Here is a 69,194-nt window from a genome sequence, read left to right on the forward strand (position 1 = left end):
GTTACAAGAAACACTCTCATAAGTACATTTATGAATACATTTTTATTATTACCTAAGAGTAAATTTCTAGTAGATGTGAAATTTCTGAGTCTCAGGGGTAGCATATTAAAAGTTCTATTACACACACTGCTACCAAACTGCCACCCAGAAAGTTTGTCATCAATTTACAGTCACAACAGAGCATAAGAATGCCCATTTCTCCACACCCAAACCGGGTTTGCCAATATTTTTAATCTAAGCAAATCTCACAGAAAACATAACACTGAATTTTGTCAGAATTTCACTGATTACATAAAACTGATCCCGGGCTAGTGATACAGCAAAAACACCAGCGTTCACAATTCAGGTAGCAGAGGATTCCCCAGAAAAAGTAAACTCCACCACAGATAAGTGCACAAAACTGAGAAAAACAAAGCAAAACAATTTTGACTGAGATTAAACAGATGAGACAAAAAGCAAGATCCAAGATCTAGAGCTAATAAGAAAAGAGAATGTAAGATAATTTTGAACATAAATAGTAAAGACATAAAAGAAGAAATTAAATAATTGAGGTGAAACTGAATATAGACATAGACTATAGCACAGCTTGACAGCGATGGAAAATACAAAACCACTATACTAAATATCAGTGAAAATGAATGAACTTGAGCTACGTGGTTAAATCTCAATTACATAATGTTGAATTTAAAAAGTAAACTGCACAACATGGATAGACCTAGAGACCTTCATTCTAAGTGCAGTAAGCCAGAAAGAGAAAGAAAAATACCATGTGATGCCACTGCTATGTGGAATCTAAAAAAAAAAAAAAGACAAACAAACTTATTTACACAATAGAAACAGACTCACGGACATAGAAAACAAACTTATGGTTACCGGGGGTAAGGAAGGTGGGAAGGGATAAATGGGGAGTTTGAGATCTGCAGATACTAACTACCATATATAAAACAGATAAACAGCAAGTTTATACTGTATAGCACAGGGAACTATTTTTGATATCTTATAGTAATCTATAATGAAAAAGACTATGAAAAGGAATATATGTATGTATATGTACAACTGAAACATTATGCTGTACACCAGAAATCAGTGACACAACATTGTAAGCTGACTCCACTTCAATTAAAAAAAGTCAGCTGCAGAAGAAACCTATTATATATACCATTTATATAGATTGAAAACATGTACAATAATGTTATGATGTTTATGGAAATAACCATGTATAACAAGTTGAAAAGCATCTATGGGCATGAATAACACCAAATATAGTAATTACCTCTGGAACCACAGAGAAGGAAATGCAATTCAAAAGAGGTATATAGAGGGCTTCAATTCCATCTGTAATTCTTTAGTTCTAAAAACCATGGAATAGCCATGACAAAATGTTCAGGTACAGTAAAGCTAAGAGGAGGTTCATAGGTGTTTGTTATTTTCTTTCTTTTTCCACACCTGAAATATTTTAAAGAATTTTTAAAAAAATCTCAATAGTTCCACTAGTAGAATAAAACCAGGAGAAATATCTTTTTAAAAAAAGATTGATAAAAGAGCAAAGAAAGCAAAAGGGACAAAACAGGACATAAGTAACCATTAAAAACTAAAAGTACTCAAGATGACAGGATGTCAGATCAAAATTTATCACAATTAATGTAAGTTGGTTAACATATTCTTAACCGCATGAATACAGCAAACGGATGAGATATACTCTGCCTAAATAGGCAACTTTCCACAAATCCAAGAGCAAATGAGCCTATGAATAGGGTGATTGCCTTTATCTAGACAGCCCTCACAAATGGGAGAGCTTCTGTTTCTAATACCTGGAGAGCCCTTGCTCTCTTCACTGAGGACAAGACCCTATACACCCATGAGGTACACTATCCTCAACAGAAATTTCTAAATTACCAATGCATCAAATTAAATATAAATGAGACCTCACTAATTATTTGCCTATAGTTCATATACAATACATGCTTTCCTGATATTTCCTGCCAAAGCCCAGGATCATTAAAGACTTTGGAGACAATAACTTCTGTGTGTTACATGTGGATTCTTTACCAAACCGGTGGGTTTGGACGCTCCAAAGCAACTGGACACTTGAACAGCCTTCGTTAAAGCCTCAGCTTTTGGTGACAGAACCAGGAGACTGTTCTGCCTTCCAGGGCCAAGAGGTTTCCCTATTTTAAAACTGTGGACAGCCTCCTCAAAACCTTCCCTGTCCTGCAGGGCAGCGCCATCTGCTATCCCACTCCTAGGCTGCTCTCTTTCCAGTGAGCGTTTGCATAGAGGAACCTGCAGCTATGTGGATGCCAAGAGGGAACTCAAGTGCAGGTCCACGGCAGAGACCTGCAAGCAGGCACCGCTGCACAGGGAGCCGCCCCCCCCCCCCCCCCGCCCCCGGAGCCTTGAGGCCAGCGCCCCTTGTGGTGTCTTTCTTCAAGTTTGGATGGCTCCAAGCACTACCAGGCTCAAAGGATGTAGAATGAATCATATGCAAGAGAAAATCAAGGTTTAGGGAGTTTTAATAAGGCCTTAACAATCATATACTGGGATCAAAAGTGGGAAGAAATGAACAATTTCAAACATGTGACGGTCTCCCCCTGCCCTGAATATTAAATAGCATGCCTGAGCACAGCACAATGGTGACATCTAGTGTTAGAGAAATCTCAGCTAGCTCTGCAATCGACCTGAAATTCAGAGAAACGGTCTTGGTGCCTCCCTTCCCCTCAGGAGTCTCACCTCGGCTTCTTGCAAGGCCAAAAAAGTTGGGTTTGTTTTTTTCCCATTTGTAATTTGCCTTTGAATTTTCTTAACAATTGCTCTCATTTTTCACATTGTTGAAACAAAACTGACGAATATTAGACTGGACATTTTAATTTTTAATTGAAATATATTTTACATAACACTGTGTAAACGTAAGGTGTATAACATGTTAATAGGATACATTTATATAATGTCATATGATTGCCACTGTAGTGATAATTAGCACCTCTACCACATTACATAATTACCTTTTCTTTTTAGTGGTTGGAACAGTTAAGTTCTAGGCTCTTAGCAAGTTTGATCATCATAATATTGTTGTCTATATTCACTATATTGTGCATTAAATCTCTGGGACTTATTTACCATTCCTTTGAAGTTTGTAGCCTTAAACAACATCTGTCCCATCCACTCACACAAACTGGACATTTTTAGGGTGTACAATCTGGTGAATTTTGACCAGCAGATAAAAAAATAGACAAGAATCTCTGTCCTTATAGAGCTTGCATTCTTAATGGTCGAAATTATGTCACGTGGCTACTCCCAACAGCAGAGGAATTTGGAAGGCAAGTTTTTAGCTTGCTGGCTTCCATAGTAGAAAGAGAATGGAAAGGGTGCTGTGTGAGCTAACCCACAGCTCCTGCCCCAGTGGGACTGAGGCACATTCTCAAAATGTGTAAATGCTTCTGTGCACCAGTTAGGTTTAAAATATGTTTGAAAAGTACTGACACACCTACTCCTTTAACCAGCCCCATTATCATCATCATCATCATCTTAGACATCTTCTTATTTGATGACAAGTAAATAGATCCCCTAGCACGAGACCCTGGCCTACAGGGGACCTCTGCTCTATGGGAGATGCTATCCTGGCACTAATAAGGTACACCCCAATGGTCCCTGAGTGTTGCTTACACCTCTCATTAGCTCAGGCCCCTTTCATTACTCACTGTAAACTTTTGCTGTAAGTTACAGGCTCAGCTGGCTTTGCTAGCCTTTTAAGGTGTTCACAGCCTCTTTGTTTCCCAAAGTCCCCTTAATACAAAGAAACAGATGCTTACTAGATAGGATGAATGGAATTGCTCATCTGGCTTAGAATATATCCATTCCTACTGAATCAATATTAAACTACAGTTTATAAAAACCCACTCCAAAAGTTCCGGGACTTTCCACCAGGATACACTTCCCAAAGGAAACGCCATCAAAGCACAGTTCTTAAAACTGGGCTACACATTGGAATCGCCTGGGAAGATTTTTTAAAATATGATACCTGGGTCTTGCCCCCAAAGCAGTGATTTTAACTGGGCGGTTTACTCCTCCGACCAGGAAACAGCAATGTCTTTTGGTTGTTACAACTGGCAGAGGGTGCTACTGGCATCTAGTAGGTAGAGCCCAAGGATGGTGCTCAACACCCCACAATGCACCGAGAAAGAAAGGCCGCCCATAGCAAAGAACATCTGGTCCCAAAAGTCAGTAGGGCCAAGGTGGAGAAACCCCATTAAAGACGCAACTCTCTAGGTATGGGGTCAGTCTGGAAATGCGATTTTTAAAACTTTTTCCCAAGGGATTCCATTATGCAGCCAAGTTTCAAGGGGGAAAAACTAGAAACCTGTTGCTAGAGAATGTTTGTGTATGTGGCTAAATTGCTTTCAATCCTGTGCCCACTGAGTTTCAACGGGAAAATTTCCCTGTCTTCTCATTTGACTGTGAGTTGGGTAGGAGGTTGAAGGTGGCTAGGAGGAGGAAGAGCTGATTGCTTTTGTGAGGAACAACATGCTGGAATGGACATCACCACAAATGTAAGTTTTGCTGCTTATTATTCACCTTATTTATCAGTTGGGCTCACTGGTATAGTTCAGGAAGACCACTAGCTAGAGTCACATCCTGAGGAACAGGCCACAAGGAGTTACACGTGGGGGAAGCAAGCTAACCACTGCAGCTACTAGGTGGGGGGGTGACTGCTTCTTTTGGGGGAATTCTAGGAGGGATGACTTACAGTTGCACAACTTTAGGGGGCACCATTCACATAGAAAAGAAATAAAAAGGAAATGGAGGGAATGCTCTCAAAATAATGACCACAACGTGAATGGTGCTCCCTGGCTCCATGGCCCCCAAAGTAAATTTTTACATTCACCAGATTGCCTAGACTCTTCAATCAGACCCTTTTAAATATTTCTGCCAAATGAAAATATCCAACTAGCTCTTTATATTCTGATATTTACACTGTCTCAGATAATGCTGAGGATAATATAGTTTATACTACATATACAATATATGTATGTGTATATATATAATATAAATAATTTAAAAATGAAAACGGTGTCATATTATACATACCAACTGCAACTTGCTTTTTCATTTAACTCTCCATATTGCCCACATCACAGATCCAGACATGTAGATATTACATTGTGTGGAAATGATGGCCTTAAAGAGAAGTGGCCTATTAAATACAGGTGAACTGAACACACTGGAATCCCATAACATGACACAAAAATGATGAGAATCTACAAGGACAAGGCAATGAGAAAGGCGATGAAAACAGATGAGCGACGTCAACACAGTGTGAGCAGATGGAAGAGGAGCGAGAAATAGTAACCAGAGAAAGCCAGAAGCCTTACATGGGAGTGGAGTGGGGAGGAGGGTGGCTAGGACACGTGGATGATAGCGGCTGATTTACCTAGCGGAAAGGCTCAGGAATCAGGCATCAGAAATTTTGCAAGGTAGAGACAAGCCACAGGGAAGAGGGAAGAAGTGCAGGGAGAACCGGACCTGCAGATCCCATCTCCATGTACACAGCCCAGAGACTTCTTCCCCCAAACCCTGCAACACAGGATGTTTATTCTCCAGGAAAAAAATTGCGGAGGGTCAGATTGAAGCAATGGATTTAAAACAAGGAGACAAGTGCAAGTCTGCGTACTGTACAGAGAAACATCACAATGCCTCACCTCCATCCGCAGCTCTATTCTCCCACCTAATTCTCCAACACTGTCAACTAGGATTTATACCCTCTGCACAGAAGCCTAGAAGAGCCTTCTTTAGAGGCCATGAGTAACCCCAGATAAACCTACAGACACCTGAGGTAAGGGTCTATCAACACAAAATTCAACACTCTCCCAGATTCTTCTTTACTAGAGAGGGTTAGATAATCGTGATTCTAAGGTCCCAGGCATGGCCATGACTATGGGCAGCCAGAAGGTAATAGAAATAAGGAGGAAGCAGAGGGAATACTCTCAAAATAATGATTAAGGGTACAGGGATATTTTATGTTGAAACTGGGAATCCTAGAACACAGTAGTGGGGGTAATAGAGCACTTGGAGGATGTCAAGAATGAGATGAACAAGAACTGAGATGAACAAGAATGGGCAAGAATCAGGAGCAGCAACCAGGGTGTCTACTTCCTAATTCCCATGAAGGAGACAGTCATCGTGAGACAGAGTGTCATCAGTGTACTTTCTAATTCAGCAAACGTCCCACCTGTACTGCTGTGAACTAGGTTCTGGGTTAGGGAATATATACGGATATAGGACTAAGATGCTGTTCTTGCCTTCAATGAACTAACCATTGAACCATCCAGGGAAGACTGCCAGTGGTAAAGCTGCCTGCTGTCCTAGGGTGGACACTGGGTCCTGAGATTCTGTTGCTTTCACAGATCCCTGCCTAGCCACAACTCTGTCTGTGCAGAACCCTCTCTCCCCATTTCCTTGCTTTCTTCCAGCCTGACACAGACACGTCTTTCCCAGGGCACTCCCACTCAATCTGTGAGGATCACAATTCGGCACAGTCAAAGGTCTCTTCTGGCTGTCATGTCAAACTAACAAATAAGCATGGGGAAAGCTCACTACATGCAAGGGGCTAGCTAACTTTGGCATTCAAATTTCATCACAGAGCTTGGAAGCCTAGCATTTATAATGATGTCTTCAAAATACAGCAGAGCTAATTTAGTCAACAGCAGAGAAAGAAGATTTTGTTTTCTAATTGTAGCTTCAGTCCACACAGACTCTCAAGCCACCGCACTGAGAGGGAAGTTTTTTAAATTGCAGTTATGCCCTTTGGGAATGGAGAAGTGTCCCTTAGACAAATTCTCCCTAAGCTTTGGGGCATGATACTGCTGGAGAACAGTGGGGCACTCTGAGCAAGAACTTCAGAAACACTGCAGCCTAGGCCGTGAAAAGATACTCAGCATCATTAGTCATAAGGAAAATGCAAACTGAAACCACAGTGAGATACCACTTCACACCCACTATGTTAACTATAATTTTTTTCAAATGGAAAGTAACAAGAGTCGTCAGTGTGGAGAAATTGGAACCTTCACACATTGCTGGTGGAAATGTGAAATGCTGCAGTGGCTGCGGAAAAATTTGGCAGTTCCTCAAAAAGTTAAACAGAATTATCAGCAATTTTGCCTCTAGGTATAGACCCAAAAGAATTGAAAATAAGTATTCAAACAAATACTTTACACCCAAGTTCATAGCAGCACTATCCATTAACAGCCAAAAGGTAGAAACAACTCAAATGTCCATCAGCTAATAGGTGAGTAGGTGCAATGTGATATATCCATACAGCGGAGTATTCAGCCTTAAAAGGGAATGAAATACCGATACATGCTACAACTTGGATGAAGCTGGAAAACATTATGCTAAGTAAAAGAAGCTAGACAAGGTCACATATTGTGTGATTCCATTTATATGAAACATCCAGAGTAGCTAAACCCATAGAGACAGAAAAACAAATTAGTGGTTGCCAGGGGCTGGGAGGAGGGCAGAAGGGGAGTGATAGCTTAATAGGTTTAGGGTTTCCTTTCGAGGTGATGAAAATGTCTTGGAAATAGAGCGGATGATTGTAAATGTACTAAATGCTACCGAATTCTACACTTTAACGTGGTTAATGATTAATTTTATATTATGTGAATTTTACTCAATAAAAAAATCCATAAAAAAGAAAAAAACCCAAAGTAGTTCCCCTACTTGTTTTCAGCTAATATTTAACATTTTTGAACATAAGCTTAAAGAGTTGCAAAGGATGTAATTACTGACATATTACATGACACTGATGCACTGCTGGCTGCACCAAGAGGGCAGCCCTCTGGTGTATTATAAATAATGACATTTTAAAATAAAACTGTTACATCGTTCTTTTAAACGTATCTTAATGCTCTAATTTGATACTTCATCATCTATTTCTAAATATACATGAACAAGTTCCTTTTTAACTTTCAGATTTTTTTTTCCATAGTTGCCACAATATTTTATTTTAAATGTGCAGTTTTCTACAACAACAAAAAAACACATATGAGACATACAAAGAAACCAGATTGTGTGGTTCATACATATAGGAGAAAAGAACTACCAGATATTTTATGTCATTTCTTTTTCTCCTTAAAATTATATTTCCATTACATGTCCCTACAGATTTTTATTCTTGTGTAATTTAAAAAAAGTTTTGGTTTTGGTTTTTTAGTAGCTTCCTGATACCAAAGGTTGCAAATATTAAAAATTTCTTCTGGATTGGGTTTGTTACAATTGTTTTAATTGGCATTAGTGTACAATTGATCAAAACAACATCAATATTACACATTTTGATAAATAATATAAACAATTATTAAACACAGAAAGAAAAAATTGTTGAAAATACAGATCTCTTAATAGAATGGATGGGGCTTCTTTTCTGTATATTCATTAATTCATGGATCAATATTACCTTTTGCCAAAATGAAAGAGTTCAGTGTAAACATTTATTTCTTGATTTTGTTTGTATACATTCAAGCACTGATCACATAAACAAGTAGATGGGAATAGAGTTTTGTTATATCAATGTCAGTCACTCAATCCTTTCAAGGTACCTGTCAGAAACCACCCAATGATCAATCATCAAAAAATTAGTTTCAGTGATCTATTTGCTGACAGCTAGATTAGGTATCCCTTCAGTGAGGTGTTTTCTTTTTTTTTCAGATTTGTTGTTTATTTATCTTTTAGTTTTTGTTATTGAAAAGTTCAAGTCTATACACATGTAGAAGAATAATGAAAAGAATCTCTACATTGACAATCATCAAGCTTTTGGCAATTTTATCGACGTACAGCCAATTTTATTTCATCTCTATCCCTCCCCACTATCTGCTCTCCGTTCCCTACCCCTTCACCACTGCTGGGTTATTTTGAAGCAAATCCCAAGTATCCTACCACTTCATCTGTAAATACCCCTATATATAGCTCTAAAAAATAAGGACACTTTTTTTTTTTTTAATAAACCAGTACACCTAAAAAATGTAAGTCGTCCAATATCCAGCCAATGTTCACATTTCCGCTGGTTGTCTCGTGCATGCTTTTGTTGTTTCGGTTTGGATTTTAGTGTTGGTTTTTCAACTCAAGATCCTAACAACAACGACAAATTACTTTTTGCTTATGTTTCTCTTGTCTCTTTTAATGATAGAGTCTTTCTCCTTGTTTTTCTTTCCTCTTGCAGTTGGTTTGTTGAAAAACTGGGTCATTTGTCTTGCGGGTTTTTTTTCACATTCTGAATTTTGCTGATTTCATCTCCCTAACCTCTGGATTTCCCAAAAACTGATACTTAGTTTTGGTCAGATTCAGACTTGATACTTTGGAAAGAATCCTTTATAGGTAGTGTGAGAGTGCTTCCTGTTTCAGTAGAGGTACATAAGGTCTGGCTGTCTCTTTTTTTGTGATAGGATTAATCAGTGGGTTGGGTATTCCCACTCATTATTAAGATCCCCATCAGCTTTTCATCTAATGGGTTTAGCAACCATTAATGATCATTGCTTAGATCCATTATTTCTTTATAAGTTCCTCCTTCAATTTTCATGAAAATAAATCACTGGAAACTTGCAAAAGAATTTGTTGCCTTCTTATTAGAGTCATTCATTTTCTTAATTTCTGTAAACTAGTATACTTAAAAAATTTCAAGAATTAATATTATATTATATAATTATTAAAGTTGAGAATTATGTTATAATTAATTATATCTGTTACTCTTTCACTTAAGAGACACCTTATTTAATCTGATAAACTCAGAAGATATTGGGAAAATCAAAATATTAATTCCAATGCACCATAGCCAATTCAATATATTTTGTATAACATAATTCTCTCATCCCACATTTTAAATACATTTTTTTGTGAAAAATCTTAGAGATTTATCTCATTCCATTTATAGAAAATACTCACCATATAACCTAATTGGCAACCCTGATCCTCATTTTCAAATCAATAAACTAAATCAGAGATAATTTCTGCCCAACTTTTAAAATCCAGATAAATGTGTTAATAGGCATTTCTGAGGAATATTATAAAAATTACTGAGAAATACAATATTTATGAAACACATCTTGTAAGCTACATCACTAAAAGCAAGGAAGATTCAAATAATGCATTTATTATACAATTAATTTATTCACATTTAGAATAATTTATAAAAACAAGATACTTGTTCATTTGCCATCACTTAATTACACTCAAAGTAACATGCAGTTGACATGGTAAGTTATTTACAAAGCAAGAAACATGAGGGAAGATATGACATTTCTTTGATGTCTGCACATGCAGGTATCAATACCAGGTGTTCAGCTTTTGAAAATAATTAAATAAAATGATGAATAAATATTGCATTTAATGCTACTAATTTTGCTTGATATCATGATTAAACTCTTCCTATGAAAGAGAAAGGTATATATTGCACTAAGCAGTCTAGTCTTGCATCATTAACTTTTTATAAAAGATGAGGACTGGCTGCTATTGCAGAAATATTTCATGGTATGTTTTGATAAAATTACCTTAATTAACTACCAGATTGAATGATGCACAGAAAATCTGAAAGAAATCACATATAACTTTTGTTGGCAAGTTTATCCAGTATATCTTGAATAATTTATTAGTCCCAGAACTCTTCAAGTCTCCTTGAAAAGAATCAACATTATTAATTTGTATGTATCTCTTTGGAAGTAATTTTCTTTCCATAAAGGGCATGTCCTGGGTTGAAGATTCAATGGAATGGTTTACCTTAAATATAGGAGGGTGAAAGGCATTTTGAGAATTTGATGCTTGCTTTGCTTTCATGGGTTTGTAGTTAGGAGTAAAGCTTTCTTCAACAATAAACTAGAGACAAAAGAGATGAAGTCATTCCTACCCCACTATCACGCTCCATAATATCTGAATTCAGAACATCCCAATGCAGGCCAATTCCTCACCATAAAAAATACATACAAGACAATGAAAGACAAATGGTGGGCAGTTTGTTTTTCCTCTTTGATTACTATTAAAGGAGCCTTTTCAGAAATCCAAGTTTCAAAGTGTCCCTTTGCTTGAGCCCCAGAGGTTTTCCCAGGGCAGTTCAGGGCAGGGTAAGGGTGTGCATTGCTTTTGTAAAGCAAGAGAAGGTCAGATTATGAAAGAGACTTTGGAGAGAAGAACCTGCACAAGAAAGCAGGCCTGCTTTCACAGATGAGTAGGAAGTGAGAATCTGGAAATGGATTCCCTTAGAACTACCCATGCTGCTGCTCCCACTTTAAAGGCCACTAACTGCTGACCCCCGGCTTTGAGGATATTTTCTTGGACTGGGAAATGGTAGCTAGAGAAGGTCTGACCACTAACTTGTTTTGGAACTCATGGAACATTTTTTAGCCTTATTGTTTTCATCTGAAAAGTAGAATCAATATCTGCTTTCCTGTTTCTTTCCCATGGTATTTAGAGAATTAATCGTGAGGAATAGTTAATAATATTACTTAGGTTTTGACAGTACTTTTAACTTTCTTTAAGACTTCGTCATCTGGACCTTGTGTTCTCCTCTTAACTGTCCTTCAAAGGCAAGTCTTACCTTTGTGTGATAGATGTGGGTCATGAGACCTAGGGCAAGACTTGCCACAGATCTCACAGCAAATAAGTGACCTGGTTGGGAATCACACCTACACATACCTCGTTTCTCCAAACGCATAAGCATAAGAAAACAACAAAAGTAGAGCATGAGGAAACCACAAATTAAATTAAACACCAGCAAATAAACACAAAGTATGACGTATATCCAGCATGTATACTCTACACAATATATAGTATACCTAAGTTTATAGAAACCCAGATTTTTTTAAAAAATCATTTTCTTAAAGTAACAGAGGCCAACTAATATTCTTAGTCTACTCCACCAAACTATGACTCAGTTAACTGAAAAGCGGAAATAACAAAAACCTGAAGCTCCCAAAGGCAGTCTCTGTCCTAAAATGCACGTTCATTCTTGACTGTCCAGTAATCCATGACATATTTCCTACTTTTGCAACCACCCTGCAAGGTGATGCACAGACTACTGCTGACCAAACCAGAAGTTCTTAGAAATAATTGCACTTCAGGAGAGTTTGTTTGTTTGTTTTTGCTTCATCTGAATATAATTTATTTTTGTTTTAATATAATTTATTTTTAGTTTTAATATAATTTTTTTGACTAGTAATACAAAAGGTATTACAGAAGAGTTAGTTTCCCTTCCACTCCTTTTCTCCTCCACCCAGTTCATTTCATCAGAGGCAATCAATGAGAAAGAATTTAAAACATGAAATCTTTTGTAATACTGTAAATGCTGGGGGCAACATGAGATAAACCTCTTGGGACTAATCCATAGTCCAGGAAGTGTTTCATTACTGTAAAACCTTTGTTATGAAAAACTAAGTGTAGAAAGTTGCAAGCAGGGTCAAGGTAAAAAAAAAAAAAAAAAGCCACCATATATAAACATAGAAGAGGATGTAGGAACAAAAGAATGAAATAATGAGTCTGGGAGTGCTGAAACATACCTGGGAGTTATGTGCGAGCCCAAGGCAGCAACAAGAGTTTCAGAAGTCCACAGAGCAGTTACCATCAGAATAAATCCAGGTAACCAAGACTAGTTAAAAAATGTGGAACCTGAGCATGGAGTCAGGCCCCACAACAGCCCCACTTTTCTGAGGCTAAGAGCCCCTGCCCTCCAAAAGTGCTTCATGAACAAAGAACCCCTACCTTTTAGAGCTAAGAAGAAACTTAGAAATTATCTAATACATCTATTCTAAAGGAATGTAGTCTTGGGGCCCTGTAATGCTCTTAAAGATACTGAGGACCCCAAAGACTTTTTGTTTATGTGGACTGTATCTATTGACATCATATCAGAAATGAACACTGATACATTTTTTTAATTGAAGTATAGTCAGTTACAATGTGTCAATTTCTGGTGCACAGCATAATGTTTCAGTCATACATGTACATACATATATTTGTTTTCATATTCTTTTTCATTATAGGTTACTACAAGATATTGAATATAGTTTCCTGTGCTATACAGAAGAAATTTGTTTTTTTTAATCTATTTTATATATAGTAGTTAGTATCTGCAAATCTTGAACTCCCAGTTTATCCCTTCCCACCCCTTTTCCTCCCAGTAACCAGAAGTTTGTTTACTATGTCTGGGAGTCTGTTTCTGTTTTATACATAAGTTCATTTGTGTCTTTTTTTTTTTCCCTTTTTCTTTTTGTAGATTCCACACATGAGTGATATCATGTGGTATATTTCTTTCTCTTTCTGGCTTATTTCACTTAGAATAATGATCTCCAGATCCATCCATATTGCTGCAAATGGCATTATTTTATTCTTTTTTATGGCTGAGTACTATTCCATTGTATAAATATACCACAACTTCTTTATCCAGTCATTGATCAATGGACATTTAGGTTGTTTCCATGTCTTGGCTATTGTAAGTAGTGCTGCAATGAACACTGGGGTGTATGTGTCTTTTCGAATTTGGGTTCCTTCCAGATATATGCCCAGGAATGAGATTGCTGGATCACATGGTAAGTCTATTTTTAGTTTTCTGAGGATTCTCCATATTGTTTTCCATAACAACTGCACCAAACTACATTCCCACCAAGAGTACTGGAGGGTTCCTGTTTCTCCATAGCCTCTCCAGCATTAATCATTTGTGGACTTTTGAATGATGGCCATTCTGACTGGTGTGAGGTGATACCTCACTGTAGTTTTGATTTGCATTTCTCTATCAATCTAGCAATACTGACCATTTTTTCATGTATCCATTGGCTATTTGTATGTCTTCACTGGACAATTGCTTGTTTATGTCTTCCACCCATTTTTGTATTGGGTTGTTTGGTTTTTGTTATTAAGTTGTATGAGCTGCTTTATATATTCTGGAAATTAAACCTTTGTCAGTAGCATCATTTGCAAATGTTTTCTCTCATTCCATAGGTTCTTTTGTTTTGCTTATCCTTTGCTGTGCAATAGCTTATAAATTTAATTGGGTCCCATTTGTTTATTTTATTTCCATTGCTTGGATAGACTGCCCTAGGAGAACATTGCTAAGATTTATGTCAGAAAATGTTTTGCCTATGTTTTCTTCTAGGAGGTTTATAATGTCTTGTCTTATGTTTAAGTCTTTAAGCCACTTTGAGTTTATTTTTGTGTAAGGTGTGAGGGAGTGTTCTAACTTCATTGATACGCAGCTGTCCATTTTCCCAACACTACTTGCTGAAGAGACTGTCTTTTCTTCATTCTGTACTCTTGCCTCCTTTGTCAAAGATTAATTGACTGTAAGTCTATGGGTTTATTTCTGGGCTCTCTATTCTGTTCCATTGATCCATATGTCTGTTTTTGTGCCAGTACCATGCTGTTTTGATTAGTGTAGCTCTGTAGTATTGTCTGAATTACCCAGGACATTTTTCACAGAACTAGAACAAATAATCCTAAAAATCTTTTTTTCCTTTTTCAGTAGAATTATTACAGTTCAACTGCACATACACATTATATTGCGTGTAAATACATATATACAGTATACTGCACATCTTTTTAGTTTACATATACACACTAATTATTGTTTCTAAGAACAGATTAGATCTTTAGCTTTTTAAACTTACATAATTATCAAAGGAATAAAGCCAACTACAAAATAAGAATCAACAGAATGCGGTGATCCAATCATAAAGGACAGTCAAATGTACTTACACATACATATTCAAGAAATCAAAATAAGAATTAGTTCATTTGTATAATCCTAAAATTTATATGATATCACAAAAGATGCAGAATTGCCAAAGCAACGAAGAAAGAAAGAAAGAAAGAAAGAAAGAAAGAAAGAAAGAAAGAAAGAAAGAAAGAAAGAAAGAAAGAAAGAAAGAAAGAAAGAAAAAGAATGAAGCTGGAGGAATAACCTTCCCAGACTTCAGACAACACTGATACATTTTAAAAAAATATTAATATATTTTTAAATAACAATAATAAACACATTACATGTTAACATAAGTAAGACTTTCTATAAAAATAACTACATTTTCCAAAACAGAAAAAAATTAAGTGAAAAGATTTGCACTGTTTCACAATTTTGAAAATCTTGTCAGTGCCTGACTTAATAGGAGACAGCTAGACTCCCATCTCTGCTTCAGCATTCAAGGTGTTTGACAGCACGTAGCATATGGCCTTGGGAAAAACACTGTATACACACAAGGGTGGTTTTAAATATTCAGACCCCCCAGAAGTGTCTTGGTGACCCCAGTGGTTCCTGGACCAGTTTGAGAACTATTGATCTGATACAGTTTAGGACTGTACTTTCCATTAATGCCACTTATTAGCAATGTAACCTTCAGCAAGTTACTTAGCCTCTCGAGACGTCAGCTTCCTTAGCTGTAAAGTGGGACTAATAATAGAAGGTCCCTTTTATAATTACAAATATCTATTCTCACAATCATTTAAAATACATAAGTGAGGTGATACCTATAAAGGTTTAATACAGTGCTTGGCCCATAGTAATCACTCAAATGATGGCTCTTTTACTATTGTTGTTAATATCTGTTATAACAGCATACGAAGCACTGTGCCAAGCACCAAGGATCATATTAAAGTGAGTTAAGGTAGCCTAAGTTGCTTAAGACTGCAGGAGATAAAATAAATAATGTAATTACAGAACAAGACAGATTATGTCAAGAATGATAGAAAAGCAAGAGAGGTCACACTCATTCTCAACAAATACTAATCAATTGCTACCTGTGTTCCAGGAGCAATAGCCAGTAGGGGGCCAAAACAGCAGAGCCAAGTGAATGAGAGGAAGACTGGCAGAATGTAAGGGGGGGATATGGAGAGAAGGGGTGGCCCATGGACACATTGTGTAGGCGTTGGTAGGCCAGTGTGATTTGGGACATCGGAAATGTTTTATGAGAAAGTGGCATTTGACTTAGGATTTGAGATCTGGGAATAGAGTTGACATACAGATTCTTTTATTCACTCATTCAACAAACATTTGATTTTCCTGCTGCGTCTGTTCCATGTTGCACAAACTAGGGACCCCTACTTTCAAAGAAGATATTTTTACATTTAGTTGTTTTCATTATATAAGAAATATATGATCACTTAAAAAACTGGAAAATACAGGTGAGCAAAAATGAGAAAATAAGAACCACTCATAATCCTCCTACCCAGAAAGCACTACTTTAGGGCCAGGATTAGGGTGAGGTGAGTGAGGCATTTGCCTCAGGTGCAAGATTTAAGTGGCAGGGGACTAACAAATTCAGTAATTTTTTTCTTTCTTTTTTTGTAATTTTTTGATTGTTTTTAATTTTCAATTGAAGTATAGCTGATTTACAATGTTTCAGGTGTACAGTAAAGTCATTCAGTTATACATATATACATATATATGTATATATATACATTCTTTTTCAGAATCTTTTCTATTATAGGTTATTACAAGATATTGAGTATAGTTCCCTGTGCTGTACAGTAGGTCCTTGTTGTTTACCTATTTTATATGTAATAGCATGTATCTGTTAATCCCTGATCCTAAATGTATCCCTTTCCCCTTTGGTAACCATAAGTTTGTTTTTTATGTCAAAATTCAATAATATTTTAATTTTTTAAAAATCAAAATTATTGCCAAAAATCCAGGATGACACGATACCTAAAAAGGCAGGATCCAACCCTGTACTTGCCCCACTCAGCCTCATTGACTGTGCTTGGTTATTTCCTGTATGTTGCCTCTCCCCAACAGATCCATTCTCTGCCCTTCTCTGCCCTACTCTGGTCCCTGGGGGGCTGATCCCTGTAGACTACACCAATACACTTCAGTTGGGTTCATCCAGTGGGAGGCACCTATTGGAAACTAGAGGATGGGAGGAGAGAGAGGTTGGGGTATTCCCCCCCACTTTCCCTCCCTTCTCATCACCTAAGTTCTGGCAATGGGTGCTGCTTCTAGAAATACAGCTATCCAGAGGCCTTTCTCCCACACTTTTGGCTTTCACAGAAGCCCCCCTCTCCTTTCAGGTCTATTGTCAGACCCTGGATACCTCTCCTGTTGACTTCCTTAATGCTGCTCACATTTCTATAAATTGTCCCTTTAGAAGGAAGTCCCCTTTAAGTTCCAAATTAAGAATGGAGGGTATAGCTCAAGCGGTAGAGTATACGCTTAGCATGCACAAGGTCCTAGGTTCAATCCCCATTACCTCCTCCAAAAATAAATAAACCTAAATATCTCCTCTTCCCCTCCCTGCGAAAAATTTAAAAAAATTAAATAATACTATAATAAATAAATAAAATACATTTTTTAAATGCCAATTTAGGGTGTCATCCATTTCTTACTGGATACTTGATTGTTACAACCACTGCCAATTTGGGGTCTAAGGTGTTTGCACTTAAAAAAAAATTTGTTCATTTCAAAGCTCCATAAAGATGCTATTTATTATGTGTTTTATGTGATTATATTACATGTTTAGGAAAACTATCACTATAGTAGTATAAGAATATAAGAAAAAACCATCATGTGCTTTTTCTCTCTTTGCTTCTTCCTCTGCTACAGGGAACTGTTTCCTCTGCTTCACTCTCTTTTCCCAAGCCAAACTCTCTATTTCCACCCGTTTCTAGGCTGGGGCCTGAGGTCTGGGATTTTAACCTGAGTTGTTCCCTCAATAAAATGCAGGGATGCAGGGGTGTGGGTGCGAGAAGGGCCAGACAGTTACCTGATTGTGTTACCTGGGAAAGTATTGGAAGGAGACCCTAGAGATGGAGCAGTAGGGCCACCTGGGCCCCACTTGTTACAGATTTGAAGAATCCAAGGGGCAGCAGCATACCTGTGCCCATGCCCACCCTCCACCTCCCCTGGCTGGGCCCCCACCCAGCCCCTGAACCATGCCTGCTCCTTTCCCGGTTCTTTAGGCATCCTGAGGACAGGCTGTGTGTGAAACTTCAGGGCACAGCTTCCCCAAGACCCACCTGCCAGGTTCAGTCCTGGGAACAATGGTTTTGTCCATAGACAACCAGAAACGGCTGGAAGAGCAGACCTGCCAGTGTAGACTTCCTCCTTGTCCCCTCAATTTCATTCAGTCCTCACCACCTATTGATTGCACTTCATGCCTGTCTGATTAAAGGTTTGAAAAGTTAGAAGGAGCATTCACCACATAAAAGAAAACACACCCCGGGGCCCAGACGAGGAAGACCCCTCCGCCTAGCTCTCCCGGAAGGCCCCAGTGGGAGGCAGTGGGTGGAGGAGGATGTGGTGGGGAATACAGAGCTCAGAAGAAGGAAACAAAGTTCCTGGGTAGAAGAAATGTGAAAAAACAAGGGCAAAGTGAAGTAAGGAGTGAGCAACCACGTCAGAAATGAAGCAAGGCAGAAAAAGTAACTGTGCTCTGGGGGCTTTCAGGAGAGGATGCAGGGAGCCCAGGTGGGAGCCCCTGAAGTGAGCAGGATATAAAGGGGCCCTGCTCACATTTCCCTGATGGCTACTGGACGGCTGGAAATACTCCTCTATCAAACATTTTAAAGTAGGAAGAAAATGAATCTAAGTGGGGATGGTTTTACGTGTTGCCCCTTTATCTTTTGCTGAGCCTGTTAGCTAAGTTTAGAATTTTCCACTTTGCCTTTAGATTCTCTCCCCTTGGATTTCACAACATTAACTGAGCACCTACTGTGTACTAGATGCTATGCTTGGTGCCAGAGACACAAAAGGGAAGACCTCAAGGCTCCTGTAGTCCTATGGGGGAGATAGACACAAAAAGGAATGGGTATAATTACAGAAGTTTGTACAACCCAGAGAATGATCATTTCAGTGGGGGCAGGGAAGAGGAGACAGAAATGAGCATGAGGACAAGGGAATGTTGCACAGGGAAGGTAGGTGTGGCAGGATTTAGAAGGCTGGATAGGAGTATGCAAGGTGGAATGGGAGTAAGGTGGAGAGAACATTCTAGAGAAAACAAGTATAGAGGAATGGAGTCTGAAAAGACATGTTTCTATCGATAACGTAAGATTTTAGATAAGATAATTATCCTCAGTTCCACTTGAAGAAAAACAAATAGTGACACCCATCCAACTAGCAAATACAATTAGTGAACTAGGAAATACCTTTTGAAGACAAAGTGACACCTTCACGCCCAAAAGGTGAATGCTACCACAACTCAAGTGAGATGTGCTCTTGAAAAAGGTGCTTAGAATAGTTGATTCCAATGTTGATTCTGGTTTTGGCTACATGGAGTCTCATTCATTCTTACTTGTGACCTCTGCCTCTGGCTATAATTAGTTTTTTACAAAACTAGACTAGCAGGAACCAGAGGAGTGTATCAAAAGCAAAACAGAAGAAAATGAGACAACTCGATAGCCAAAGGTGGGTGGGGGAATTCATGGAGTTCCCAATGGAAAACAGGCTAAATGACTGTCAGGGAGAGAACAGCAAACCTTTTGCTGTCAAAATAACTCCTTGGTCATTTGCATCAGGAAACTAGACTTTAATAATAAGACCTGTGATTTAAAAATAAAGGGGAACACAAACTGCATAATTTTTGTGTTAATTATATTTTTGTATTAAATTATGTGATGTGACTACTAACCATATTTCTGCAAAAACCATCCCACACCATACTGCTGGAATCTAGCAGCCAAGATTGATGCAACACTTCATTATATCACTTTCTTGCTCTGAAGATGTTACATATCTCCTGCTGAGTGAAAAATAATGTTAAAATGTCCCTAACCTTTTATTCAAGGATTTCCACAATTGGGCTCCATCCTGCCCTACCACTGGCAGCCTTTTTGACTGTTTCTCTGTAGAAATTCTCTTCTTAGTTTGCTCAGTGTCCCCAAAACATGCCATGCCATGTGATTGTTGCTGACCTTTCATGGGGATGATATTCTCGCCTTCCCACCCCAATACTTCACTAGGCTTCTTGATATGCTATTTTCCTCTATAGACCCTAGTGGAAATTCTTTCTTTTTATTAATACAAATACTTTTTTTTTAAAGCAATGCAATTTTCTTGTCATAATTTAGGAAACGTCAGTAGTTACTGATATGGTTTGGTATTGTGTACTGATGATAACAGTAAGGATATCTCAACTGAGTCATATCTACTTAATTACACTTTATCCTTTCCAGTGTACTTATAGGATTTAGATTATGTTTAAACTATCTATACAACATAATAAAATGTAAAATCAATTGCCCAATGTTTAAGAAATGACCATTGTACTTGAGGCAGAAAAGCACTTTAATCTGTGAGGAGAGTATACTACACTGCAGATTCACGTATCTTGTTGAACCAGGTTTTCTGTGGGTGTCATTTGATTACATTGTTTAACATGGGGAACTTTTCACCTGTTGTGCGGAAAGTAGTAAGTTCCTTTGTAAAGACTGAACAAATGTTCATTCATTCATTCCTTTCACAGGTCTTCACTGAGCACCTTCTATGTGCCAGGCACTGTGTTAGATAAAAAGGCATACACAGATAAAAGGTGGCCCTGTCCTAAGGACGCTCTCTAACGTTAGTTCAGGACATAGGGCTAAGGCTTGTAGCAGAGCTATGCCCAAGGCGCTCTGTGTCAATGATCCAGGGCCACAGTAATACTGAGTAACAGCCAAGCACGTAACATTAGTGGGTAAAACAGTAACTTAATTTCTCGTGCATCTAGATGGGTGCCTCAGCAGTTCTTCTCGTTTTGGTTGGGCTCAAGGAAGAGCCTAGGTTTAGCGGCTGTCAGCTGATCTAGGATGGCCTCACCATGATGGTTCGGCTCTGCTTCATGTCTTTCTCATCCTCCAGCAGGTATGTTCTCATGGCACCACTGGCTTAGACACAAGAGGAAGAGCATACCCGGCTACACAAATGATTTTTAAGCCTCTCCCATTGGCCAAAGCAAGTTGCATTGCTGAGACCAGAATCACAGTTATACAGTACAGGGCATGGATACAGAGATGGCATAATTGGGATCATCACTGCAATCTATCAGTCTCTGAACATACACACCAGGGGTATCTAATTCAGCCTAGAGAGACACGAATGGCTTCTCTAAGAAGGTGATGCTGACTTGAGTTGAATTTTGAAAGAGAAGATAGAAATTAGCTGGGGAATAGAGGAAAGATGCTTTAAACTGAGCAACACGTATGAGCAATTGTAAGTACTTTCACATTTTTGCCTCACAGGATGCATATTCCCTTTACCTGTTAAAATTTCTCCCCCTTTCCCATTGGGAATTTAGATGTGAGTTCTAGATGTGCAGCAGCCTTCTTATGACCATGAGGCAATAAGCCTTAGGTTGAAGGTCTGTAGAAAGATGGCACTTAGCAGCAACATTGAGCCACTGTAACAGCCTCAACTGACTATGCCCAGACTTCTCGTCATATGGGTCAGTACCAGGAACTCCTGTAATAACCCCTGAAGAACTACACTGCACTTCAGTGTTTCACACTCTACCATTACTTCCCTTTCTTCCCTCAATCAAAGCTCCCATTCCTTCAGTCAAGTGGACTCCAGGTGCTTTGCATCATTTGCAGAAGTGGTGACACTGTTTATCTCCAGGATGATGATTCTAAATTTCTAGAGTTTCAGGTGCTCTGGATGAAATAACATCCCTCCCCTGGTCTCCACATCATCATTGCCAAGAGTAAAGTGGGGACACCTCGGACTCTCCTGGCAGATCTTTCACACCTCCCTTTCCTAAGTATTCACAGTTTGGCCACCACTACCTGCTTGGAGACCATCATTATATGTTATCATTAGTCCCTTTATCCTGGTTTATGCTAGTCACATTAGAAGCCCAGGATCTTAGGTCACTCCTTAGCTCTTATATTTCATCCCAAATGGCCTTGTACAACCTATTTTCTGATCCCATTTCCTACCCTCTCCAACTCCTGAACCCCCCAGGAATTGGTTGCTTGGATCAGAAAAATCCCTCTTTTCTCAAAGTCTCTGCATTTTTCCTTCTCCTTGCTCTAAAGGAAATCTGTGTCTCCTCTGACGGCAGTGCTTCCTCTGCAGTCCTCTCGGGTGGTGGCTGTTTTTCTTCCACACGCTGCAATGGAATCAGTGTCCTCCTTGTCCTTATTGCTGCTTCCAGACCGTTCTGCTTCCCTCCTTCCCAAAACTGCCTAGCCTGGATTCAGATGATAATCAGACTGTGCTACCCTCATTGCAGTCATAGGACCACTGTCACTCTCCAACCTGGCTCCTACAGGATCTCAACATCCTTGTAGATGATCCTTTGAAAACACTAATTTCTAAAATCCTTGATCTCCTCTCCTCCAAAAAGCTGGTCCTCCACTTTAGCTCGGTCATTCCCTTTGTGTCCTTGTTTCACCTCTTATCCAGCTCAGAGTCCATGGTCTGTTATTATAATTACTCCTTCAATACAGCCTTGGTTCCCTTTCCCCTCTCTCACTTCATTGTATTTTTCTGACAGAACACAAACCTTAATTAAATCTAACTCTCCACCTATGCCTACACAAGTGCAGCAACTGAACGTGGCTGGAAAACTCACATGCTTATGCTAACTGCTCTCACTTTAAATTTACGACCACACACCACAGAAGGCCTTCATACTCATCAGTTCTACTTACATTATCTTAGCACAGTCATTAATCCGTCCTCACAGAGGGCCATTCCATACTTTCCCCTCTCTTTTCAAACTTCCCATAACTGATTCCTTACCCTAAGATGACAACCTTGTCTCCTGGTTCAGGAAAAAAAAAATAAGAAGAGAAAGTCCACAAGGTTCCCACCTCCCTACATCCCTGCTCATTTACTCTGCTTTCCCGCCTCTTAACAGTGAAGAACTGTGTGGGCTCCTAACTTGGGCCAACCCCCTACTTGTGTACACCGGATTCCATCATTCGAACCATTCTCCTCTCTCTCCTGGGTCATTTCCATCAGCAAATAAACAAGCTGTTATTTCTCTCATCTCAAAAACAAAAAACAAAAACAAAAACAACAACCTGTCTCTTGACCTCACTTCTCTTTCCAACTACTGTCCTATTTCTTCTCCCCTTTAGACAATGAGAGTTCCAATTCCTTTCCTCCCATCAAATTTCATGCTTATGACTCTAAAGAGTGTCCTCTTGTCAAGGTCATTAATGGCGTCCATGTTGCTATATCTGATGGTCAATATCTATCCTTCCTAATCTTTCAGAAGCTTTAAACACAACTGATTACTGTTTTCTCCCCAGGGCATTTTCCTCTCTTGGCTTCCACCTTGTTTTCCTCTCGTCTTGCTGGTGACTCCTTGGTTTCGTTTGCCATGCTTTCCATCTTCTCACTCTTCTTGAGTGCTCTCATCCAGCCTCGTGACTCTATATCCCATCTCTATGCTGATGATTCTCAAATGTATATTTCCAGCCTGAACCTCTCCTTTGAACTATATATCTATATTCATTTGCCTGCTCAACATTCCCACTTGGTTGTCCAGTAGGCATCTTGAACTTAACACATCCAAAATCAAATTCCTGGTTTCCACTCCAGAACCTATTTCTTCCCTGTTTTGAAAATGGCAACCATATCCTTGAGACAGCCTTGACTCCTCTCTTACTCTCATTCCCACATCTAATCCATCAGTGAATTATTTGACTCCACCTTTTAAATATGTTTTAATGGACATTTTATAATTTTTTTCTTACACAATTTTCAAATTAAGATTTCATTACAGATCCCTCCCATTCCATTCTCCATCCAGCATCTCTATAATTGGGTAACATTGCCCTTCCACTCTCACAAGCACAGGATGAGTAGGGCTTGAGGATAGAAGACATGGAAGGCATGATGGAAGCTACCTCTGAATTTTCTTAGGCTGCTAATGCTGACCAGAGCTTAGAGAATTAATAGATATATTAGAATCCACTACCTCCACTGCTACTATCCTGATCCGAGACACTGGTCTCTTGCCTAGCCTCCTAGCTGACCTCCCAGTTTCTGCCCCTGATCCGCTTATGTTTTAATACCCTCACTGTATCCTAAATGATCCTTTTAGAATGTAAGTCATTCCTAAACTTATACTCTCCAGTACTTTCCCATTTCCCCTTAAGTCAGAGTCGAACTCCCACTAATGAGGACAAATGCATTTTTACACAGTTTGTCCCCTCCTGCCTTTGTTACCTCTCAATCTCCCCTTTTTAGCTCTCCCCCCGTCCTTACTTACTTGATGAGTAACACTGCTCTTCTTAATGATTCCTGGATTAGCACTTCGGCATCTGCCCACTCCTTTTGCCTAGAATGGTCATTCCTCAGGTATTTCCTTTTTTTCCCCCTGATCTCCTTCAGGTCTTCACCAAATTGTTACTTTCCCTGACCCTTCTATTAAAAATTGGAACAACCCTGCCCTGGTCACAATCTCTTCTTATTTTTCTCCATAGCACTTATCACAACCTAATACACTACACATTTTATTTATGTTCTTGTCCCCTACTCAACAGAATGAAAGCTCCACAGACAGAGAATTTTGTCTTGCTTTGTTCACTGCTGTTTTCAGAGCCCTACAGAATTGCCTCGAATGTAATAGACACCCGACAAGTATTTTTGGAATTTACTGCGTGAAGGAGATTATGATGGAGAGTAGAGAGACAACAGCTCTTTAAAAAAAATATTTAATGGCATGCCAAGGAGTTTTCATCTTGTCTATACTGAGCGCAATTGAAGTGTTTCCATCAGAAGTGACAGGGGTCAGATCCGATCCGCACAGGGAAAGATCAGTCCAGCTGCAGGGTTCGAGCGGGTAGGATTGGAGGTAGAGAGAATGGTTGAGGGGTTGTTGGCAGAAATTCAAGCAAGAAAATTTGAGAGCCTGAGCAAAGACAATGGCTGTGGAACAAATAAAGAGAAAGGGAGCAAATCTGATAGTTTTTTAAGGAGTAGAATAGACAGACCTTGGTAATCAATGGAATACCATGGGGTACAGCCCACCAGAAACACCCTTTTATTCTCCCCAGAGACTCCTTGACTGGGCCATTGTGGATCACCTGCAGCAATCTCTGGGATTTCTGAAAGCCTGGAGATAGAATTCTCAGATTATATCCTGGCCTGATTCCAGATAAGGTATCCATTGTCCAACAATGTCCTCCTGAAACACCAAGGACTTACAAGTTTGGGCTTTACAAGGAATTCCTGGCTCTGTGTTCCATTTTCTCACCCAATCTGACCTGTTAAAGAGACTCAGGAAAGAAAGCAAGAAGCAACAAGAAACTTAAAACCATGTTTACCTTTTACCTCGTCCTGACCCACCTTAATCAAGCCTGTTTTCCCACTGTTGAAATAGATACTTGTAACACAGAAAGAAGCGCCATCCTTGCCAGGGGATCCCTACTCATATGTCCTCCCCCAGAGCCCAGCTCAAGGAAATACTTTCTATTGAGGGAAGCTGTCCATTTGATAACTGGATTTACAGCAACCAAGATTCCCTTCCTGGAGTACTTCTTCAGAAGGTCTTGGCTCGCTAAGATGCTAAGGTCCAACTGCTACAACCTATGGATGCTTAGCCCAAACAGAAAGCTCTAGTCCTCCAAAATTCATTCTTCAAACCCAGTTGCTTAGCCATTACCCTAGTCAGGCCTGACAACAGGCTTTGGTAAGCCACATAGGGCTGGTGACCAATGGAGAGTGTAACATCACTCAAGTGTCAGGCCTTGACATCCACATTGCAGGCAGATACATACTGTGTGAAATGAGGAACGCTGAGCCACCACATGAAAAGGAACGCAAGGAAAGCCTCACTGTTCTTTTAGGGTCACTGAGGACACAGGAAAGACACGTAGCCAAGTATGGCAGTGAAGAAACTCCAATCCTAGTACCCAAGGAGCAATGGTCTGGGTGAAGATAGCAGCAGAGGGTAGTGTAACCAGCAGACAGATCCTTCTTGACCTATGAGAAAATCAGGCTCTGGCTCAATGGCTGACCCGAGGTACCTTCACCATTCACATTGTTCCCCAGACTGTAAAGATCCAAGGACAAGGGACAGAGCTCAAAGCTCTGCTGAACAGTGGTTCCTAGAGACAACTGTCTCCAAAAAATCACACTTTGAGAAGCACCTAAAGTGCACACAGCATTTTGCAGGGATTCTTAACTTGGGACCCCTTGAAATCAGATATGATTTGTGTTTGTATGATGAGCAAATGTGCCTTTTCTAGAGAGATGGTCTTTATCTTCATCTGATTTTCTGAGACTCAAAAAGAAAGAGACTGGATCTGTAAAAGATTAACTACACAAGTGGTTAGTCAATATCCACGTGCGGTAGTGGCCATACATAACATCTCCTCATAACAGAGAATTCTATTGGACAGTGCTGCCTTAAAGAAATGATTCACAGTAATGCAGGGAGATAACATTACCTGATGAGTAAGGCTGGACTTTGAACTCACACCTGGAGTTGAATCTAGACTTTGCCACTATAAATCATTTTAACTGTGGGTACATTATTTAGCTTCTCCAAGGCTCTATTCTATCATCTGGGAAATATGAAATTTACCTCCTAAGGCCATGGCAAAAACTGAATAACCCAAATAAGTGTGAAGTGCAGTACCTGTATTATAGCAAGCTCTGAACAACTGAACAAGCAGTAGCTATAATCTTTTCTCATAATATTCATGCTCCATAATTTCTTAATGGAAATGTCCTCTGTTTTGGGTAACTGGGGCTTTTGACTAATTACTATAAGTACCTATTCCTTGACTGCTTCCAGCCAGCCTTTTCAAAAATTCTTTCTAACTGATTTATGAATCACAAACTAAAGAGGCTAAGATCTGTGGTATTACATGTAAGGACGGAGGTGGGACGGCTACTTGTATCGAGGACTGTGCAAGGTGCTTCATTAATTATTAGGATCACCATATTTATCACAGTGTTAAATACAATAAGAAAAAATTGGAAACAATCTAAATGTCTGTCAATAGAGCACTGGAATACTGGCATATGATAAATCCTTTCAAAGTAATATACTTTCGTAAATATTTGTTGTTGTGGTTAAATGCTCATGATATAGCATGAAGTGAAAAAAGAAAAAACACAGATCCAGTTCCTGCCACCCATGACCCAGCATCCACCTAGAGACACTTGTTATGTATGCCATGTTTAAACATGTCAAGAATATTCAGTCATAGCTCCAAACTATAAACAAATCAAATGTCCATTAACAAGACCATGGACAGATTGTGATAGGTATATATACACATGGAATACACACAGTAATAAAAACAAAAAGCCCATAACTGTATGCAACAGCATGATGAATCTTAAAAAGATAATATGAAATTTAAAAAGCAAAACTCGAAAGAATAAATGTGGTATGATTCTACTTATATGGAGGCCAAACTGGGGAAAAGTCAATAGTACTGCTTAAGGTGATAAACTATAAGGAAGAACATGGACTTGCGTACCATGAAAGTGGTCACCTCCGAGAGAAGAGGGTAGGGGAAGGACATGAGCAGGAAGGATACTGAGGCAGCTTTGGCAGTGTTCTGTTTTTTGGTTGGCAGAGGTGGTGAGTGATAGTTCCTTTATATTAATTGGGTTTTTAAAAAAATTTTTGAGGGGGAAGTAATTAAGTTTATCGATTTGTTTATTATCTTTAATGGAGGTACCAGGGATTGAACCCAGCACCTAGTGCGTGCTAAGCACACACTCTGCCACTGACACATATACCCTTTCTCCCTACCACACACTTGTTTTTTCCTTTTTTGGGGGGAGGGGGGAAGTAATTAGGTTTATTTATTTGTTTATTTTAATTTTTTTTTAATTTGGGAGGTAATTAGGTTTATTTATTTATTTTAATGGAAGTACTGGGGAATTGAACCCAGGACCTCGTGCATGCTAAGCATGTACTCTACCACTGAGCTAACCCTGCCCTCAATTGTTAAATTGTATCTTTATACCCTAATTTTAATTTCATAATTTAAAATGTTTTAAAATAAAATAGAGTCAAAGGGAAAGTAAGTACAAAACTATATTTTCATTGTTATCTCAACTATACAGTTTTCTGCATGCATGGGAAAAACGAACAACAGTGCTATTCTCTGGGCAGCAAAATATAAAGAGATTTATACTGTCTTCTTTATACAGACTTTTTTCAGACTGGGATTTCAAAATTTCAAATTTTTTTTATAATTAACAAGTATTAATTTTTATAATAAGAATGAAAACAGAACTACCAACTGCCCAGTTTTTCTCCTCAATTTATATCTATTTAATGGAGTCACTCCGGGGGAGAGAAATTTCTCTTCTATCTGCCAAAGAGAAATAGGGAGACAGAGAGGACCATATAAGTGAAATCAATACAAGGCACCACCACAGGCCTGGTTATTGTGCTAACGATAAGGCCTTAAGGGGTTCAGCTGATGGAACCCAGCAAAGATACTTTCCAGATTATCTCAGAACTCATACAACTCTCTGCCTGTTCTCTCTCTTTCAGGGCCTTGGAAAATGAGGTCTGTGTCAGTTACACAGTGTAATTCATAATGAGACAAATCCAGTGGCTGAGTCTGATTATCTGACATAATCCAAGAATATACACTGTAAAAGGCTCTCTGCCTTCCATTAAAGAGAAGTCAGTTCGTGCCTGAGCTACACTACATATGACTTCTTTTCTAGATCTCCTCTATGAAAGGGAGTAAACATTTATCAAATGGTTTTTTAATTAAACTGAGTGTCCTGGAAGCCATATGGGCTCTTTTTCATGAAGGACCCAAGGCTTGGGAATTCCAGTATGTTACTCTATATAACTTGGCCTTTGACAACCTTGAAGACTTCCCTTTAGTGATCTATGTACGCTTGCCTGTACAGTCATTCCTCTCTCGGTATCCACAGCGAGACTTAGAGCAGTGGGGAAGCCTAACTTGGCTCCAGGACCCTTGCTGATACCATGCTCAAGTCTGTTATACAAAATGGTGTAGTATTTGCATATAACCCGACACACATCCTCCTGTATACTTTAAATTATCTCTAGATTACTTGTAATACCTAATACAATGTAAATACTATGTAAATATAAATACAATGTAAATGCTATGTAAATAGTTGCTGGTCCCTGTCAAATTCAAGTTTTGGTATTTGGAGCTTTCTGGAAAAAAATTTTTTTTCTGAATTATTTTTGATCTAGGCTGGCTGAAACCTTGGATGCAGAACCAGGTATAAGGAGGGATGACTGAACTCAGCATCTATGATTAGATAACAGGCCTTCATGACAAGCCTGTAACTTCCCAAAGCATTCTTTATTCAGTTATTTTTGGACATTTTATAGTTTTTCTCTTAAGAATATTTTGTAAATGGTAACTAAAACTCACTTTTAAGAATCACCTATAAACATCCTGGTTTTAAAAAAAAAAGGACACAAAAAATTATTGCCCAAGCTGTCAGATCACTAACATTGTTTTTGGAAGGAAGTCTAATGACCTATGAATGCTCACCACCTCCCAGCCCCTTTCAGAGAAAAATGTTGGTGGTTACTACACATTGGGGGCCATGTTTAAAAAAAAAATTTATTCAGTTTACTTAATAAATTGAATCAGTTAACTGTAATTAACTAATTAAAATTAATTTATATTAATTTAATAACTTGGGTGGCTGGGGTTTTTGAGATTAAATTGAATAAAAAATTCATCTACTATTTTATACTTGTAACAATCATGTAAAGTAGCTCAGAGTAGTTGTGATTTGCCCAAGTACTCAGAACTAGTAAAAAGCTATACTCTTTAATGATATACTCTTTAATGATAACTTGTTTCTTTTTTTCTTGAGGAGGAAATTTCTTTTCCTGTACTCTTCTTCTTCTTTGGGTTGATCGTGTGTGGAACTCTCTGTTCTTCGCTTTTGTGTCTTATTTAGCATCTTCATCCTTCTTGCAGAAGGTAATAACTAGTTGCAGTACCCAGATGTAATAATTCATTGTATGGGAGGATATAGATGTATTAGTGATTTTGAGCAACTTTTCATGTTCCTGTCAGCCATTTGCAATTCCTCTTTTGGAAAAATGTATGTTCAGCTCTCCTGCCCATATTTTAAATGGGTTGGTTGGCTGTTTGCTTTTTAACTGAAGTACGGTTGATTTAAAATGTTGTATTAGTTTCTGGTGTACAGCATGGATGGACTTGGAGGGCATTATGCTAAGTGAAATAAGTCAGACAGAGAAAAACAAATACTGTAAGATATCACTTACATATGGAATCTAAAACAATACAACAAACCAGTGAATATAAAAAAAAGAAACAGACTCACAGATGTAGAGAAGGAAGTAGTGATTACCAGTGGGGAGAGGGAAAGGGAAGGGGTGAGATGGAGGTGGAGTATTAAGAGGTACAAAACATCAGGTATAAAATAAGCTGCAAGGATGTATTGTACAACATGGGGAATATAGCCAAGATTTTATAATAACTATAAATGGAGTATAACCTTTAAAAATTGTGAATTACTCTATTGTATACCTATAACATATAATATTGTACATCAACTATACTTCAATTTTTAAAATATGATATTATAAAATAAATATATAAATAATTTTTTTAAAAAGACACAGAGGCCAAAAAAAAAAAATTAAAATGCTATCTCCCTAAATCCAGTGGGGTGAGCAGGAAGGTGCAATTCAGAAGTAGCTTCCAGGTTTTCTCCTCTTTTTGAAACAGGGATGAGTAAGGTTTCACACATTGACCATTTCGGCTCTCACTGTCTCTCGCTTTCCCTATCAACCTCATCTGCTCCTGGGGTCTCTTTTCTGTTTCCATTTTGCCCTAAGGGTGTTAACTTTTTCAGTTGTCTGCAAGAAGTCTACATTCTAGGATCACCTCCCAGTTGTGGGAGACAATGATTCCTCCTTTCCTTCCTCATTTGCTTCTTCTGGCCCGGCCCATTGGGCCCATTCCAGCCGAGACTCCCCACCCCTTGAGTCTCTGAGTTAAAGCTGCTAATATCAAGGCTCCCTTGGAGTGAGTCCTTCCTTTACCTTGTCTTGGAAGGTAGGTCATTTTTCGCAGGAGGGAGAGGGCATTGGAATTTGCTCTGAGTCCGGATGGTTATGCAACATGCCAGGAGGAGGAAGCTGAGAGGGGAGTTGGTGAGTCAGAAGAGAGAAGCTGCACAGCTTGGCTAGCAGCGAGCCTTTAGAGCAGTGAGGAAGCCTAAGCCACTAACAAGGTAAGGAGACAATATTCTCTGGGTATAACTCCAAAGTAGGGCTATTTTCCCCTGGCTATTGGAGCAGAGTATCACAGAACCTGGGGCAACTAAACTGGGGACTTGGGGGGGGGGGGAGGTCGTGGAGGAGAGTGAATCAGAATAACCTGGACAATTTCCCCCCAAAAGCACAAGCTGCCTGCCAGCAGCTCCCTATCCCCACCCAGCTCCATCTCTAAAAGAGTCAGAAAGAGCCTAGAGTGTGAGTAGGGCTATTCTGATGTGTATTTTGTAGCTGGTCTCCTTGATGCATCTTTTCATTCGGATGCTGGCTTTGGACTTCAAGTCTCTGTAGCTTCTCTGCTCAGGTGTTGGGGAGTGGGGACCAGAGGTGATGGAACTACAGGTTTTCTCTAGCTCAGGTGAGATTTAGTGTGATAATTAACACTCTCAGACTTGGGACCCAAAAGACCTGGGTCTGATCAGTCAGGGCTATTTCTATCATTGAGTCAATTTATTAAAGTTCATTTTACTTATTCTGAAAATGGGAGGTGTTGATCATCACTATTTTATACATTTAATCAGACTGCTGTCATTACTGTGGCTAAAAAAGGCTTTCAAAGTTGTGGAGCGCCATTCAGATGTAAAATCAGATTAAATTATGAGGTCAGCAAGTCAACCGAGGTAGAAGAGAATTCTGTCTTGTATGGCCCTGGACAAGTCTGGAACTTCTAACTGGAAGAGAGATACTTTTATATGTACAAAATAAAAATATCTTGTCCTGCCTTTCTTATGCAGGTCACCCCTCAAACAGTGAAAAAAACGCTCTACAAATGTTTGTTCATTCAGTCATACACTCAACAGATGTTTCTTAAGTCCTATACTAGGTGATAGGCACTATCGTTGTTACCAGGGACACAGCAATTGCGAACACCTTTCAGTCTAGTTAGAGCGTGTTGTTATGTGGAAATCCTTTGCGCAGGGGCTTATCTCACAGGTTTCCAGGTTCTGCAGCTGTATGTATGGATATAGGTTTCCCCAACCCAGCTCTGTTCTCTCTCTCTGCATAAATGTCTTCTGCCATTTCCAATTCTGGTTTTGGGGGCAATCTCACTGGGAAATCTAAGTTATGAATGTGTCAGCAGCTGGAATCCAGGGCTCTTAAATTGATGTCTGTTTGGTTTTTTTCTCAGAATTCCTGTTTTTTTTTTTTTTAAGGCTACAAAAATTATGGACTTGGAGGTCATTTATAATTCAGCCCTCTGTAATCAGACTGCTGGGTGAGGTCGCCCATCCTGGTGCCTCACGGTCCTGACTTAGGTGCTATGTCAGTATTACCCTTGGGTGATGTTTTTCAAGATCCTAAAGTTCTCATGACTTTCAATGATGGACTGTCCTTTGTGTGCTAAGATGATACCACTTACCCATAATTAGGGCAATGTGTTTTTAATTTAGGTTTTTGGGTGGAAATGATGGCATGTGCTGAGGGCTTTTTCCTTCTATTTTTCTTCTTTTTCTAACTGAACTGGTTAGAGCAAGGGAAGTATTGTGAGTAGACTGCTGCCCTGCAATGGGTCTTTTATTTCTTACTAATAAGTATTTTTTTAAATAATGTTCATGGTTTATTCCCCTAGTTCTAATTAATACATGCTTAGGATAGAAACTATTTTTTTTGGAGTGAGGTTAACTGTGTCATATTGCTTCCAAACTATGCCTCTGACTTTATTAATCTCTTGCTTCATTCAGTTGAGACTTCACTTCTTATGCTCAATGCCCAATGAAATCACCTGAATTTTAGAAACTGATACTAGAAGAAAAGAGACAGTTGTGTGCATTTTAGAAAAAGACAAGTTTCAGTTTCTTCGTGGATCTCATTCAGGTATCTGATTTCTAGTAATAACTATGGCTCCTTCCATACTTAACTTTTTATTTATTCATTTATTCAACACGTGTTTAATGATACCTAATCACTTGTACATTTTATGTGCCTGTACACAAGTTAAGACACAGCCTTTACAGCAGCCCAGTGGGAGAGACATTGATCTACCGCTGTTTACTACAGCGTGAGAGACGGATGTAAATGTAAAGTTTAGGAAAAAACTAAATCTTTGGAGGAAGCGAGATACCTTTCAGGGAGACGGCTGACAGGTGGGCAGCATCTTGAGGAAAAAGCAGTTATCTTGCTAATGTCTCAGGGCTTCTCAATAACAGGGAAAGTGGGGAAGAACCGAACGTAAAATCTGGGTCCTAGGGAACCGAAAGGGAGGGGAGTGACAGGAGATCAAAGATCAGATTATGGAGGGCCCTGGGCACAAGAATTGGGGATTTACTCCTGGATGTGTCAGAAAGTTATTGAAGGATTTTAAGGAGGGGAGTGATAGGCTTGTGCTTTAAAAAGATAGGTTTTGGCAGCAGTGGGTGAGAAGGAGAGCTGACAGGCTGTTGGGAGAGGCTACTTATTATCAAGGCCAGACTAGAGATGAGCAGATTCAGGATTTCATAACAGGGAGGGCAGGCGGGGTTCAAGCGTGCAATCAAACAGCCAGAAAAGAACACACAGGAAGGTGGTCTTGGGACTCTGAGATGAAAGTTAAGTCACAGACCTCTCATAAATGTTTACTAACCCCAAGGATTTAACAGAGGAGGTTAGTACAGGACTGGTGGGAAGAGTGGTGGTTAGATTAGAAGGGGTTACCATAAAAAGCCATGAGTGTTCTTTTCTTTACAGAGCCACCTCTAGCACTGACTCCAGTCACTGCAGAGGGGAGCTTTCCCCTGAGGCACGTTCTAAAGTATTCCCTGGCTGTTCTGATCACCCCCATCAAGGGTTGCTAGATCCAGGATGTGTCTAGATCCCAGTGACAAGAGATGGGACTCACTTTACAAAATCATACTTTCCTTCTAGCCGGGGAAATTGCTTATGGAAAGAAAAAGAAAAGAAGTCAGAGGGTTTCCACAGGAATTCCTGAGAACCGTGGTCAGCTAAAGCCTGAGGATGACTGGGGACAAGCTAGAAGGCTAGGCTCCAGCTCTGGGAGAGAATGGGCATGAGGCCAGGAGGTAGTGGCAGGCAAGGAGGGCTCAGAGCACTCGAGCCCATTCAGGACACTGAGTTGGCCCGAAGCCAGATAGGGGAGGGATGGTGGAACTGTGAAAGGTCTACATTGTTAATCCCTAGGAAATGTTAGCTTTTTCCCCAGCTGATTATAGGCCCTGCATATAAAATTCTACCACAGTTTCAATATAATTTTACATAGGTCAAGTTCTTTCCTTTCCTTTCTTTTGTTCCATTATTTCTTATCTTTGTTCCAAACTTTTCCTCATACTCATATTGCCTTTGGGAGAAGATTTCTTGCTAGTCATTTCCTCAGTCCTTGGTTGGGGGGAGGTAATTCTTGAGCCATTTATCAAAAATGGCATAGTTTCTAATCATTTCCTCTTGGGCTCATATCTTAGCTGGTCCTGTTCTAAATTTCAGGACCATGACAGGGATTACCATTTACTGACATTTTCCTAGCATACAGCAAGAATGTTTTTTGGCGTCAAGGAGAGATGATCCTCACTGGATCCTTTTGGCACATATAGAGGAAGTGCATTGTTGTAACGAATGGAAGAGAGGGGTTTCTGGGCCACTGCCACACAAGATTTGGCTGAGGTCATCACACACTTCCCAGAAGGTTCAGGGGACTTCCATGGGGAACCTATGAGCTGGCCTAGTGTGCTCTATCTCTTCAGGAAGCAGGCTATAAACTCCAAGAGTCACATCTGTGGCTGTCCAATTTATCCTCTAATATCTGCTTCCTAGAATCCCTGGAGCTCTAGATGTAGATAGTGGTTTATGACCAGTATACAGGCTATCTGGACAACAAGACACCAAAGATAGACATACCTACACTCTTTGACTCAGTGATTGCACTTCTGGGGTGTTAGCTTACATACTTGTATAGTGATGTATGAACCTAAAGGTCATTACTTAAGTTTTTGAAATGGCAAAAGACTGAAAACAACCCAGAAGCTCATCAGTGGGGAAACTGGTTATAAATAAGTTGTGGTACATCTATACAATAAATTCTAGGTAGTGGGGAAAAGGAATAAGGAAATGCTTGATGTACTGCCATGGAAAGCTCTCAAAGACATATTGTTAACAAAGCAAGGTACCGCACAGCATGGATAACTTGCAGCCTTCTGTGTAATAAAAAGGAGAAAAATTAAGAATACACATACATTTGAATTTTCTTGCATATGCATAAAGCAACTGACAGGACACATTAAAGAATGAACCCAGTTGCTGTTTGGGGGCAAGCTGGGAAATGGGCAGATAGAGGACAGGTGCTGGAAGTAGGCTTCTCACTGCACAGTGATGCTGAAGCATCAGCTAGTGGATAAATACTGGCTGTTAGTAAATGGAGAAGAGGTTAGTGATTCAGCAGCTGGTAAAATTCTTAGTTGTTCTTTCCTCTCAAAAAACACTGTGACCCCTTTAAAAAGTATGTCATTAGCCCTGTTTATGTCATTAGCCCTGTTTATAAGTAGCTAGAAATTTTCTTATTTATGACTATAGGCCTCCTCCAGAGACATAACTGTTGTTACAGGATTTCCCCTTGCCTATCATTTAATATGTGAAAGACCAGAAGTGTGACAGGCTGGCCACAGGCCGGCAAGCACTCCCCTTATTCCTTTCCTGCATTCGGAATCTTAGGAAGCCTTCTTTTAAATTCTGAGTCTGTGCAGTTAATGTCCATGATAAGGATACTTTGAAAAACAATTTGAACCATGAGACTGTTACCTATTAAAACCTTTTTAAAAATTGGTGATAAGCTTTATCACTAGGAGAAGAGCATATTCTAAATCCAGCTCCAATTGCTATTGAGAAATACACTTTCTCGTCTTTATTAAAGCTTGAAGGAGTAATTTCTTGAGTATAGAGTGGTATGCAAATTAGCACCTTGCTACTACTGATATTTTACATTATGTGAGGTTATCTATTTTATCTCTCGGTAGTTATTTAAGCCAGGAAGTCACCTAGAATAACCCAGAGTCATCTCAACTCTTAAAGAGGGTTAAGATCGCCCTCAGAATAATATTCTAGCATGGCACTGGGTACCATGGTCTTTTCACACAAAACAAATCCTGATTGTGAAGGAAGTTAAGTTCAGGTTTGCCACCAGTCTGTTTGAGCCTTACTGTAAATTACAAAGTGTAATTCCTTTCTCTAGATATTTAACATCTAACAACTGCAAAACCATTCTCATATACTTATTCTGTTGGACCAAGATGTTTTACTGTCACCTACCAGACGTTTTTTATAATAAACATCTCAAATCCTTGATAAGAAGGCATTCCCTAGGGCTGGGCAGTAGACAACATGTCCAACCATACTGAGCAGCCCTGAGTAGGCTGTGTCAAGTAGTCAAGCATTCCCCCAAGCAGCAACACGGTGGCCAACAGGCCACAAGTATCACTACTGCAGCTCTTAGTTCGGCTGTCAAGGAGACAATGACACAGAGTTGGCTGTTAAGGAGACAATGATTCAATCCAAATAGATGCAGATAGTTGATTACCTACACAGATGCAAGGTCAGCAGTGGCTCAGCTCCTCATGTCCCAAAGGATGAGACCAAAGCAGAGGGGACCGGATGATAGGTTCCACGGGCACTTAGCTCTGCCACTGAGGAAAAAACTCCAAACTACAGCCAAGCAGTTTTATAGCCTGCAGCCATATCCTTCAAGGTACTGAAAGTTCTGTATTTAACTGAGTTGAAGGAGGGTAGTGAAAAATGGCCTTGGCACTCTCCCTCAGGATGGGGATGGGTGGCTGGGCAATGGCCTCAGGGCAGTTCCTCACAAGTCAGCGTACCTCCCTTAGTTTCAAAAGGAATCACAAGGCATTCACCCCAAAGTTGGATAAGGCTGTGGTTAAGCTTTGCCTCCAAGGCCTATGTGAAGACATGCATATCACCAGGGTGCCAGGTTGGAACTATTTCCCTATATTCATGAAATATGGCTGAATTCACACATATTTGAGAGCTCAATGCACAAGAAAGACCAGGAGGAAGTAAAGAGCCTAAAATAAACAGAACTTATTGACATACTAACTAGAAGGGACAGGAAGTGATCTGAAGAAGGATTTGTGCAATTGGCTGCAAAAAAGTTCCAACAGTCTACACTGCTCTTTGGTGAGGGTCAGGGAGAAGATGGCTTTGGCTAGAAAGGGGATGGAAGACAGATACCAAAACAGCAGGCTTACCTACCCCCTCTGCTTGTCCCTTGAAGGTCTTCCACTTCAGCATGATACTACCCCCAAAATTGAAGCTACTGCTGTTCCTGTCTTCCCAGATGGCCATCTTTATCCTATTCATCCATCTCTACAGCTACAACTTCAACTCCCAGAATATGAAGGAGGAACCCAACCCCACACACATGCACGTGCTGGTCCTGTCTTCGTGGCGCTCTGGCTCTTCTTTTGTGGGGCAGCTTTTTGCACAGCACCCAGATGTCTTCTACCTGATGGAGCCTGCCTGGCACGTCTGGATGACCTTCACACAAAGCACTGCCCAAAGGCTGCACATGGCAGTGCGGGATCTGATACGGGCTGTCTTTCTGTGTGACATGAGTGTCTTTGACGCCTACATGAAACCTGGGCCCCGAAAACAGTCCAGCCTCTTCCAGTGGTACAGCAGCCGTGCCCTGTGTTCCCCACCTGCCTGCAACGTCTTGCCACAAAATGAGACCATATCCCAGTCTGACTGCAGGATCCTGTGCAATCAAGAGCCCTTTGAGGTGGTAGAGAAGGCCTGCCACTCCCACAGCCACGTTGTGCTCAAGGAGGTGCGCTTCTTCAACCTGCAGGTGCTCTACCCACTGCTGAGAGACCCTTCCCTTAATCTGCACATTGTACATCTAGTCCGGGACCCCCGGGCGGTATTCCGTTCCCGAGAACGCACCACGCAGGATCTCATGATTGACAGCCACATTGTGATGGGGCAGGACTGGCAGAAACTCAAGAAGGAGGATCAACCATACTATGCAATGCAAGTCATCTGCCAAAGCCAGCTGGAGATCTACAAGGCTGTGCAGTCCTTGCCCAAAGTCCTAAGGCAGCGCTACCTGCTCATGCGCTATGAGGACTTGGCCCGGGACCCCCTGGCCCAGACTGCCCGAATGTATGAATATGTGGGGTTGAAATTCTTGCCCCAGCTCCAGACCTGGGTGTACAACATCACTCGAGGCAAGGGCATGGGGGGGCACGCCTTCCAGACAAATGCCAGGAACGCCCTCAGTGTCTCTCAGGCCTGGCGCTGGTCCCTGCCTTACGAAAAGGTTTCTCGACTTCAGAAAGTCTGTGGGAATACCATGAATTTGCTGGGCTACCACCTTGCCACATCTGAGCAAGAGCAGAAAAACCTATCACTGGATCTTTTGTCTACTTGGAGTCCCTACCAGCAAATCTACCAAGAGGGTTGAGGAGGTTCTGTCTCCACCTGGCACCAGCTTCAGCCACATTAACTGAAGGCTGCTTCTGAGTCTTGATTGTGTGTGTCAGTGTATGCGTGAGTATGAGTTGTGCCCACCCATGTTCAACTCGAGAAATCTTTGCTCATGTCTAGAAAAGAGACTCAGGACTCACTTATGTGAGTGGCACATTCCACCATCAAAATGGGAGTAATGCCTTTCCTCTCTTCTTGACCTTCTTATCTGTGTATACCTCAGAGACTTCGTGGCCTGGGTCCTCTGTGGCACCATACAGTATCACTGGAGTAAATCCATAGACCTCTTGGTTCACATCTTGCCCAGCAGGACAGGACAGAGACAGGAAAGACCAGGGAAATGGGTCTGTCACCAAAGGGCCCATCAGCACATTCAACAGACATATGAACTCTGAGCCCTCAGAGCTCCCTATGGATTCAAAAGGGAATGGGGAACAGGGCTGGATGCTTACCTGTGAGCTTGGCCATCACAGCTACCAGTTACCACAAATATGAAACAAAACCTCTGCGCAACAGCAAGCTTTTAAGTTCATGGCATGACTGGGCCTGATTTGGACGTCTGAGTTCCCCTCAATGTTTACCTGTGAAGCTGCCATCTGTTAATACTAAAATCTGTTAACACTAAAATTCCAAAATAAGATTCTGTTTGGAGTGTACCTTTTTATGTTTTCTAATTACTTAGTAGTAAATGCTCATTCGTATGGGTTCCTAACTAAGAGCATAATCATCTTTATAGATTTTAAAAAATAATTGTTATTATCTATAACCCACATACAGAAAAAATTGCTAGGATAGTGTTTGGTTCAGATGGATGGACTAACTCTTAACTGATCAATACTAATCAATACATTGCCCTCTTAAGAATTTAAATGGAGAATAGAAAGTAGACAGCCAGGGGCTAAGCCCTTTCTTGTGTGAGGCAGAAGTTGTAATAATACCAGAGTCATCACTCAAGGTTCTAGAGTTCTTTGAATACCACCCCTCGGTCACAGGACCTTGGTTATAGCACGATTGGTTCTATTCAGCTCTTCCTGATCCCCTCCCCTAACAAGAAAAGTTGTTTCTCACAGTCTTTGCAGCATTCCCCAGATCTACTTGTGTATCGGAATCACCTGTTAAAAATATGTTTTGCTGTGCCCGACCTCAGATCTGCTGGAACTGGAATCTCCCAGGGGAGGCTGGGACTCTGTATGTTTATCAAGTGACCCTGGGTGACTCTTCCACAGCCAGCCTGATAATACACAGTACACCCTGCCCTGGGCAGCAGCACTGTTTGCCTTCTTGCTTCATGACACGTGATTTTTCAGCCATGCTGAGTATCTCTGCCATTCACTCCTGACCTGGGTGCTGTCCTTAGGTTAGAAGGAATAGGAGGAAGGTCTATATATGTCTGGAAATCCGTGGACTTCTGAGTCCTGACTTTTTAAATATTTCACTTTATTCACATCTGAGAAATAGCCATCATTTCATCTTTCCTTTCGTTCTCACTCCCACTTCTGACATGGTCCTCACGTCACAAAGTTCCCTCAGTGTCATACGGGCATTCTGCCACTCAATTCTGCTGAGTAGCTCTAGGGTTGCGCCACTGCCTGAGACACCTGAGTAGCTACCTTTGCCAGCTGGGTCTTTAAAGTTAATTTATACGGGATTTAGAGGAGTGAATTTATTCTAATATCCAGATCCAAGCCACTCTAGACCCTCTTGAGAGCCTGAGATCTCCCAGGAAAATGCTTCTTGCCTCTACAAACCTGCCAAAACTATGAAAGAGTACAATCTCCCCAACATTGAAAATGAGGTCAGGGCAGTATGTAACAGTGCAAACACATTGAAGAGGGTCAGTGAGGGGAAGAGACAGTGATAGACTCAACCATCTCTGATGTGTCTTTTGAAATTCCAGCCTTCTACCTGCATTGTCTTAAAGTTAGGAACTTAGGAACCTAAGTTCTAATCTCTATCGGATGCTGGAGTACAGAGCTGTTTGCTTTTCCATCTCCAAAAGAATCGCCCCATCCAAAGACAAGGAAAGAGATTAGCCATGTGGAAATCTCACAATATTAAGTCTACTTTACAACAGTTTTAAATTTCCTATATTTTAAGTCTTTACGTCAGATGAGGTCTAGACAGCTAGTAGCCATCCTCTTGAAGGACAGTCTATACACTATCCTATATGAGCCACTGGTAGTTGTTTAGATTTAAATTAATAAAAATTAAATAAAAATTCAGTTCCTCAGTTGCACTAGCGATGTTTCTAGTGATCAGTAGCCACATGTGGTTAGTGGCTACTATATTAGACAGCATAGATATAGATCATTTCCATCATTGCAAAAGTTCTATTGGACAGCTCTGGTCTAAATTTATTTCCATTTGTGTGTAGCATCTTATCTTTAACCTCAAACCTCACCACCACCCAAAAAATTTTGGAAAATACATGATAATACTATAACAGCATTCTTACATAAGACTGCATAGTATAAAATCATGCTATGCAACATCTAAAACTCTGACCTAGTGTTGAGTGAGGCTTAGAGAGCAATCAAACATCTCCTATTGAAGCATTCAGGCGGCTGGCACTGGAATTCAGTAATGTGAGAGGCAGTATACTCAACTACGGAACACGGGGAATCTGAGGAGCTGAGAGCCCATGACAAGTGTAGAGGACTGTGTTCTGCTAAACGTCCTTTCTACTTTGGAGACATCGCTTGCAGCCCTCAACCCCAACAGCAGGAAGGCATTTGTTTGGGGTCAGCCTAGTGCCAGGCACATAGCAGGCTCTCACTAGACCCTTATTGATTCAGCTGCATGGGGTCTAAGGATGAGTTTGACCACAGATAAGGGATGAATTTGATCTCAATTTCTCATGGGTAGTATTCAAGTTTGGGGAATGAGCTCTTTCATGTCTAGAGAAAACATAATGGCCTGAAATGCCTAATTACAGGAGAGCAATGGCTGCTTTTACAAAAAGCCACTCTGGGCAAGTGCACTAAGCCCTCCACTTTGGGGAGAGAAGGGAGCCCCAATTTTTAAAATATTTTTTTCAGAGGGTAAGAAAAGGCTAGTTTTGAAACAAAGGGGCTTTGATTGTAATTTAACTGTGTTATTTATGTGCCTTCATTTTCTACATAACGAGAGCAATTGTTAAGTTTTTAATAACTTTTAATTAAAATTATATTCTTCTCACCTTATGAATAGTAGTTATGGGGAAAGATGAGAAGGTAGACTCAATTTCTGATTATTTTTGTGCAAAAATCTGCCATTGTATTGTCTGTAACATGTTTCTTTCAAAATAAAAGTTTATAAGTTACTATGTGGTTTAGACCTGAGCTAAATATAAATTAATTTATCTGACTATGCATCTTATCATGACTCTATTAAATTGCTTTACAGACCAGCAAAGCAAAATTAAAAATAAGCATAGTTGAGTAACACAGGCCAGTTAACAAACCTCCGGTAGGCACTAGCTGGAGATCCCCAGTACCCTGGCATTTCTGTCGAGGGCTATGCCCCTCTTCTGCATAAATGTTCCTGATCATTCAGAGAAAGATTATTTTTTAAAAGCAGTATTGAGGAAAAAGTAAGGACAAAAAGCCAGAGCAAGGAGCTTGAATCAGTTAAAGGGTTTCTTCCTTCATTCCATACATTTACTGGGCATCTGCTATATGCCAAAGAATGTTCTAGGTGCTATGAATACAGCAGCAAACACAGCAGGCAAAACCCCTCCCTTCATGCAGCTTATATTGAGTCTGTTGGGAGTAAAGGAACAAACAATAAACGTGTCAGGTGATGATAAGAACTATGGGGAAGGATAAAGCTGGGTAAGGGGTGGGAAACTTTTTTAAAGAGGGTAATAAGGGATATCTTTGCTGAGAAAGTGCTATTTGAATGCCTCCCTCGTGAAGCAGAGATCTGGGACAAAGTGCCGTAGTAAACGTCAATGTCAATATGGGAAGAATCAGTAAGGGTCTAGTGAGAACCTGCTACATGCCCGGCACTAGGCTGAGTATTGTGGAGGATACAGCAGTGCAGACGTTACAGCAAGGACAGCATGACACAGAGGTTGTGCGTTCATGAGCACGCGAGGTCTGGAACCAGGATGCCTGGGTGACTTTGCTTTACCACCTGGGTGACCTGAGCAAGTCCCTTAACACCTCCATGTCTCAGTTCCCTTAACTGTAGGGCGGGCAGGATAATAGCAGTACTGACTCCTTGGAGTTGCTAGGAGGGCATGATAACGAGTGAGTGTACGGAACACCCTTAGAAAGCATGTGGTGCTCACTAACGGCAGCTGTGACTCTCTTGGTAACAATGCTGATCTCAGCTCTCAAGGACTGTCTTCCATCCTTTCTGGTAACATCTTTCTCATAGTGATATTTAACAGAAGATCACAATCCTTTCATGGCATTTCTACCCATACTGATACCATTAGAAGATTGACAATTTTCTGATATTCTAGTTTCTCAGCACCAGTAGTTCTCAAGCAGCAGTGATTTTGTCCCGCAGGGGACATTTGGCAATGTCTAGAGACATTTTTGGTTGTCACACTTGGAGGGGTGGGTTGTTACTGGTATCTAGTAGGGAGGGGCCTGGGATGCTGCTAAACGTCCTACAATGTACAGGAAAGCCCTCCCTGGACTAATACATGACGGACAAAGAGCTGATAATTCCAATAAATTTCTCTTCCATCCTCAGTTACATTCAACCTCATTCAAATGGTATCCCACTAGGCCAAACATCTTGACTGGCAAGATGTCATAGCCTGAACTCTTTTGATATGCACTCAAGTCATCTCAAAGGGAACAGAGGACACATTATAAAGACACAGAGCAGCATCACAGAGGTCTGATGAAAGGAAGTGAGTGCAACCAGGCTTCCCAGGACCAGCCGCTCACTGGCCAATGTATGCCTTAACAGGTCCTGGCTTATGTTCATCCTCATTCAGTTAACTATAGCTTGAAGAAAAGACTTTAAAGGGGCAAAACATGGTCATTTAGGGCCTCGGGGAAGATGGGAAGGACAAATGAAGCCAGAAACAGACACTGAGCTAAACAAAAGAGTTGTCAAACACATCTAGGAACAGAAGAATCATTTACAGATATCAGAAAGTTCCATAGGCACCACGGGATTTAAACCACAGTTGTCAAACTTTTTTTTCAATATCACCCCCGACCCTCAAAAAGCCTTCTTAGGTATTTTTTCCCTGGTTGCTCCCCCATTGTGAATTTTTTTTTATTGAAGTGTAGTCAGTTTACAATTATTTTTTATTGAATAATAGTCAGTTTACAATACCATGAAATGTTAATACCACAAATAAACTGCATATCTGTTTTTGTATGGTGGCCCTTTGGAGGGTCACAATCCATTCTGGTATCTACTTTTTTTTTTTTTTTTTTTGGCCTCCCAAGAACTGCTTTTTACCCCCTTGGTGGTAATACCTCCTCCACTGATGCAAGATTTAGACCACAGTTCCTCATATTTTTTAAGCTCGTTTTCCACCCAGCTCCTCTCTTTTTTTCCTTAACATGTCTTTTTATTCATTATCTCTCCAAACTGTGTTCCTTGCTCAACAATAATTGAAAGTGATTATGTAAAATAACACATACGAGAGCAACTTGTAAACTGTAAAGGCCATGAAAATGTTGGTTAGCGGTGGTAAAAATACTGCAGGTCACTTTGACTGCTGCCCTCCTTGCCAGCCCTAATCCTAACCATTTGGAATGGTCTGACTCATTGTCAGTTTTCATGTCTACTCCTTATCATCCTGGAAGAACAATAAGGAAGCTAGTTTATGGCTTGTTTGTTTTCTAAGTTTATGACAAGAACTGATGACAAATGGAACAAGTACATGGAATAGGCTCAGAAAGAATGACATACATTTCAGGAAAAGTCAGTTACTGCTCTACACTAAACCAATGTGGATATAAGCGGCTAACTACAAATAATTTAAACATGAATGAAAAGAAAGGCTCCTGTCCTTCTATATAGCAGTAAGGTGAGTGATTATCTGATCCATCATAAACCAAACTATGAGATCTTAGCAGATGCAACACACACAAGCACGCACACACACGCACAACACTCTAGATGCAAATAAGCTTGAAAAAGTCCACTACACCAAATTTAACTAGGTTTTCAAATGTAAAACCCTCAGAACTTCAAATATGTTAACCTACATATTAAGAAGGGATTAAGGTGTATAGCAGTTCTCCCAAACTTCTTTGACCAAGGACATTTTTTCCCTTGATATATCTTTTAATATTTGTCAGGAAAGTGTTTTGAGAAAGACCACTTGGAGAAACACTGAGTTGTGTGGATGGCCCATCTGGTTTCTCCTTGCCTTCTCCCAAGCCCAAGCAGACAGATGTTGAATGGAGAAAATCACACGAGGGCAGATTAATTCACATAGAATTATGACCACCTGCATCAGCTTATGATCACGTCAACCCTCACCTGCAACCCTTTTCCCCTCTCTGCAAGAACTTTCCCCTATCATCTTCTGATCACATACCTTTCCCTCCTTCCCAGAGAAAAGAAAAGCCATCAAATATGGACTTCTGAACTCCGTGCAAACATCCAAACCTCCCTTAGCATCCTGTCCACCTTCACATATTTTGTTACAATACAGACGTGGTTCTATCTTCTGTTTAAGACCATCAGAGCTTTGGATTCCATCCCTCTCAAATCCTTTTCAAGAACTATATGTTTTTATTACTCATTGCCTCTCTTCTGAACTCAACTTCTCTTCAGCTGAATCCCTCTCTTTGACTTTTTACCTTACTCAATTCTCTCCCTTCTTGAAAAAACTCTCCCTCACTCCCCTATCCTTATCCAACTACTAGCCTCTTTCTCTGCACCTTCACAGCCAAATTGCTCTAAAGATTCATTGCCTTATATTCACTGGCTTTATTCTCTCACCTTCTACTTCCCGCTTAACTCACTTCAATCTGGATTTTACCCCCCGTCTCTAAACAGCTCTAACCACGAAAATTAAATCGTCACTCATACCAGTGGACGTTTCCCAATTCTCATTTGATCTGAACTCTCAGCAACAACTGACTTCACTGAGCACTTCCTCCTTCTTGAAACATTGTATCCTGGGTTTCCTCCTCTTCGTCTGGCCGCTTCTCAGTTTTCTGTAGAATGATTCTCCTCTATCTAGCTGTTAAACATTGGAATTACTTAAGGTTCAGCGTAGATCCTCTTCTTTTCATAGTATGCTTTCTCTCTAGACTGTCTCGTCCATGCCCACAATTTAAAAAATCACCTAGATAGAGATGACCGACAAATGTATATCTCCAGCCCAGACTTCTCTGAGGTCTAGATCTATAAGTCCAACCATTAATTTAACATATCTTGAACATCTCAAAACACACCTCAGGCACAACATGTCCAAACACTGCATTCATGATTTTCCCTTCCTCTACCCTCGACCGTGACAAACATCTTCATTACTCCTGGGTCTCTTTCCCACCTTTTCAACCTGTTGTTGTAGGAAAAACCTGGAGTGTGCCCTTGACTTCTTCTGTCAATCAGTGGTACCTCATCAACATTTCCTAAGTTCCTGTATTTCTCCTTTCCCCACCCACCAGGCTTCTCCCCCTGCCTTGTTCATGCCACCATCACCTCTTTCCTGAACCACTGACTGGTCTTCCTGTCTCCATGCTGCCTGCATCAATCCAATATCTACACTGGATTAAAAATTCAGAAAGTCCAGTTTTCTTAATACAGTTTAGAAAGTCTTTCATGATCTGGCCCTTGCATCTCTCTCTTACAACACCCTCTTAGACTCTAATTCTCAAATCTGAAGTTCTAACAATATACCATGTACAGGTCCAGATCTTACATCATGCTGCTTCTCCCTCCTGGAACACCTTGTTCTGTCCCACATCCAAGTTCTCTGACTCATGCTTTTGATCCTCAGTTCTCAACTAAAACATATCCTCTGGAAGTTCTTCCTGTCTTGATCCTTAACCCTCTGTTGAGTGCCAATTGTATAGGCTTTCTTTCTATTTTAGCATTTATCACACTGTAATAAAACCACCCAATTTATGTGTTCTTTGAGCTCTCTGAAGGCGGAGTCTGTATTATTTGCTGTGGTATAACCAAAGCTAAGCACAGTTCCTGGTATCTAGAAAACACTCAATAAATATTTGTTTAATGAATGAAACCTTGATCTCATCTGCATTATATATAAAGGGCTCATTCTTTTTGCAATACTTCTTTTTTAAAGGCCAATCATAGAACCTTCTATTCTGAAGAACACAGTGACATGTTTAAAGAATCAGATAAGAAATAACCACCATTTAAGAGCTTCCTGTCTCAGAGAAATGAGGGAAGTTGAATCTTAAAGCCAATGGTTCTGAAGTGCTAGGTCAAGTGGGGTGGCAGGTGGGAGGGTGGTGTATCCCTCAGAGATTCAAAAATTAAGTTGGCTTGTATTTCTAATAGTGGTATGACCATGGCAAAAGAAGCTGCAAATTATGCTGGTTGTCTAAAGAGTTGCATGTGTTCACAGGATGTAGCCTATGAACTAATCGATTGCCACATAGAAGCATTTGGCAAATACATGTTTACTAATTGCCATCCAATTGGTTTCTAGACAAATCTCCAACAAATCTCCACTGGCTTGGCTTTTTATCGGCTCTCCACTCTCATAATGGCAAAGTTTTTGTTGCTTCTCCACCCTCATAATGGCTTGGAGGAACAGAGTGATCTTTGATTCTTTCTTTTCTTTCACCTTTCACATCCTATCCATCAGCAAATCCCATCAATTCAACTTCCAAAATATACCCTGAATCAGATCACTTCTCACCATCTCCACTGCTACAGTGTTCATCCAAACCAACCTCAAATCCCACCTGAACAGGTCTCTTCTTGCCCTGCCTTCATAGTTCACCTCCCATTTACTAATCAGAATGACCTATCTAAAGGATAAAGCAGATGTCAATTCACTGCCTAAAGTCCTCCAGTAAGTAGCCAGCTGACTATAAGTAGGAGAATGGATAAACAAGTTGGTCTATTCATAGCATGCAATACTATGCAGGAATAAAAAGGAATAAACTACATATATCATATATGTAACATGGATGCCTCTCAAAAGCATTAGGCTAAGTGAAAGAAGTTTTACATGAAAGAATTCATACTGTATGATTTCTTAATATACACAGTTCTAGACCAGGAAAAAACTAATATATGGTGGGGGAAAATCCTAACAGTGGTTGCCTCTGGGAGCTGGGGGGTGGGGGGAGGTGACTGACTGGGAAGGGATATAAGGGAACTTTGTTGGGAGATGAAAATGTTTCATATCCTGATGGGAGTTTGGGTTGTACAAGTGCATGAATTTGTCAAAACTCAATGACTGTACACTGAAGATTTATGTACTTCACTGCATGCAGATTTACTTCAAAAGAAAAAAGATTGAAAACCAAAATTGAATTCTAGTTAACAACACACATGCTGGAAATTTTAGAAGACTTTACTGATGTCTCCCACTTACTTAGCATTGCATCCAAAAATACACCAGAGTGAATGATAGATAAATGGATAGACATACTATACAACTATAACAAAATGTTAATGGTAGGATTTTGGAAAGGGGAATATTGATATTTAGTGTGAAATTCTTCCAACTTTGCTGTTTAGAATTTTTTGTATTAAAATGATGAGGAAATAAAACCCCTAATGTGACCACACTTCTGGAATGGTGGTGTGAGATGCTCATCTGATGCTCTCCCCACAGAAACAAACATTTAATTACTGAAAATTACTTTTTATATAAACAACTATTTAAAGTCTCTGGACATTGTCTTTAAAAATATACAGTAAATGGATAAACATTTATTCAAGAAAATTTAGTAAATCTTGATGAGAACAGTAAGAGTTTATGGCATTAGAGCTACTATCTGATACCATCTCCAGCTCTGTGTGACAGAAATTCTACTCCAAGCAGGGAGGTCAAAGGAGATAAGGCTCCCTTTCCCCTCAGCTCCTACTCTGAGAGTATGGTTTTGCCCAAGGAGGGGCAGGAGGCCAGCACATCATCTCTTTCTTAGGCAGGGGACTGGACTTCCAGTTCCCACTCAGAGGTGGAAACTTTACCTAGGCACAGAAAGCTGAGAATATTGCGTCCCAAATGCTCCCACTCCACCTCACTCATAAGTTCTATGCCAGGAGGATGTGCTGAAAAGACTAGGGGCTACCATTCATATCCAATGTCCCACTTGTGGAGCAATGCAGATGTGTCACTTCAGAAGACACAGACCACAGTCCCTGCCCCCGCCCCACTCTGATGCAGTAGCACAGACATTCTGTTGAGGAAGGGGGAGACGGAGGCCATAAGAACAGAGAGATCAGTGGCTCTCCCTCAGGGACATACTTTATTGGGAAGACAAAGTGAAGAAGTCCATGCATAAGGGTGTTGTCACAATAATGGAGATTGTGGTGGTAAAAAAGTTAAGAGGAGGCTCTTAGCTCCTTTAAAGTAGTAACAATAAATAAAATGGCAGACCAGCTAGAAGTTTAACAGGCTGTACCGGGAGAAAGAGACAGCTAGGAAGAGTCTTCCTGAGCCTCAAAGACTGTCCCCACAAAGGGGCCTGACTTTAGTTGGATCAGACTGTGGAGCAATTACACCCCAGACTTTGCCAAAAATAATAGAGCAATCAGCTAGCAGTTACTGAAGGTTAATGGCTGTGAGTGTTACAATAAAGTCAGATTACCCAAAAGCTTAGCAGGCAGACATGGGAAAGGGACAGATAAAGGAGACAGATAAAGACAGTATGCTAAAACTACAATAATCTCTGGTGGTCAGAGAAACTTTGCATGTGGTCATAGTTTCACTCTTTGAGGAGAAACATTAGACACTGAAAAAGGTAGGGAAAATAGATTTCCATAAACTAATCTAGGCAAGTCATTGAAAAAATAAGACAATAAGAAAATAAGCCCTGAGTGATAGAGGGATCAACATCCAGAATTGCTACAATATGTTATTGTACAATATGTTATTGTAGCAATGTCTAGTTTTCAACAAAAAATTATGAGACATGCAAAGAAACAGGTAAGTATGATCCATAACAAGAAGAAAAAGAAAGCAGGCACTGGAAACTGCCTTGGAGGAGGCGAAGGAGGATTAATAAAATGGCCACATTTAGACTAACAGATTGCTTATTCTTATGCTTGCTCTTAAAATGGTCAACTGACCCGACAGACTGGTTGCTATTCACAACACCAGGCCCATTATTAAAACTAAAGCTATTGAATTTATTGTATCTGCTTTATTCCAGTAATCAAAAGTAATAATCATCCTTAGTTTCTGAGTGATTCTCCAGCGATAAGGTCAGTGAACTATACTCTTACAAAGTAGGTTCAATGCCAAGAAAACCATACCTTGGGTGCTTACAAAATAAAGAGATTGAAAAAGTGACAACTGCTAGCTTCTATAGAATTGGCCTCCTGGAAGCATCACAATGCCACTCTAGTAAGTCTTAATGAGACAGGATGGGAGGGGGCAGGGCACAGCCACTCAAGGAATGAAAGCAATTTAACACCAAAATGGTGGAAGGTTCAACTCCCAGTTAGCCTTGAGGATTAAGTTGGCAGGAGGTTTGACTTCTAGTAGACCTTGAACTTCATTAAATGCTCATTGTAACAGCGTGATAAATAACATGCTCACAGGCACCACGACAATCCCAAGGCTAACCGCAAAAGGCCAAAGAATGGGCAGTGGCCCAATTCCTGGGAATCCCAGCCTCTTCCCCAGGGTAGTTGGAATGGTCCCACCTTTAGGTGTGTCAAGCTACTGAGATGATAAAAACTGGCAACACCATGCCTAGCCACCCTTTCTCGATCCCTCCTCTTTAGAGATGGCCCACACTCTGTCCATGGAGTATGTACCTGCTTTCACTTTAACCTGAGCAACCAATTCCCACACCTCTTTCCTTACCGTTCTCTTGCCTTAAACTCTATGCAGTGTATATCTCTCTAAATAAATCTACCTTTACTCAGCTGTGGCCTGGCACTTGAATTCTTTCCTGCACGAAGCCAAGGACTGGCACTTAGCAGGGCAAATACCAGGGGCTCAACCAAGACCTGGGACATGGCCCTCCTCATGACCCACATCCGTTTTGCTGCATTATTATGACTTAGAAAATGATTCTGTTGATTGCTTATTGTTTGAGCTATGTCCGTATAATCACCCATCCCCAAGGTGGTTTCACAGTTTTGAAGGCATGAGCCTGCTGTGAGTCCCCTTTGCCTAACAAAATAATAAAGCTGTCTCTTTTCTTCTAAGCTCCAAGACCCTGTCTCTTAGTTTCAATTTGGCTCGTCAGGGATGGGGGCCAATCTTTTGGCAACAGCGGTTTAGATGTTGGACTTAACAAAAATTTCAAAGCCCCTATTGTAAATATGTTCAAAGAACTAAAAGGCAACATGTTTAAGAAATTAAAGGAAGGTATGTTGACAACATCTCATCCAATAGAGAATATCAATAAGGAGACAGAAAGTGTTAAAAAAATAAACACATAAAAATAAGGCACAAAATACCAAAACTTATAGGATAGAGCTAAAACACTGCTTAGAGGGATATTTTTAGCTATAAATGCCAACTTAAACAAAAAAGACAGATAACATGATCTTATATATAGAAAATCCTAAGGAGTCCACCAAAAATACAATTAGAACTAATAAAGGAGGTTGCAGGATACAAGATAAATCAACAAACAGCAATTCTATTTCTACATACTAGCGAACAATCCAAAGATAAAATTTAAAAACAATTTCATTTAGAATAGTGAAGGAGTATAAAGCAAACTAATTGACTGACTTCCCTGATGTGAAACTGTTTGCTGATTCATTGTTTACTGTGAATAACTTTAACCCAGAGGCTTGCTCCTGGAAGGTGGTAACAAGAATATAATCTCAGAAGGATGGACAGACCCTCCGGAGTTCCTACTGAAGATTCATTGAGGCTAAGAGGAATGAAGCACCCTGTAAAATGCCCTGATTGTTATCACCTTTTCTGTTCCATTCAGTTTTCCTATAAAACCTCAAGACCCCAACCCAAAGATGGGCTCACAGTCTTTAAGATATTAGCCTGCTATGACTTTCTTTGCCGGGCAAAGCAATAAAGCTGCTCTTTTCTTTGCTTCCAAAACTGTGCTCTGAGTTTGAATTTGCTTTTCAGGTTGCAGAAGCTAATTTTTTGGTAACAAATCTTTGTGCACAACGTGGGCGTGAGGCCACCCTCTCTTCTAAGAAGGGGATTTCTGCTTGAGCCCCTTGCATCTGCCACCTCAACAGCTGACACTCCAGAGTGAGGAAACAGGAAGGGGAGACATCAAGCCCCAGCAGCTGCCGGAGTCTGTTTGCCCCTGGGACTTCTTCCTTCTGCTTTCTGGCCCCAGCCTGGACCTTTGACTGCTGAACGCATCTTTGGGAGAGAAAAGACCACTGTTAGGACCATCATGACTCCTCAACCAGGACTACAGTAAATTCCTGGTGAAGACTGGGATCCCCCAACCCTATCCAGGGGTTCCCCTGGCAGGCTGAAAACCCCCCATGTGTTGGGCTCACCTTCTTTGAAAGCGACTCACATTTGAATGGGCACCAACTGGAAAGGAGGTCATGGGCTTAGAGAACTTGGAAGTTTGCTTTGAATTTGCACATGGGTTTTGAATTCATGCCAGCATTTGTTACCTGTAACTGTTATCTGTAAAGCCTGTGTTTTTAATCTGAAACTTTGGTCTAGTGCTTCCACCTACCAGTTGAGGTTTTGAATTTGTAAGATTCCTTCAAAGGTGTGTAGAAGTGTGCACAAACTGACAAAGTGGGTGATCCCTTTCAATTCCATCAGACGGCCCCTTGGATTTGTTATTTTTTTGTGTGTGTGTATGGTCATGTGAGTTTTGTCTCTTGTGTCTTGTGTTTTGTGATTACCCCTCTGTCTTGTAAAATGGGAGATTCTTTTTCTGTTCCACCACAGAGCCCTTTTGGCTGAAGTCCATCGTTTGGAAAGATTTTAGTTGTAAGATCACTTAGAATCAGACAAGACTAGTCTTTGAATGGTTCATTGAATTATATATGCTTGCAAGAACTTAATTGGGAACTAAAAGAAAAACCCCAAAACTAAATTTTGAGCACTCAGTTAAAGCTGGCAGTCTTCTGCGCTTGCAGGTCTACTGAAAACAACAGTGGCATTTTTCTTTGTTTCTAAAATTAGATTATCAGAGAAAATATTTGTAGGGCAAACTCTATGGATCCTTTGAATTGGAGAAACATCCAAATTGCTAAAAATTTTATAGAGCTCTTGTCTTAAACTATTGCTCCCCCTCTACCTTTTGAATACTCATTCTTGTAATCTTTTGAATTGCCTTTCTACTCAGAAGGCACTATTAAATGGGAACATGTTAGGTTGTAGGCAAGCCTCTTCAGATCAAAGGCTTGAACTGAGGGCCACAGTTAGAGAAATTTTTAGATCCAGGAAGGACCCTCAAAAGTGTTTGTAAATGGATTACCAAAATGGGAGGCCACTGGTCTGACTAAATTTACCATAGCTGATATTCAGAGCCTGCTAGGAAATTCTGGGGAGGCCTTCAGCCCTGAGCTAAATGAGGGAAAGTAAAACAATCCAACACGCTTAAATAGGTGCGTCAGTCCTTTGATTTCATCAAGGACCACCCAATTCTTTGAGAGAAAAACCTTCTTGTTTCACAAATCCAGTCTTTGCAGGACCAGAAGTATGGCTCCAGAAATAATCCAAGCCCAAGGGCCACTGATCCTTTTACCACTCCCAAACCCCCTCTACTTAACAGACTTAAAAGTAAATAGGGAAAATAAAACATTTTTCTGGTCTCAAGGGAATGAAGTCATCTAGGAAGAACCTACCTTTCTAGGCCTTTGAAATGCAAATGTTCTACCTGGTCTTCTCTCAGAACCCTTATCTCTGCCATCTTTTCAAAATGCAAATTTTGAGAAAGGGGGTAAATAATTCAGAACTTGGCTTGTCAGGTACAAATAGAAATCTTAAATGTCTTCCACAGAATTTAGTAAAAGTGTTTAGTCATCTGGACAGGCAACTTTGATTTGTCCCATCTGCCAGAAACCTAATTTGAATCCAACCTCTTGTAACTGATGAGTTTTACACTGTGTATCCAATTCATGGCTAGAATTTTGGAATGAGATCTATGAGTACTTTGTGTGTTTTTGTGTCATGGATGTATGGTATTGCTAAAATTAATTTGTAAAAGAGCTCTATTTAATTGGCTTAAAGAAAATTAAATGCTTATATAAATACTCAAAAATATAAAAGAGAATACCCAGAATGAAAATCGGGTTCATGTAATTTAGAAAATATTCAGTACTGAATCGATACCTGGTATTTGAAGCTAGCTAAAGTTTATGATTTGATTAATATAGACATGTCTTTAGATTCATTAATGTTAAGCATAAAACTTTTATTGTATCTAGGTTTAACAGAAGTCCAGTAAGATCTTATATCTGTTACAAGTTTGTCGGCAAGAAAAACAACTTGGTAGGATGCAATTCTTATAAGTAAATTAAATGCAAATGAAATCAGAGCTTCTAGGTAAACTCTTTAGAAATAATATGTTTTAGGAATGTCTACTCAAACAAGATCTCTCCAGGGTGTGGAGAAAAAGGGAACCCTCCTACACTGCTGTGGGAATGTAGTTTGGTGCAGCCATTATGGAACACAGTATGGAGATTCCTCAAAAAAACTAAAAATAGACCTACCATACAATCCAGCAATGCCACTTCTGGGTATATATATCTAAAAGCAACTCTATTTTGAAAAGATGCATGCACCCCAATGTTCATAGCAGCACTATATACAATAGCTAAGACATGGAAGCAATATCCATCGACAGATGACTGGATAAAGAAATTGTGGTATATTTATACAATGGACTACTACTCAGCCATAAAGAAGAATAAAATAATGCCATTTGCAGCAACATGGATGGACCTAGAGATCATCATTCTAAGTGAAGTAAGCCAGAAAGAGAAAGAAAATTATTATATGATATCACTCATATGTGGAATCTTAAAAAAAAAAAAAAAAAAAGGACACTATGAACTCATCTACAAAATAGAAACAGACTCACAGACATAGTAAACAATCTTATGGTTACTGTGGAAAGGGGGTGGGAAGGAATAAATTTGGGAGTTTGAGATTTACAAGTGTTAGCCGCTACATATAAAAATAGATTTTTAAAAGTTTCTTTTGTATAGCACAAAGAACTATGTTCAGTATCTTCTAATAATCTTTAATAAAAAAATATGAAAACAAATATATGTATGTATATGCATGACTGGGACATTGTGCTGTACACCAAAATTGACACACTATAATTGACTATACTTCAATTTAAAAAATTTTTTAAAAATAAAGTTATTCAAGCTCAATCATAGCAACAAGTAGCAACCTCAACTTAGACAGTTCTATAGGTTTGTTAATTATAATGGTGTTGTGAAGGAAAAACTGGGCTGATCTAACAAGATAACTCACAAGTCTAGGAATGTGAAGGAGAGGCTGGGCTGGGCTAACAAGATAACTCACAAATCTAAGTATTGGAATACTGATCTGAGTTCTGCTAGACTAACTTGTGAATCTAAGTTAATTAGTGTTGGTTTGCTGTTTATGTGTTTTTGCTAGCCAGCTGGGTTTTCAAAGATACATATCTGGCTTTGGAATGTTGGTTTGCTGCCTCCCTGCCTCCACCTTTGTGATGATAATGCTGCTAAAGCTGTTCCATGCCTATTGGCCGAATACCCCAAGCTTGTACTTTACCCTATAAAACCTCATGTGCACATCTTGAAGGTGCTCAGAGCTTCAGAGCAGAAGCCCCTCTGAGCCTGCCGGTGTAATACATCTGAGTACTCCAACCCTCCGAGTGGTGCTTGTTTCTTGACTGGCCTGTCGTTTCCATAACATTTCAACTCTAGATATGGGAAGAAGCAACAAAGGGGAATATTTTCCTGGAACCATAACAGACTAGTAAGACAGGTGGTCCAGAGATTTTTGCTACTGTTAATAAGGCCTGGTCCTATAATAGCACATTGAGGGGGCCTGTCAATGAAATCCTCACATGACCTAGGAATGAGCACTCCTAGCACCACGTGATGAAATGGTCATGAAACGCCTTCCAAGCCATGGTTGAATTTATGATCATGATGACACTTGCCATTTGCCTCTACAAGGATTAAGTTGCAAGCCACTGGAGTTGCTGACCTTCAGAGTACCTTGAAAGGAGCTCAGGGTGGAGATCAGGAATGAGGCACTTCATGCTCTGGGAAAATTGGCAAAAGAGTCCTTCAAATAGTTAGATATTTTCAGGAGAAGATTTTATGAGCCCAAATTCTTGCATCTCATCATATCTAGAAAACCACTAAAATCATTAATACTGACATCTGCTTTGGCCATTAAGGAGAGAAACGCATTTGAAAATCAAAATGGAATAATTGTAGTTCAGATGTCCAAGGTAAAACTAGGTAACCATTGTAGATGTGATTTCAGACAAGTTTCTTTATTGCTGAGAACTTGAGTTTTCTGAGCTGGGTCAGATTTGGGACGCCACCAGTCATTCTCAAAGCAGTGTCTGCTGGCAATATGTAGCTGCAACCTTATGGTTTCAAGGTCTCTTCTTGTAGTTATTAAGTTTCCAGACATTGAAATTGCTTTAGACCAGATAGTAACAGAAAAGAAAGACTTATGTGTAGTGGTCAATAGCTCCTATTATATATGTGTAAATACCACATCAAAAGTTAGCATTAGACAATTGGCTACCTGGCTAAAAGTCTCTCCGAAGTGACAAGCCTTCCCCAGAGGTCATGGTGACCCAGAGAGATAAAGTGAATGATGACGGTAAGTAAAGGGAACCCAGGGTTCCTGGTGGTCTTAAAGACCCCAATAACTATAGTTTCTCAGGAGCTCCAAGTACAACTAACAGTGAGGTTTCAATTACTGAATTTTTTGGTGGACACTGGAGCCACCTACTCTGTTCTAAATTGTAAATTAACCTATTTGAGCGGGACCAACATTCCTATAGTGAAGGTAACTGGGCAATCACAGCACTGAAGTCTTTTTAATGTGAAAAGCTTTGAAGGACAACCGATGCAGCCTGTCTCTGCTGAATACTGAGGTCTCTCAGAGGAGGAAAGCAGCATGACAAAACCGAATGGACGCAGATATTTCACTTTGCCATGAAAGGGGGAACTTGAGCTGTGATTCCCACTGCCCACCTGTTGTACTTTCATACTTGTTGAATCTAGAAGTGCACCCCTACTTTCAAATGATATGAGAGCTCAAGTTCAGGACAAAGGAGATGCAGAGGCCTATATGTCAGAAGTGAACATCAAAGTCTCCAACTGGTCTTGGGGTGCTCCAGGTGATGCCCCAGTTCAGCAAGAAGCAGCTGGAGGAGAAAGACTGCTGTTCCCCTATGTCCACAGAAATGGGGAAAATGAACTAACAGTGGGGATTTGAAGGAATACAAAGCAAACTAACTAACTGACTGGTGTCCCTGAAGTGGAACTGTTTGCTGATTCATTCTTTACTGTGAATAACTTTAACCCAGAGGCTGCACTCCAGGAAGAGGCAACAGGCTGATGATCTCAAGAAGGATGCACAGACCCTCTGGAGTTTCTCCTAAAGATTCATTGAGGCTAAGAGGAATGTAGCACCCTGTAAAGCACCCTGACTACGATCACCTTTTCTGTTCCATTCAGTTTTCCTATAAAAACCTCAAGACCGCAACCCCAAGATGGGCTCACAGTCTTTAAGGCACTAACCTGCTGTGACTCCCTTTGCCGGGCAAAGCAATAAAGTGGCACTTGTTTGCCCCCAAACTCTGCCCCACCCCTGAGCTTGAATTCACTTTTCAGGATGCAGAGGCCAATTTTTCGGTAACAATAGCATCAAAAATAAAGTACCTGGTAATAAATTTAACCAAAAAAAAGTACAAAACCTGTACACTGAAAAGTATAAGACATTGTTAAAAGAAATAAAAAGATCTAAATAAATGGAAAGACACCCTATGTTCATAGGTCAGAAGACTTAACATTGTTAAAATGGCAATACTCCCCAAGCTGATCTATAGATTTAGTAAATATAATCCCTATTAAAACTCCAGCTGGCTTATCTGCAGAAATTGCCAAAGATTAAACATAAATTAACCATATGAACTAGCAATTTCACCCCTAGGTATATACCCAAGAGAAATAAAAACATTTACCCACACTTGTGCACAAAACTTGTACGTGAATGTTCATAGCAACATTATCTATAATAGCCAAGAAGTGGAAACACCCCAAATGTTCAACTGATGAATGGATAAACACAAGTAGTAAGTTTATACAGCATAATATTCTGCCATAAAAAGGAATGAAATACTGATACATGCTACAGCATGGATGAACCTTGCAAACTCGGCTGAGCGAAAAAAGCCAGCCACTAAAGACTACATATTGTATTATTCCATTTACGTGAAATGGCCAGAACAGGCATATTCATACAGACAGAACATAGATTTGCAGTTGCCAAGGGCTGGGGGTGAGAGTGGGGTTTGAAGGTGGAGTGAATATTAAGGGATACTGTTGGGCCAACTGACGTCCTTCAACGTCCAGCTACCCCCATTTCTGGGCTCTCAGCTGTGATCTCTCAGCAGATAAAGTACCTTCTTTACCGGGCTTGTTTCCCCTAACAAACCAATAGCCCTGGGTAATGCCTAATCTCACAACAGCTCATGCTGGCTAGTTTCAACCCACCCTATCAGTCATAAACCCCACTACCCTTCATGGACCCTAAACTCCTTACCTCACCTACAATCAATCAGAGACTTGTGCACAAGCTGATCAGGCATCTTGTGACCTACCTTATAAAACACCCCAACAACTAGCCCTTGGCACTCACACAGGCATCTCTTTCCTGTGTGGCCCGCTGTTGTCTATAAACCCCATTTCTATTCTCATGCTTTATCTCTGTTAAATTCTTTTACCAACCCACATGTCACCATGTCACCAATGGGCCACCACATTGTGCCCACAACAGGTATGAGATTTCTTTTGGGGGTGATGAAAATGTTCTAAAATTTATGGTGGTGACGGTTGCACAACTCTGAATATATTAAAAACCACTGAAGTGAACACTTTAAATGGGTGAACTGTCTATGAATTATATCTTAATAAAGCTGTTAACACAAACAAAACAGAAACCTCCGGGGGTTTCCAACCTACGTGGCCCTTCTCTCCTCAGCCACTCACCTGCATCCAAGTTCTCTTCTTTCTACCAATTCCCTAAACTTTGTATGTGTGGCTCCTACTTAGAACTTTCTACTCCCAAATTATCTCAAGATGACCTTCTTATTATTAGTCTCAATTCAAATGAATCCTCCCAAGAAACATTTTCCCTGTTCATCCCAACTAAAGCAGTCTCTCCCCCTTAAAATGATCTCTTCTATATTCTGTCAAAGAACAAAAAATAGTTAAAGTAATTCAGATACTCAGCTGATGAGTATCAGGTACCCCCTCAAAATTAGGTAACTCCCAGAATTGAAGCAGGATTAGAGTTTTTATAGGGCAAGGAGAAGAGACAGTGTATGTGGCTATGGGACTGCCCCAAGCTGTAAGTTTTCTTTACCTGTTACTGCAGCAAAACTGCAGTTTAAAAGGCTGGGATATGTTGGGGAATTCAGGTCTCTTTCTGGTGATTGCTGATGCAATCTTACTTTGGTAGAAGTTGAAATGGTTCTTTTGAGTTATCTTTGCCAATCTTGCTGGTTATCCAATGTTAATTAAGGTTCAAGGGAAGACAGATAGGAAGGGGGGAAAAGGAAAGGAAAGGAGAGACAGAGAAAAACAAGGAGGTAAAGACTGAAACAAGAAAAACCAAGGTCCATTTCAATTCTTTAGAACACTTCTCAGTACTTGAAATTGTCTTAGTTTTCGTTTGCATGTTTATTTTTTGTGGGTCTCCTAGCACTGTTTCTGTCTTGTTTGTCCATATGCTTAATATGTGATGGCTGACTGAGCAAATTCCACGCCAGTATGATAATCTAAGATTAAAGTATGAGCAAACTGTTTGAAATTTTCCAACCACTCCTCCCATTTCTCATGACTACAAGAAACTGCACCTAGTCTTCATCACCTGGGTGCTTATTAAAATTACAAATTCTTGGGCTACACCTGCCTAGACTGGGTCATCTGTGCATTTAACTACACATCTGCCTGCCTAGAGAAACAAATACTTTAAAAGGTAAGGGCTCCTGCAACAGGCGTGGGTCACGCTCTCACTCGCTCTCTTTCTGCCACCATCTTGGTTCTGTGTTCCCCACACAAAATGCCCGGTGAAGTCACAGAAACCCTCCCATCCCTGCTACAGAGCAGGAGTTGCCACAGCCCCAGGCTGGGACAGGGTCTGGAACAGAATGTGACAGTGACGAATCAGTACCAGAGCTCGAGGAACAGGATTCCACACAGACAACCACACAAAAAGCCCAGCGGACAGCGGCAGCTGAAATAGATGAAGAACCAGTCAGTAAAGCAAAACAGAGCAGGAGTGAAGAGAAGGCACGGAAGGCTATGTCCAAACTGGGTCTTCAACAGGTTACAGGGGTTACCAGAGTCACTGTCCGGAAATCTAAGAATATTTCTTCGTCATCACAAAACCAGATGTCTACAAGAACCCAGCTTCAGATACCTACATAGTTTTTGGGGAAGCCAAGATCGAGGATTTATCTCAGCAAGCACATCTAGCAGCTGCTGAGAAATTCAAAGTTCAAGGTGAAGCTGTCTCAAATATTCCAGAAAACACACAGACTCCAACTGTACAAGAGGAGAGTGAAGAGAATGAAGTTGATGAAACAGGCGTGGAATTTAAGACGTAGAACTGGTCATGTCACAAGCAAACATGTCGAGAGCAAAGGCAGTCCGAGCCCTGCAGAACAACAGTAATGATATTGTAAATGCTATTAAAAAATTAGCAATGTAATCTCCTGAAAACAGGACTTTTGGGGGGGGGGTTCAGAAGAGTAACTGCAGCTTGGTTTGAAATTTGTACTGTTTCTATCATTAATAAAGTTATGGCTTCTTTAAAAAAAAAAAAAGGTAAGGAAAAGTCTGTGTGACAGACTCGGCAGTGCTTCCATTGCCTCTAACTAGCCCCTAGGATTGTTGATTATATAGGAGGAACTGGAACAAACCAAGTGCAATTCTTTGCCAGACTGAGGGAAGGGGCTCAAGTTTTTAATTCAAGCTTGCTTTTCTTCTTCCCAGAAGCAGGGGGTGGAATCCTTGTGCTTAGTTACTCCTGCAGTTGCTAGAGGTTAGGAACAAAGACTGAAGAAACAATTTAAGGGCCGGAAGGAACTTCAGGTATTACTTAACTTGTTTCCTTCTTATCAGATGTTTCCTTCTAATCATCTGTATCCAAAGTATCTAGACTTTTCCCTCTAAGAGCACTCAGCTACTCAAAGCATTTTCTCAGAGCAGGATCACTGGCATTGCCTAGAAGTTTGTTCGGAGATGCAGAGTTTCAGACCCCAGTCCAGAGCTACAGAATCAGCATCTGTAATTTCACACGAACCCCAGGTGATTTGTGCACAGTCTGAGAAGCATCGGAGCAATTTCTGGACGTGCTGAACCAGCACCTGCCATCTCCAGCAACGTGCATTTATCATGAGCACTTACTTGCCAAGCTGGGCCAATGGAACAAGGAGAATTCATGGGTGAAAAGTTTTCCCAAATGTCCCCTGCAGAATTCAGGGATCTGTGTGTTTGGGAAAGAAAAGAGAGGCTCAAAGGATAAAACTCAAAAGTAATTACAAAACTTACCAACAAAATGGTGGTAATTTTTTTTTTTCGAACAGGGTGATGAATACACTGAGATTCATTATATTACTCTCTCTACTTTTGTGTATGTTTGAATGTTTCATAATAAAAATTATTTTTAAAAAGTAGTCTCAAGTTAGTGAGGCTACCAGTCCCACCAAGAGGCACCTGTGCTAGGAAAGTGGAGTCAGCAATGTTGTGTATTTGCCCCAAAGTGAAGGCTGAAGGGGAATGGGGAAGAAGTAAGGTTTATAGACCAGACCCCTTGGGTACATGCCTTCATTTAATCTCCCGTCACAGCTCTGTTAGGTAATGCCACCTTAATCATTAAAAATTAAAAAAAATTAAAATTAAAAAAAAATTTAAGGATTGAATTTAGCATCACCAATCATGGGACAAACTTGTATTGTATGCCCCCTGGTGGAGAGTATGGGGAAGTACACATCATGGTTGATGGGGTCCTTTCACCAAAAATGCTTCACCTGACTCTAAACATGAGGCAGCAGCCAAATGCTGAACATGGGACATTCTATGAGACAATGGGCCTGAACTCTTCAAAAGTGTCAATATCATGAAAGACAAGAGGTATGACATCTAAATGCAATGAGTGAACTTTGATTGGATCCTAGTTTCAAAAAAGAAAAGCTGAAAAAAGTCATTGCGGGAAGGGATAAATTGGGAGTTCGAGATCTGCAGATACTAACTACTATATATAAAATAAATATGAACACAAGTTCATACTGTCTAGCACAGGGAACTATATTCAATATCTTGTATTAACTTACGGTGAAAAAGGCCTAAACAAGCAGTTCTCCAAGGAAGACATACAAATGATCAAAAGGCACATGAAAAAATGCTCAGTATTACTAATTATCAGAGAAATGCAAATCAAAACTACAATGAGGTATCACCTCACACCAGTCAGAATGGCCGTCATTCAAAAATCCACAAATGACAAATGCTGGAGAGGCTGTGGAGAAAGGGGAACCCTCCTATACTGCTGGTGGGAATGCAGTTTGGGGCAGCCACTATGGAAAACAGTGTGGAGATTCCTCAAAAGACTAGGAATAGACTTACCTTATGACCCAGGAATCCCACTCCTGGGCTTGTATCCCTACTTCAGGATGACACCTGCACCCCAATGTTCATAGCAGCACTATTTACAATAGCCAAAACATGGAAACAGCCTAAATGTCCATCAACAGATGACTGGATAAAGAAGCAGTGGTATATTTATACAATGGAATACTACTCAGCCATAAAAACTGACAACATAACGCCATTTGCAGCAACACGGATGCTCCTAGAGAATGTCATTCTAAGTGAAGTAAGCCAGAAAGAGAAAGAGAAATACCATATGAGATCGCTCATATGTGGAATCAAAAAAAAACAAAAACAAAAACAAACAAACAAACAAAAACAAAGCGTAAATACAGGACAGAAATAGACTCATAGACAGAGAATATAGACTTGTAGTTGCCAGGGCGGCAGAGGGTGGGAAGGGATAGACTGGGATTTCAAAATTCCCATTGTAGAATAGATAAACACGATTATACTGTATAGCACAGGGAAATATACACAAAATGTTATGGTAGCTCACAGAGAAAAAAATGTGACAATGAGTGTGTATATGTCCATGTATGACTGAAAAATTGTGCTGAACACTCGAATTTGACACAACATTGTAAAATGATTATAAATCAATAAAAAATGTTTAAAAAGGATATGAAAATGAACATATGTGTGTTCATGTATGATTGAAGCATTGTGCTGTGAACCAGAAACTGACACAACATTGTAAACTGACTATACTTAAATAAAAATATATATGAAAAAAGGCATTGTGGGACAATTAGGAATTTTGAAAATGGATTAGATGATTTAAATATATATATATATATATATATATAAAGTATTGGGTGTGACTGTAAAAAACATCAACAACCACCTAATGAGGTAAGTGGTAACCCTCTTTTAGAGAATGGGGAACTGAAGTTCAGAGTGATAAAGGGATTTGCTCAAGAATCCACAGCTGATAAACGGCAGCACCAAAACAGGCCCGGATCTCCGTGCTTCCAGAGCATGAGCTCTCCACTGGTGGATGCTTCTTGTTCCATGGTATCCCCAGGAAGCAAGAGATAGGGCTGTGTCTCCAAGGGGATGGTAGGGGGTAAGAGTAGCAAACAGTACTGTTATGCCACAAGCAATCATTCATTTATATAAAATTTAATTGCTGTGTAACAATGATAAGCAAAAACAGGCAGTTCCTAGACTCAGGTTGCTTACAGCCTAGTGGAGGAGACAGATGGTAATCAAAGGTTGGAACCACTCAAAGGAATATCTAATAACAAAAGGAGATCACAGAAATAAAGAAAAGGAAGCTGACCAAAGCAAAAGATCAGTAGAACACTTCTATGAGTTGTGCTTTGAAGAATAAACAGAAGTTAATGATCCAGACAGAAGGAAGAGTGTGAGCAAAAGGCCCATGGCAGGAGGGAGCACGGTCTTGGGGTAAAAAAGCCCCAAGAGCTAGCAGGTACATAGTACAAGGTGAGAATGGAGGAAATAGGCAGGGTCAGACTATGTAGGATCTTGAAGACCATCCTCCGATGGCCTCGTTCAATTTTAAAAGCAATAGAAAGTTATTAAAAGATTTAAGCAGGTGACAAAATTAGATTTCAAGTTACAAAAAAAAAAACCACTTTGGCTGCGACATACTAGTAAGAGATTATGATAGCCTGTGGTAACTTGTATTAAAGTGAGCAGTGGAGATGGAAGGGTCCAGATCTAAGGAATATTTGAGAGGACTGGACGTGGGAAAATGCAAGAGAAGAAGAAGGTGTTGAAGATGAGTCTTAGGTTTGTAGCTTGTGCAGTTGGATGGAAGTGCCATTCTCTGGGAGAGGGAACACTGGAAGAAGGTCAGATTTGGGAAGATGTAATGTGACCAATGTCTTGGAAATGAAGAATTGGTGGTGCTTTTGAGATCGCCAAGTGGAGATGGGAGAAGGCAGTTGGACACGCAAGTCTGAAGTTCAGAAGAGAAATCTAGACTAGTGATGCACATTTGGGAGTCATCAACTTATGGCTACTGAAGCATGGGTTAGATGGCCTCAGGAAGGGAGGATTTAGTCAAACAGAACATTGATGCAGAAATACTGGAAGGGAGCAGTAGAGGGGCTGAGTTATGAGCCCGAGGGAGAAGTGTGGGCTGGGAGAGAGCCTTAGTGTCATTCTCACTGCTTCCAGAAGCACTGCGTTCCTGCCAGCAGTGGGGTCATCTTCACAATTGCCGAAGGATGGCTCATGCGTTTCTCCACCTGGCGGGCTCTACCACTCACCCACTCTGCCTGCTGCCACTGCTTCCTGGAAGAAGCCACTCTGCCCCAGGCTTCTCTCCTGGTGCCCTCTGAACCACCATAATTTATCCATTAAGCAAACAACTAATGTGTACACCAATGCCTTAGTGATAAGCAAAATTTATGGGCAAAAATTATGGTATAACCATACTCTGAATACAGTGGAGCACTAGAGAAAGAGGAGATTTCTCTGTGTGCATGTATAGAATGATCCCTAATTCTCCAATACATATACATTGTATAAACAAAAAAGGAAAGTACAAAACTGTGGCTTCATGCTACCTTTTGTATTGAGGGGGGAATATAAATCTGTATTCCAATTTGCTTGTATACACCTGGAGAAAATGTGGAAGGATATACGAGACACCAAAAACAGTGACCCCACAGGGTATAAGGCAGGTTGGACTGGGGAGAGGAGAAGTAAGGATGAAAGGAGGACTTTTACTAAATGACTCTTTCAACTTAAAATTTTCTGAACCTTGTGACTATATTGCCTATTCAAAAAAGTAAATTTTAAAATATGGGAAAATGTTATTTTCCAAAGTATGTTTCATGAGTTATGTATTTCATATTTTTAATGAAAATGATTTTGCCTAGTGTGATTTTTTAATAATTTTTAAAGATAATTATAGATTCAAGGGAAGTTGTGAGAAACAACAGGAGTCCAGTATACCCTTCACCCAGTGCTCCCACCCTCAAAGGTGACATTTTGCAGACATATAGTACAACATCGCAACCAGGATATTAACATTCACACAGTTGTGATACAGACAATTTCCACCACTACTGTGTGCTATTTCTTAAATCTTGAAAATGGGTGACCTATTACATAAAATAACATGTTTTACAAATCAGCGTGTTTAATCAATCCCACATTAAAAAAAAAAGCCTGGAAGGAAATTGTATCATTGATGATAAATTTTAAAACAAAGGTATTAAATTTTATATTACAGCTTCTAAATAGAATTTTCTCTTATTGCTGATGAAAATTAAAATTTCAAAATGGTATCTCATTGCATTTGTTAAGGCAATGGGAGGTGCTCTAACAAACAAATCCCCAAATGTCTGATGGCTCAAACACAACTGAAGTTTCTTTCTTGCACGAATAAAGCCCAACATGTTCAGTAACACGGCTCTCCTCTAAGCAGAAATGCAGGCACTTGGGCTCCTTCCATCATGTGGCTCTGCCATCTTCAACTCAAGGCTACTAAGGCAGCACTGGCCTAGCATTTATTTGTAAAAGGGTTTTCAAAGAGAGGCTGGAGACCATGCACCAAGAGCACCAAATTATCTTTTTTTTTTTTTTTTTAAGAATAGTAATGGAGAAGATTCAGGGTTAAGAGAACTTCCACGGTAGATGCTATACAAAGATAAGGAAGCTGAGAAGTTTGAATGGCTGTTAAGAATGTGGCCGAGTGTTGCACCATGGGGTGTACGCTGGAAACAAACAGAAGAGTAACAATACAAGGGAATTAATGAATTTAGGAGGAAAATGTGGAAAGATTAGAGGGCTGAATAGTGTCCAGGTGTAAATTTGTGAGCGAGATAGGGAGCAAGCAGCTGGGATGAGTTAATTATATATTGACGTTCAAACCCTAAAATAATGTAGTTCAAGATCATGATAAAGAACAAAGGTGTGGCCATGGGAGTGGGTGGCCATACTGGGGGAGGATTTATAGCTTCTCAAATTCGAGATAGGCAGGAGGCCATGATAGGTGTTGGTCAGGCCAGCCGCAGAAATACTAAAATTTCCCACATGTCAAGGCCCTTAGTAAATAAAGGAGAGTGCAGAGAAAGGGTATAAAGTAAGATAGCCTCTGTTTTAAAGGAGGAGAGTTATTCCATGACTCTGAGAGAACAGAGATCCAGAAAAGACAAACGTTTCTAGACTATGTGAAAAACAGCTGTTTCGAACTGGCTGTGGGGGTAGCAGTGTCTTTGGGGGAAGAGCAATTCACAGTTAAAGCAAAGAGGTAAAAGAACTACTCTAAAGAATTTGGGAATGGCAGAGAATTTTATCTGCTATGGGGAAAGAATGGATGGAGGAAGCATCAGGTTGGAGGGAGCTAAAAGTATGGGAACGTCTACTACTATAGCAGTATCACAGATGAGATAACAAGAAAACATCTGGACTTCAAAACACCTGTCAGAGCAAACCTAACAGATACATTTTCAGATTAGAGCTAATCTTGCAAGAGGGTAAGGATACCTTTCAAGGAGTGCAAATAAAGAGGTGACTGAAAACTAGGGAAAAAAGAGTATGTTTATGCTGGTGCTATCTCAGTCACCAAGGGGTTTGGATTTTTTGATTAGCAGAGAAGGCCTCAGGCTCAAGGAAGGCAGGGAGCTGGAATTTAAACTCTGCATGAAGTCAGGACCCTCCAAATGCTAAGCCTGAATGAAAGGCTGGATTAAAAAGAAATCTCTCTTGGTCTGGCCTCTGGGAAGGGAAAAATCTCCCCCATGAGAACTTATAACCACAGGCATTCCTTCACATGGATTTGGTGTTCAAATGCATTCTACCTGAATGGTCTGGGATTCCAAGCTGAGAAATTCACGTGAAATGTGGCCCCAGGCCAGGAGTTTTAATATCGGAAAAGAAGGGGAGAATGGGTATTGGGGAATGCCTAGCAGTCTGCCATATCGGTCCATATTTTTGATCACTAAAATACTTTCAAGGATAAAAAGCATTATGTTAACGTAAAACTGGGGGGAAGCATAGACTAGAAATACAAGATCAGGAGGGAAAAGGAACAATGTAAAATTTCCAATATTGTCCGTTATTGAAAACACATGCTCTAGAGCTAAATTCCATTTAATGGATGTTTGGAGTTTAAAGGAACAAGTTAAATGATACCACAAGAATGTCCATCACATCCAGAATGTGAGACATTTCACAGGACAACTGTTTCTACAATAAGTCAATGGCATGAAAAGATGAAGAGAAACTTAAGAGACATAAAACTAAAAGTAATATTTGAACCATGTGTGGATTCTAACCCAAATGAACTAACTATAAAAAGATATTTTGGTGGGGTTTTTTGGTGTTTTTTTTAATTATAATATTTTTTATTGAAGTACAGTCAGATACAATGTGTCGATTTCTGGGGTACAGCACAATGTCCCAGTCATACATATACATACATATATTTGTTTTCATATTCTTTTTCATTAAAGGTTATTAGAAGATATTGAACATAGTTCCCTGTGCTATACAGAAAAAACTTTTAAAAATCTGTTTTTATATATAGTGGCTAACATCTATAAATCTCAAAGTCCCAAATTTTTCCCTTCCCACCCCCTTTCCCTGTAACCATAAGATTGTTTACTATGTCTGCAAGTCTGTTTCTATTTTGTAAACAAACTCATAGTGTCTTTTTTTTTTTTAGATTCCACATATGAATGATATTATATGGTATTTTTCTTTCCCTTTCTGGCTTACTTCACTTAGAATGACACTCTCTAGGTCCATCTATGTTGCTGCAAATGTCATTACTTTATTCTTAAAAGATATTTTGGATAAAACTGAAGAGATCTGATTATTTGGTACAACTAGCATTGTGATTAAGAAATTATGTTTTTACAGTTTTATTGTTACCAGGGGAAAGGGGGTGGGAAGGGATAAATGTGGGAGTTTGAGATTTGCAGATGTTAACTATACATAAAAATAGATAAAAAACAAAATTTATTTTGTATAGCACAGGGAACTATATTCAATATTTTATAATAACCATTAATAAAAAAGAATATGAAAATGAATATGTGTACATATATTCATAACTGGGACATTATGCTGTACACCAGAAATTGACACATTATAACTGACTATACTTCAATTTAAAAAAAAAAGAAAGAAAAGAAATTATGTTTTTAGAGATGTATACTGTGAGGTATGAGAGGAAATGAAAAGCACCTAGAATTTGCTTCATAAATCCTTCAACACAGAAAACAAAAGAAAAGAAGGAAAGAAGAAATATGGCAAAATCTTGATAATGAGTGATGGATACATGGATATGAATTATACTATTATTTCTACTCTTATATACATTTAACATATTCATAGTCAGAATTAAAAATTATTTTATAACACACTTGAACAAAAAAAATCACTACTGGAACATATGAGCTATTTACAGAAATATCTCAGATATTTTTCTAGAAATTTCTTATTCTTCCCAGAGTGGAAGCCCCACTGATGTTTTGCCCTGCTTCCATGAAATGAAATGCCAGAATCAGGAAAAATAAGCACTTTGTACCTTGAGTTGAAATGGCGATGAAGTCATCCCATCTAGTTTCAGTCCTGAAGAAAAATTAAAAACTAAATAATTCCTACAAGTGTGGACTCTGTATAAAAAATGATGTCATCTCTAACTTTTAGAATGCTAATGTCTGAAATAATGTCACAATC

The 69,194-nt window shown here is 39.9% G+C and overlaps 1 protein-coding gene and 1 pseudogene across 6 annotated transcripts; both read left to right on the top strand.

Annotated features, from left to right (window-relative positions):
• Positions 1 to 30,872: 30,872 nt before the first annotated feature.
• On the top strand, positions 30,873 to 41,904 carry LOC105073769 (carbohydrate sulfotransferase 4). Of its 6 annotated transcripts, none has more exons than XM_045521261.2 (3): positions 30,905 to 30,948; positions 32,852 to 32,984; positions 37,378 to 41,904. In XM_045521261.2, exon 3 carries the CDS (start codon positions 37,393 to 37,395, stop codon positions 38,566 to 38,568), a length of 1,176 nt encoding a protein of 391 aa, XP_045377217.1. In that variant the 5' UTR covers positions 30,905 to 30,948; positions 32,852 to 32,984; positions 37,378 to 37,392; the 3' UTR covers positions 38,569 to 41,904. The 6 variants fall into 6 exon arrangements, with proteins under 6 accessions (XP_074226580.1, XP_045377217.1, XP_045377219.1 ...); XM_045521263.2 differs by lacking the exon at positions 30,905 to 30,948 and adding an exon at positions 30,961 to 31,126 and having other exon boundaries at positions 37,441 to 41,904; XM_010961130.3 differs by lacking the exon at positions 30,905 to 30,948 and adding an exon at positions 30,962 to 31,126.
• Positions 41,905 to 59,907: 18,003 nt separating this feature from the next.
• LOC105073758 (nascent polypeptide-associated complex subunit alpha pseudogene) lies at positions 59,908 to 60,588 on the top strand (annotated as a pseudogene).
• Positions 60,589 to 69,194: the final 8,606 nt, after the last annotated feature.

This window comes from Camelus bactrianus, chromosome 9 (genome assembly GCF_048773025.1).
Source record: "Camelus bactrianus isolate YW-2024 breed Bactrian camel chromosome 9, ASM4877302v1, whole genome shotgun sequence".
Classification (NCBI taxonomy): domain Eukaryota; kingdom Metazoa; phylum Chordata; class Mammalia; order Artiodactyla; family Camelidae; genus Camelus; species Camelus bactrianus.

Coding starts and splice junctions, on each gene's coding strand:
- LOC105073769 (XM_074370479.1), top strand. CDS start 37,393: ATGATACTACCCCCAAAATTGAAGCTACTGCTGTTCCTGTCTTCCCAG.